The 60948-nt window shown below is 32.6% G+C and overlaps 3 protein-coding genes across 8 annotated transcripts in view; 2 read left to right on the forward strand and 1 right to left on the reverse strand.

Moving 5' to 3' along the window:
* The window catches only part of LOC134707580 (WD repeat-containing protein 47-like), a 17229-nt gene extending 9940 nt beyond the window's left edge, over positions 1–7289 (forward strand). For both annotated transcript variants that reach the window (XM_063567481.1, XM_063567482.1), the window contains 3 exons: positions 1531–1653; positions 2086–2304; positions 3108–7289. In XM_063567481.1, coding sequence (XP_063423551.1) covers positions 1531–1653; positions 2086–2304; positions 3108–3253 — 488 coding nt within the window. In that variant the 3' untranslated portion in view covers positions 3254–7289. The remainder of the gene's footprint in view (positions 1–1530; positions 1654–2085; positions 2305–3107) is intronic.
* Positions 7290–31206: 23917 nt separating this feature from the next.
* On the forward strand, positions 31207–42316 carry LOC134707581 (nucleoside hydrolase-like). 5 transcript variants are annotated; one of them, XM_063567486.1, is made up of 7 exons: positions 31207–31281; positions 32626–32727; positions 35633–35845; positions 37627–37804; positions 38909–39025; positions 40065–40201; positions 41903–42316. In XM_063567486.1, the coding sequence occupies exons 3-7, from the start codon at positions 35666–35668 to the stop codon at positions 42251–42253; spliced, it is 963 nt and encodes a 320-aa protein (XP_063423556.1). In that variant the 5' UTR covers positions 31207–31281; positions 32626–32727; positions 35633–35665; the 3' UTR covers positions 42254–42316. The 5 variants fall into 5 exon arrangements, with proteins under 5 accessions (XP_063423556.1, XP_063423554.1, XP_063423555.1 ...); XM_063567484.1 differs by lacking the exon at positions 31207–31281 and adding an exon at positions 31313–31438; XM_063567487.1 differs by lacking the exon at positions 31207–31281 and adding an exon at positions 31775–31842.
* Positions 42317–42455: 139 nt separating this feature from the next.
* On the reverse strand, positions 42456–59632 carry LOC134707583 (uncharacterized). Its single transcript, XM_063567489.1, has 7 exons — positions 59535–59632; positions 52318–54849; positions 49561–49704; positions 48433–48546; positions 46138–46291; positions 44384–44536; positions 42456–43012 (listed from the first exon to the last, which is right to left on the reverse strand). The coding sequence occupies exons 1-7, from the start codon at positions 59559–59561 to the stop codon at positions 42930–42932; spliced, it is 3207 nt and encodes a 1068-aa protein (XP_063423559.1). The 5' UTR covers positions 59562–59632; the 3' UTR covers positions 42456–42929.
* Positions 59633–60948: the final 1316 nt, after the last annotated feature.

Consider the following 60948-nt stretch of genomic DNA (forward strand, 5'->3'; position numbering starts at 1 on the left):
TCAAAAACTTTATGTAATTTAGGTATCCAATACATAGACTTGGAATAGGGTATATTTTTACTATAAATTTTTCAAATTAAATGAACTAACTGAGTCAATATTAAAGTTTTCCTATTCAAATTGTCTTTCGAAATGATAATTTGTTAAAAAAAATTAATATTGTAAGACCACAAATTGTAAGAAGAGTTCACATATATAAATAAAATAGCTCATCAAATATTTATTATCAAAATAAACATAAAATGTTGTATTGTGACATATCAGGGGAAATAACTCAAAATAATCTTCTTAAAAATTTTGCAGTGTTTAAATACCTACTAAAAATAAGACAGTAATTCATTGAGATGTGACTTGTTATTTATCATTAATTTTGATAAAGAAAATAATTAATAAAGTATACCGGGTACTTGTATGAAATTATCTACAGAGACAGGTTGGTTGCAATCTTTCAGTTTCTAAATAGAAGTATTAATTTAAGAAATAATTGATGCAAGCTATACTTTATTCAGGGGCGGATTTAGGCGGGGGCGTGGCAGGCGTGCGCCCCCCCCCTAAAATTTGCAAAGCATGGGTTGACTTCAACATATTTAAGAATCAGAAAAGACCATTCAGACAAACTTTTTACATTCAAAGTATCATGAGTATATAAAACAGTTAGTTTAACAGAATCAACGTGATTACTAATCAACTGACTGTCTACGCTTTATTAAAGTTCTATAAATAATTTCAAAGGAAAGTGTCAAACGCGGAGCTGCGTTTGATGACAAATATAATAGGTTTTAAGCAGTCAAAGCAAAAACAAATGTTACATTGTATTTACGGTTTTTATAATCAATTTGTTTGATAATCGAAGTTCCAAAACATCCCTTACACACTTTCACAATTTCATCATGACACGGTCAAGAAAACAGTCGGCAGGTGAGATTCTTTTATAATATCTGTAATGAAAGATAGAAAAACTGTTTCAAGCGAAAGGTTAGTGTATTAATTTGTATCTCTGTGTCTAAATTTTCGTTTGAAAAATATTTTGGTCAGGTGAGCAATTGTGATCTGTCTCGTCTCGCTTCACGTCCGTCTGTCCACCGGTCTATCTGTAGAATGTTGTCATGTGCAGACTATGGCGGTTTCAGCTTGAAACTTTAACTTTTTCACTAATTTTACCACATTATACGTCGAGATATCTACATTTCACCCTTTTAGAAAAATATTTAAATATTTTTACCAAAAAAAAACCTCCAAAAATTTTTCGCCTCCCTCCGCTCGGCCATTTATAAATATTGCGCCCCCCCTAACTAGAAATCCGGGATCCGCCCCTGTTATTGTAGTTTAAACATAGGTAGGCATTATATTTGTGATTATTTTTGCCCAAGAGATAGTGAGGGTTAAAATAACACGAATGTAATGCCTACCCATGTTAAAACTACAATCAATGCACACGTCTAACAAAGCTTGAGTGTTTTGTGTTTGTATTGAAGTCCGTCCTCATTAAACTAGAATATAAAACATTAAACTTTTATTTTCATATTGCAGGTCATGTTTATTCATTACATACAACAGGAGGCTGTATGTTTGTCAGTGGGTCACAAGACAAGACTGCCAGATTCTGGGACTTAAGAGCTTCAACAGCTATTACAGTTGTACCCAGTGCTACAGGTAATACACAGATACAACCTTTTTGAGTCAGTAGAATGTCATATCTTAATGATTTTAGTCACTCTAAATTCAGAAATTTTTATTTGTATTTATTATTGTCAGTGTTGAAAATATTATAAAAAGAAGATAATCTATTCAAATATCTTTTACTTTTTTCTTGACTTTAAGATTTTGTCTAGAATTTTGAATATGCATGTTCCATCTTCTCCATTTAATGTCATTCAATGCTTACAGCAATCACAGGGGCTACAGAGAACACTTTAGAAGATTGTATTTCAACTATTAAGAAGAACAGTTTTTTGTGAATTTATAATTAAAAATGTCCTTGCTTAAATAGAACAAACATTGACTAGATCAGATTTTCAAAAATTGCAGGGGAGGTAATATTACGACCTGAGATTACTCACTGTAAGACATTATTTTTGTTTTCAGGAAGTGCATTTGCATCTGTTTGCATAGATCCCTCTGGCCGTCTGCTAGCTTCTGGACATGAAGATGGCAGTATAATGCTGTATGATATTAGAGGCTCCAGAGGGATACAGAACTTTAAACCTCACAAAGGGGAATGTCGATCGGCAAGATTTTCGATGAATGCATACTATCTTTTGTCTACTTCGTATGATCAAAAGGTTGTTTTGACAGATTTGCATGGTAAGCCTGTGTTTTATAATGATTCATTTCAAAACTGTTCAAGTGTATTGGGAAAGATGGCTCTCAATCCATCTGAATTTGCTGTTCAAATTAAGAGTCAATAGATATAAGAAGATGTGGTACAAGTGCCAATGAGACAACTCTCCACCCAAGTCACAATTTATAAAAGTAAACCTTTATTGGACAAAGTACCATCTTCAACACAGAGCCTTGCCAATGCACTCCCAGTTCAGGTCTTTATTTCATTTAAAGAACTTAATTGTAAAACTGATTAAAGGTGAAAGAATTATCACCAAACAGCTCATTCTAATATTTTGTTTTAAATACTGAAAGCCAACTTCTTTCTTTGATCATGACAATATATTATAGATAAACTGAAAAATTAGAGGAGCACATGAAAAATGTAACAAAAAGTAAAATAACAAAAATACTGAAATCTGATGAAAATTCAAAACGGAAAGTTCCTAATCAAATGTAAAAATCAAATGATAAAACACATCAAACGATGGAAAACAACTGTCATATTCTTGACCTTGTACATGCATTCTCAAATGTAGAAAATGGTGGATTGAACCTGATTTTATAGCACTAAACATCTCACTTGTATAGCATCTCATCAAATTCCATTATATTTATAATGATGCGTGAATAAGTTATTAATTGAATTTTACATCTGATGTCTTATATTCATGAAGATATACAAATCATTCATTTCAATTGTTGTCATTGATAAAGCAAAACTTGCACATTGTTCTAGTTTTTTTTATTACAAAAAATAATATTTACTCATGTTTCTGTTTTAGGTGACTTATTAAAGCCTTTACCAAGTGTAGTTGTTGCAGAACATCAAGATAAAGCTCTGCAGTGCAGATGGCATCCCTCTCAACTAGCATTTGTTACAACAGGGGCTGATAAAACTGCAGTATGTTGGGGTCTTCCAGTAGTCTAAAGTACAAACAATAGCCTGTATATAACTGCTCAGGCCTTTGTCTTTCTTTAATTGTTATGCTTATAAGTAATACACGGGTGTATTTATATGAAAGAGTATTGATGAGTTCACAGAAGTTTCAATGTGTTCATGGTGACATTATAGTGTTGGTATAGATCTGATCCATTGCAAGATGTAATATATTTAATCGAATTTTTTTGTGTATTTATTTGTTAATTTATTAGTAAAGCATAGATTCATAGTGAGTATTGTGTCCTTTTGTTCAAACTTTATTATTTGCAAATCTCCAAAACTTGTTCTCAAATTTCTATGAATCTTTCAAAAAATCACCATTGCCTCTAAATGGTAATGTGTACTAAGTTTGTTTTGTTTTGTTAAGATTTTAAGATTTCCAATAGCTAAAATAGAAATAGATCTAAGTTTTACAAATGAAAAAGTGAGGTATGCATTTAAACTCTTCTCAAATTATTTCCAGTAAATCAGTTTTTCATTCAAATTTTCCAAATTTTGTTGTTTATTAAACATAAATTTGATTGGTAATATATTTGTCTAAAACAGACTTTTTTAACATTAGTTCAAACATCTGTAAATAATTAACCCATATTAGAAGATAATGATGTCAATAGTGGAAAGTTTTCTATTGACAATATAATACTTTACATGAGTCCCTCCTGAACTTTACTATAGCTATAAATTTTATGGTACATTTCATTTAGGCAAGTGGGTTAGTGTTAAGGTTTTGGTTGTAGTAAAATCTATAGTTTTTGTGCAGAACAATCACGATCCTTGTTATGTATTCACAGAATTCCATGAAATGTATCAAATATATGATCTATTACATTGTCTCCATTTGACATTTTAATCATTTCCATATTGCATTCAAAGAAGCAAGTATAAAAATGTAAAAATATTATGAAAAGATGATGTGGTATGATTGCCAATGAGCCAACTTCCTATCAGATATACTGATAAGATAAATACTGATATTTGATTTCGTGGTTTTGCCGAAGTCTGCATACAAGCCTATTGAAATTTTTTTATTTGTTGAACATTTAATTTTGTGGTTCATCTATTTAGATCTGTACCCACGAAAGCCAAGAAAATTGGTTTCCAACAAATAAAAATGAATCAACAGTATTCAAAGATCTTATTAACTGTGCCGAATTGATAATCTTTCAGACAAAGTTTATTGGAAAGATCAATACGTTTTTATGGATCATATCTACAATTACAGGCTCAGTAAACATCATCATTGTAAAAATAAGAATGTGCTTTCTTGTAATAAGTTTTTTCTGTTCGTTGTTCATTACTGATAAGTATCTGTTTATTAAAATTTTACCAAAGTTTTAAGGGAGGAGCCAGAATTATGAATATACATGTAAATCATGTACTGGTATATGTACCAATAAAAATGGCAATATATTTACAGTAGTCAAAATAATTATTCGGAGAATATTTATTTAATTGGTAGAAATATAAGAATAATGCAGTCAATGTCTTTATAAACATTAAAACATAAGATTATTCATAAAACCCAAAACAAATTTAATTTTCTGTACAGCTGAACTTGTCTTGATAGTTTTGAGTAAACTGCTACATTTATTGTCTTTTTTATTAACATAATTTCTTCCATAACAGTGAAACCTGTTCAAATAAACTTACTCTAATCTAGCAAGCTGTGAGTGAAATTATTTATTGAACATTGATGATTTTTAACTGATATATAAATTAAAATATGTATTATAACCTATTAAAACTAGATCTTATTTTTACACAAATGTTTATCCAGAAGATGTCATGGTAGACAGATTCCACTGTATACTGTTTCCAACCGAACTTTTGCTATATAGAACTGATATTAAAATTAACTATGCAAAAACACATGATGCATAAAATCTTACTTGTATGTTATGGTGTGTGTACTCTCAAATAACTAAATAATCCATGCTATTCCACTGGATTTGTCTCCGAATTGAAATACAAATACATGTATGAGTAAGATTTTTTGTTAATGTGCACACAGATCTGTCTCTTGCCATTGTTTTTTTATGTTTTATATTTATAGTTTATTATGATCTCAGTTTAAATGCTTTATCAAATGTGCTTTTTTTGTTTTTGTTTATTATTTATTTATATTTGACATGAAATTCTACAATATCTGTCCCTAGAAATGTTACGTCCAAAGAGTATTTCAAGTGCTTTCTGTATGTATGTTTGTTTAAATTTATTTTACATACTTCTTTCTTCATTTGTTTATGAACATATATTTAAACTGTGTGTATTTCTCTTTTATGTGTCAAGATGACTTTCACTAAGTCATTGCTTATATAAATAGGTCTGAAAGATGATTCTCTTTATGTTTTTAGTATAAAGAATTAAAGTTGACCATAAAATAAATCTGTATAGATTCCACCACTGCATCAAGTGTAATACCATATTTTTGCACTGGAGGTAGACGAATTTTCAAATAAAAAAAAAGGCTTTTCAAGACATATTCTGATTTGTCATTATAATGGGTTTTTTTTAGAAGTCAAATGATTAAAATGTTATGAAATTATGAAATATGGAATTTTCCTTTTTTGTCTGAATTTGTGAAGATGTATTTATTATTTGCTTATCTGATTGAATGCAAGGAATAGCATATATTTGCAGTGTAGAGTTTATGGTTGATTAAATTTAAAAGTAGTGTACTGTTACCTTGTAAATTAAGAGTTTTTGCCTTAAAGTGAACTTTTGAGAAACCTTTCAACACATATGAAAGCAAAATCTTCCACCTATATAATGTACCATCTTACACCTTTTTGTTTTCTATATCATTGCTATTTCATGTTTAAGTCTAGTTGTTCAGAAAGGATCAATAGTTAAAATATATTATTTATTTGCAAGATAAAACAAAATGGTATATTTAATATTAAAGATGTTTAAGATGTTATGGAATTTATTTATTGATAAGAGTGGTTATATGAATAAAATAAAATAAATGCTGCACATTGCTTTGCGGTTGAAAATATTGTGCAAGTGCTTCACTTCCTAACACATAATGAGTATGTTTGCATTGCAACTAACAAGCATCAACTCTTCAGTGGGAGCCTCTTGATTCTTATTAGTTGAATGTTCTTAGAGGGGGGCAGTTGACATCAGGATCGGATGTTTTTAAGCTCAGGATTTCAGGATTGATCCTTTAGGGATTCTGGAATTCTTTTTTTGAATTTCGGGATGTCAGGTTTTAAATTTTTTTAAATCTGGGACCTCAGGATTTCATGTTTTTAAGCCCAGGATTTCGGGATCAGAACCCCTCTGACCCCCCATTCTTAGAGTCTGCCTTCTTAGATAATTTCGTGTATAGGAGATAAGATCACACATTTTGCTAGAAAAAATCACCATTGTTTTATTAAATTTATCCTGTAAAAATTGATATATATTTATCAATACACTGAATTGTATGTACAAAGTAATCTGTTTAAACTTCCCAACCATTTGCCAACTCTGTATAACTAATTCTTTAAAAGTTGTTGACCTAATTGAATTTTGATTTTGATACTTTAACTGTAAAAAGAAAGGTAAAATCATTGAAATAAAAAAAAATGGATTTTATCAACTATTCCAGTAGAAAAAAAACCCTCATGGATCAATTCCATTTTCCAAATAAGTTTTTGAAAATTTGACACTTATGTATTGTTTAATTAGTTTGTAGATGTTTAGGAGCACACATTACTTACCCTATATTTAACTGGAAATAGAAAATAAATTGTTTGGTGGAAAAATTTAAGTATTGCACAATAAAGATGTAAAACATGTAAAATATATTAAAGTCACATTTTTTGCATGTGGATATTATGGAATTTACAAATACTTATACTTTGAAAGAGAATTCTAGGTATGTAGTCATATTTTTATGTATATGTAAGGCACATGTTAAGAATCTACACAAGTTATCACACATTATTATGCATGTTGAAAGAGTGGTCTGCTATAATACTTATGCTTTGTGTATTTGATAATGTCTGCTGCAAATAAAATTATACGTGAACTAGCAGTTGTATTTGTGATCAAGTCCAGCTAATATTAATCTGGATTAAATTACCAAGATGCGAAATACATGAAAATGAAAATAACAATTTGCTTTTAACTTAATTATATTATTTTTGTTAGTTTAAGTTTTATTGGTACAAGATAAAATGTTTGACAAAAAAAAAAAACAGTATTTGATATTATATTGCTCTGACAAGACAGTTGTAAAAATAGGTAAAATTACTTGAATGTTTCTGTTTTACTTGAACATTAAATTCCATTATAATGACAATGATGTGTGAACAAAACAAACAGACATAGTTGGTAAAAAAGTCAAAAAATAGGGATACAGCAGTCACTATTGTGTTATAATCTTAATCACTATAAAACAGACAAATATGATATAAGGAAACACTAAAAGTCAATTAAAAAAACTTATTGAAAATTTATGTCAAAGTTAATATAAGATTATATTGCTTTACCTCTTTGTTACTGGCTTGGTTTAACAGTATGAAAAGCAATAGATCTTTTTGTATTTTCTATTCTAAAAACTACGTATTTACATTTATGCTACACATTTTCTCTCAGTAATATGCTACAGTTATAAAGTTACTATGTATAAAGTCATGGATTTTCAATAGACCCATACACAATAATGACTGCAGTACACACCTATGATTTCATTCAGTATTTTAAAGATAAATATAACAATACGTCATCACTCTTTAGCGTTCCATGATATGATGCCAAAAATAGTGTGATGACAATTAATTATTTGGCTTAGATGGTACATATGGGACCTTAGTGTTTCAAAACTGGCAAAAAATTTGTCTTTGGTTTATTTTTTATAGACCAGTAAACAGCATTAGGAGGAACACTATAGCAATATTTTTGTTTTCAGCTAAACAATTTAGACAAAAATGCAGACGAATAAAATTATGAATGGAAGTGGGGAATGTGTCAAAGAGACAACAAACCGACCATAGAACAGACAACAGCAGAAGGTCACCAATAGGTCTTCAAAATAGCGAAAAATTCCCGCACCCGGAGTCGTCCTTCAACTGACCCCTAAACAAATATAATTATATATATATACTAGTTCAGTGAACTATTTTCTCAAAGACATTTATTTATCTAATTGTATGAACTAAACCAGTATTTTTGCACTCAACCAAGATATTTTGTTTCTCCTGCGACATAGGTATTATTATCAAGCAGCGACATAAACTGTACTCACAAAGATTTATATTTCAGAAGGTACTAACCCTTGATGCTTCTTGTTTGCAGATACATTATGTTACAAAATTTCCGTCTGTCATACGTTTAGTGTTCTAGACTTAATTTTCAAGGTTCAGCAATTGGTTGAAATGTTTGTCATGTGAATTCCTCACTTATAGCGATTTTTGCATCGCACAAATGTCCGTCATACAGAGTTTACCTGACGACCTCGACCTCATTCCATGGATCAATGATCAAGGTTGTGTAATTAGTTCCGTTGCTCGGATGATATAATCCAGTGTTCAATCTTTGCCTTTGGATAAAGGGTCTGTTTGAATCAGATTTCTTCATAACTATCTCATGCTGCATCAACAGGTTAATTATTTTCAATCTGATCAAACCAAAATCCAGCAAAGGTACACCATGTACACATTCCAATGAGACAGACGATAACAAACTGTATGATTAGGTCAAGCGTATGCACAAGAACTTTAAAATGGTACGGGCTTTGCTCATTGTTGAAGGCCGTACGGTGACCTATAATTGTTAATGTTTGTGTCATTTTGGTCTTTTGTGGATAGTTGTCTCATTGGCAATCATACCACATCTTCTTTTTTATATTTAAATCTTTATGTGTGACGAGATATGCTTTTCATTTTGTCCCCAGTCTCAATATTTGTTTAGCTGACAATCAGAGAATAGAGTTTACAGAAACAAATGAACCATTTTATCAGGTCGTAAAAATGCATAGAAATCTAATGTATTGAAAGTAAATACACTCATCATAGATACCAGGATTGAAATTTTATATTTACGCCAGACGCGCGTTTCGTGTACAAAAGACTCATCAGTGACGCTCGAATTAAAAAATGTTAAAAAAGCCAAATAAAGTACGAAGTTGAAGAGCATTGAGGACCGAAAATTCCTAAAAGTTTTGCCAAATGCAGCTAAGGTAATATATCCCTGATGTAGAAAATCCTTTATATATCAAAAATTCAAAACAATTTAACAGCTTTATTGATATACTTGAAAGAATGCTCTCAATTCAGAAAATATTTTCAAGAACTTAATTTGATGAAGTAAACATTTGCCTGTATATATAAACATACAAACTATTTTGGAATTGTTTCTGTATTGTTATGAGATGCAATGTATGACTAGAATCAGTAAAGACCCATCGAAACATATATGATACGAAAAATAAACAATCCTTTTAGATATTTGGATGATATATTGGCTCTCAATAATGACGACTTCAGTATGTATACTAAATAAATTTATCCTGTTGAACTAAATAAAGCTCATAATAAATTATAATCCTCGATCTTGATATCGATATCATTAATGGGAAAATCAATACCACAATTTATGATAAAAGAGATGATTTTTCATTTCCTATCGTTAAGTATCCATTTTTAGATGGTGACGTTCCCTTTTGGTGTTTATATATCTCAACTTGTAAGAAACGTAGTAGATTTTAGCGAGAGAAATCTATGTACTGTGGATTCATTATTATTCATTGGAACCAATTCTCGTGGATTTCGTGACTACAGGTGAACCACGAAATTAAATGTTCATCGAACATCAAATATACTATTGGCTTGTATGCAGACTTCAGCAAAACCACGAAATTTAATTTCCACGAAAAGATAAGCTTTCCTTTCTCCACGGAGATTGGTACCCACGGAAATAAATGAATCCACAGTTATACTGAAAAAATATTATTCATTGGTTTTCGATATAACACTAACTAGTCAAAACATTTACTTAATTTTATCATCGGTACTAGGACGTCATTCGTAAATATAGTTCAACATGCAGATTTCTTATACGTTCAAGTATTTCACATCCAATTTTTATGATAATATTCTAAACACAGCACATAAATGTCTGCATTCACCTCAAAAGCTAACAAAACCTTTAAACAGACTTATTAAGAAGTGATATAGTTACGATACTGTTGTCATGTCATTAAAGATTGAATATTTTGGCCTTGTTCAAAACTCGTAAATCAATGGACAAAGCTGTTAGGCTACCGGGCTGGTAGAATCCTCGGGGACAGATTATCCACCAGCAGAGATTCCGGTCCGATGGTGATATAAAAAGGCAACAGAAGTATACTGCTGTTTAAAACTCGTAAATCTACGGACAAAGCTGTTAGGCTAACGGACTAGTAGAATCCTCAGGGACAGATTGTCGACCAGCAGAGATTCCGGCCCGGTGGTGATAAATAAAGGCAACAGTAGGATACTGCTGTTCAGAACTCGTAAATTTATTGACAACGCTATTAGGCTACCGGACTGGTAGAATCCTCGGGGACAGAATGCCCACCAGCAGAGATTCCGGTCCGGTGGTGATAAATAAAGGCAACAGTAGTATACCGCTGTTCAAAACTAATAGGGTCTTTGCATCGGAAATAAACACATTTATTCTAAAACCAGTTGTTGGCATGACACGGGTTATGTTCTTCTCATATATTTTATGAGGGTATAATACTTAACCCATTACGGAAGGGATTGTACTTGATATTCATATGATGAAGACACAATTTTCAATCAGTTTTATTGAGGTCTGGAGCTGGCATAACTGCTAATAATCATTTGCTAATTTATGTATCCTTGTCACTTTGTTTAGTTTCTTTTGTTACCTGTTCTGACTTGGGACTCAGAATTCTTTTGAACTGAGTTTTATTGTGCGTATTGCTGTGTGTTTGTCTTTCTACATTGGCTAGATATAAAGGGAGTGTTGAGATCTCCAAAAAACATATTTAACCCCGCCGCATGGTTTCGCCTGTTCAAAATCAGGAGCCTCTTTCCTTTGTTAGTTTGATTTTGATTTTTAGTTTCTTGTGTATATTTCGGAGTTTAAAAGGACGTCTATTATCACCGAGCTAGCATACATTTTTGTTTAGGGGACAGCTGAAGCACGCCTTCGGGTGCGGGAGTTTCTCGCTGCTTTGAAGACCCATTGGTTGCCTTCGGTTGTGTTTCTGCTCTTTGATCGGGTTATTGTCTCTGACATATTCACCATTTTTCTCTATTTTTTAAGTTCTGTAAGTCAAACATCTAAAACATTGGTAAAATACTTCTAAAATGTGTACCATTAAAATGATGTGGACGTACTTGCTTCGGCATACATGTATGCATATAATTTTGAAAAGTTAGTTTCTAACTTTGATTAATCATACCTTTCATTTACATAAGAAAACTATGACCCCTTATGTGATGATTGTGTAACAATTAACATGTGCAAAGTAAGCTGGTCAAAATATAATGTATTATATCCTATCAATAACATTTTTATAACATGTAACTTACATAAAACCTTTTCAAATAAAGTAACGTGAAATACTTGTAATCGATCAATTTCCGCTAGAATTTTACATAACAAAAGAAAAAAGTTATTTGGTACATTTTTATTTTTAGCGTTCGTGGTGAAAGTTGTATTAGAAACACGTGTTTTTTGTCCGCAAATTATATTTGTATTGCAAAATCTGCTGACTTTTGAGAATAGAAGAGTACAATTGTATAATTGAACATGACTAGTGACCTTCAATATTAATTGATTATTTTTGAAAAGGCTTAAATACCTTGAATTTTTTTAAATGCTAAGGTTTTTTTACCCCACGAATAGGTTACTGTAGCTGTATTTTGCCAAACCTTTCGGAATGCCTATTTTTTTTTCAACTTCATACGCTATTTAGCCTTTTTAACATTTTTGATTCCAGCGTCACCGGAGTCTAGAGTCTTGTGTACCCTATATCCTGATATTTAGGACGAGTTTATTCATGTTATATTCTATTATAGTTTTGCACTAAATGCGAGATGTTCGAATCCCTAATAAAAAATCAAAAGGACAAGATGAAAGATTAAAATGACTCATGTCTTATCATCATCTGATTACTAAGAGATTTTAAATTTCGAACTAAAGATGAAAATATTGGCCTTACTTTTGCTCACTTTTTATGTTCTGCGTTGTAATCAGCTGAAATTTTCAAATATAAATAAATATATTAATTATTATTTTTAAATATATCCATAAAACCAGTATTGTTATAAAATCTCGTAATAAAACGGCGATTGAATATAAAAAAAGAAGATGTGGTATGATTGCCAATGAGACAACTGCACTTGACCTTGATTACTACTATTGTGTTAACAGGGGAGAATTTTTTTTTCAACATTAGGCTTTCCCTAAAACAAATTTCAATCATTGGTATTGACATTTCCTGCCATAAAAACTTTTTTGTATCGCCTTAAAAGCATATGATATAATAATAATTGTCAAAACGTGTTTCTGAAACAACGTTATTAAAAACAAATTTATTGGTTTATGTAAAATTCCACCACATTAATTTTCCTTTTGTAATCTATTATAATATATAATTTATTATATAACACTGTCCACGTGTAAAAAGTTTCAGTCATCTTATTTTTTTTTATATCATTTGTATGTAAGTTGACGGAAGAGTTTATTAAACATCCATTGAATACTTCAAGAGAACGTCGATCAACTTAAACATGAAGAATACTATTGTCTGCTTTCTATTAATGTGGACTTGCGTTGTTCTTGCTCAGCGTGTCAATTCTGCTCAGCGTGCAAATTATGCTCAGCATTATTCTGCTCAGCATGCAAATTCTGCTCAGCGTGCCAATTCTGCTCAGCGTGCCAATTCTGATCAGCATGCATATTCTGCTCAGCAGTCTGTTAACAGTTTTCAGCAAAGGATGATGATGGCCATTATGAAAGGGTGTTATTATTGCAGAATGTGTCCATTAGGCTTAAAATTTTGTGGATTTTGTAAGAACAATACACAAGGCGTTTGTAAGTTTTGTGCAAGAACAACCCACTGCAAAACAACATGTGTGACCATTTGTGGTTATTCTATCAAGAATATTTCCGGTAGATAAACAATGGATTTCGAATTCTAAAAACAGATATATCAGCTTATACAATTCATATATGTGTGATGGATGTGTGTTAAAATCGAACAATTTTCAATTATATTGTAAGACGATATTGGTTAATGAAGATCTGACTTATATTTTGTGTTACTACTTTCACAAGTATTATTTACATAGAAAACAAAATGATAAAATTAAAATCTTTTTACATATTTGTATGAGTTTTAAATTTATGATTCATTTACATTGAAAATAAAGTTGAACTGACATGTTACGCTTTCATTCAGGTTATAGGTGGTATTTGGGGCTTAATTGGCATTGCAACTTTGAGTGGAATGGATCGTTTGAATTAAATTTGAACTGAAGTCTTAGAAACGACTTTCTGGTGATTATAGCGTTATACATCATTTCCGTGTCGATGTTTTTTTAATTTTTCATGTGTTCTCATTTGTTTATGAAACTGTGTAATAACAACTGTTAAATATTTTGATGTTTTAAACTTTTCTTTCATAATCGCTTATTTATTTTTTTCCCACTTTTGTTAATTTTTCTTCCGTCACGTTTCTCAGAATTTCACTTAGTGATTGTCGAGTTTTTAGCGAGAGGCGTTATGATTATAGTTACTACACGGAAAAGCTGTCGGCTTATTCTAGTACAATAGACAGCAGCAGTGTTTTTATTTTAAAAAAAAAGAGTTTTTGTTACAATGTTTAATGGGAAAACTTTGCCATTCTTTTATATAAAACATATTCATCTTTTTTGTGTTAAATATAATAATAATGAGTTACAAAACAAATTATTAATATTATTTTAACCGAATTCTTTGATAATATGTTAGTAAATTATCTGTTTCACGGATAACGTCAAATGTGTTTCAATTGCCAAAACCACAATCCCGTCTCTTTTCTCCAACTGTGACTTTCTTGATTACACTTATCACAAAATATATACTCACGTATTTAGCATTACAACATGTATGACATGATCAGCAGGAATTGCTAGTCCTTCGGGAGCACCCGATACCACCCCTAGATTAGTGTCACTCTTGTTTTAGTTTTCAGTTTTGTTCTTTGTTCTTTGTGAATTTTTATTTTTCATCATTTGTTTGATATACACCGGTAAAATCTTGTCTATTGCTTGTTATGGAAACATCTTTCAATTTCAAATCTTTACATTCGGTCATGTTTCAGGGTTGGACAATTTACATGACCGATAGTTCACAATATTGATGAGGTATAAGGGTTATATACTAGTGAGAGACAATTTGTGGTGTCTAAGTTTTAGGAATGGAACAATTACAAATAAGATCATGCGTTAAGCTATATCATTTCATATTACTTGATAATTTAATTTTTATGAGTAAGTTCATAGTAACCCAAAAGTCTGTCACATATGGAGCAGGATCTGCCTACCCTGCCAGATCATCTGAGACCAACCTCGGTTTTTAGTCGGTTTCATGTTGCTCAGTCTTTAGTATTCTAAGTTTTTTGTGACTGATATTTTCTGTTGATCGTTTTTTGCTATTTGTCATGGCGTTATCAATTGGTTTTCTGTTCAATAAACGAATCGGTATAAAATGTTTCAAATCTGAATAACTAGTAGTGTATATGTAAGTATAGAACATTTTTTTTTACTAATACAAATGATCGACCAAAGATACAAAGCCTTTTATGTTTCACAAATTTTATCTCATTTTAGTGAAACATTACGCAATAGAAACTTTCCAAAATATAAACTGTCAAAGTGAAGCCTTAGAATATTTCTCTCTTGCTGTTTTACTCTCTGCCTTATTACTAACATACATTAAAGTACGTGTCATACTGACATGTAGCTCTTGTACCCTTTATATCAAGGGTAATGGGATATATGAGTTCAACTTTCGTCACCGAACATTGCATTATTTATGTTACATAATAACTTCACTATACATGTATTATTTATTATAAACAAATCATTTGAAAATTGTATGCTTTCGAATATCATAAATATAGTTGTGAAAATGAAAAACCAGTCCCTTGCTTTAATGAAAATAAAAAATATTGCTTCAATTGTACAGAAAAGGATTAATCTGTCCTCTTAGTTTACAAAAATAAATAACCAATCAAAAACAAATCCTCCTACCCCCCCCCCCCCCATAATATCAAATGGTCGTCCCCTGATAACGTCATTTGTTTAAGGATATTTCTTTCAATCCGAGTGATTTTAAAGAAAGTACGAATTATCCTCCAAAAAACAGGATTCTATGTTATCCTTGTATTAGGCAACAAAGCTGGTTTATTGTATTTAATATGTCCTTTAGTTTGTAATATGGAATACTTGTTTCAAGGGTAGAAATGTCAAAACATATCTTTAAAGACCGATATAGCTGAGTATCTAGTGTTTACATTTTTGACTGAAATCGTGTAGCTGACTTCAAATCGATTTAGAGTCCAATAATGTCAACCATAATTCGCTGGATTTATTTGACTTTTGTCGAGCCTGCAACATTTATGTCACAAAAACGAGACAAAAAAATCCTAGATTCCGTTGTTGTCGGTGGTTTCAAAATTTACATTAAGTCAGTGTTTTAATTAATAACAATTAATCACTTTGTCATAACTTTATTGAATTCTATGAAATTTTGAAAAAAACCCAAATTATTACCAAAAACATTAAATCACAAAAAAATGCTGAATTACGAGGAAAATTCAAAGACGGAAAGTCCCCAATCAAATGGAAAAATCTTAAGCTCAAACACATCAAACGAATTGACATCAATTGTCATATTCATAAAAACGATATCCAGAGCAAGATTTTTTTTTAAATATTTGACTTTTTTTATTTTCATTTGTATTTTATTATCTTATGGACCTGTTATTTTTCAAATAGTTAACATTAATATACAGTCTTAAGATTAAAATTTGACAGATGAAGATATTGAACAGCAGTATACTACGGTTGCCTTTATTTCTACCAGAAAGTCTTAAATGATATTGTACATTGCCTAAATAGAGATATATATAGTAGAGCCTAGGTACATAACGAGTTGTCTACCGCGCGTCAGGCATTGCGCATAGCGATTCGGTGATATGTCAGTAGCAGGAGTTTAAATCCCGGTCAGTGAAGAACAAAATATTTGCTTCTGCAAACTTCATCATTTGTTTCAAATTTCAATTAGCTAATTAGTTTTTATCTCTAAAGAATTAGACTTAGTGATTGAAAAACAAATAGATATTTTTAAACTTTAAAAATTTTACTCAAGTCCAAAAAAAGAATAGCTGATTTCAAGATTTATTTAAGCAAGATTGATGCAGCGTGATTAATTTAATTATGAAAACCGAAAGAGTTGAGTAGCTAAATGACCTAAAAGGAGATGAAATATAAACGGACAATTAAAGAATTGAAGGCTTTATATCCAAAATACTCTTACACATCTAGTTACTTTGTACAAAAATCAAATCACATTTACTTTTTTATATTAATCACGCAGTGTTGATATATGATGTTTGACAAAAAGATATCAAATTGAAATAATAGATATGTGTTTATCTTTTCATAGTTTAATTGTAATTATTAATATTTCTAGCTTAATTTGCATTTAATGACATGAATGTTTTTTTAACTTTATACGAATGACTATAGTCGCCGTCACGTAAAATTGGCACCATGATTTTTGTCAAAATTTTCTTAAATATCGACCGCGTTTACTCGAGATCATGTTTTTCAATTAGCGGAATAAAAATCCAATCCAAATATATACTACTGTCCTACCTTTTATTGTGTTTGCACTGTATACTCCTGACCTTCACAAAATCCAGGATTATTTTGTATGGTGGAATCCGACATTGTTATTACCGGAAGTGTTGCCGTGGAGTCCACGTGCTCTCAATTTCCCTGTGTCTCTCGGAGCTGTGCGTCATCTTTATGTAAAAAGCGCGGGAAATCGTATCATCAATGACAATGATATAACCAGAGAGTAACGAATGTTATGTAGTAAGGGATCCTCATAGAAACCAAGATGGCGGTTTTACAATGAAAACAATCTTGAAAAATGTGAAGGTCAGGATTATACAGTGCAAACACAATAAAAGGTAGGACAGTAGTATATATTTGGATTGGATTTTTATTCCGCTAATTGAAAAACATGATCTCGAGTAAACGCGATTGATATTTAAGAAAATTTTGACAAAAATCATGATGCCAATTTTACGTGATGGCGACTATATAATGAAATCAGTTTGCCATTTTTGAAAATTATACCATACCGTTCTAATGAAAATAACACTTTATAACTGTTGTGCGTCCAGAGCGCTTTTTTCCATTTTTACCCTTACTAGTAACACTCAAACACACTTGTTGAAAGCTAGAAATTTATAAACACGTACATATGTAGAAAGAAAGAGCTTCTTCACCAAAAGGGTAACGCCAAGTTGGTCTACGGTCATATTTTCCTAAGGGACTTGAAACATTAGTTTCTCATTAATTTCTAAATTCTTTATCGAGAAATTTTAGGAAAGTTGCTAAAAATCTTATCGGTGTAGAAGCACTAACTACTGAGCTGATGATAAACCCGGGGACTTAAATAGTTATCAAAGGTAACAGGCTTATAGTTTAATACGCCAGACACGCTTTTCGTCTACATAAGACGTATCAGTGACGCTCAGATTAAAAATAGTTAGAAAAAAGTAAAATCACAAAAAATACTGAACTTAGAGGAAAATCAATTCGGAAAGTCCATAATCACATGGCAAAATCAAATAACAAAACGCATCAAAAACGAATTGACAAGAACTGTCATATTCCTGACTTGGTATAGACATTTTCAAATGTAGAAATGGTGGATTAAACCTAGTTTTATAGCGCTTATCCGCTCAAGCCACACAAACACAAAATTTACCATCAGCCGTCTTGACGCAGTGCTATTAAACGAAATTAACACTAAATTTGATGTCTTAATAAGAACATACACAGTAACGTTAGGATTAAACTCGTATTTACATCACGTTTGAATAAATAAATAAATATAAATACATCTTCATGCCTTATATATCATGTACTGTAGTACGCCGCTACATTAAAAATGACGAGGAAAGGTAACACACTGCCAACAAAAGCTCTATTATTGTAGAGCCCAGGTGGTCGTGTGGTCTAGCGGGACGGCTGCAGTGCAGGCGATTTGGTGTCACGATATCACAGTAGCATGGGTTCGAATCCCGGCGAGAGATGAACAAAAAATTTGCGAAAGCAAATTAACAGATCTAACATTGTTGGGTTGATGTTTAGACGAGTTGTATATACATTATGTACACAGCCATGTATCACCATCATTGATGGCGATCCGATGGATACATCTGTTGTAGAGTTGTCACTGACTCAGACGTACTTATAAATATAATTATTTTCTGTGACTGTATCTTACATTAATTTGTAGGATCCTTTACTATAGATAATTCAGCTGATCTGTAACAAAAACATCTTCATGCCTTATATATCATGTACTGTAGTACGCCGCTAGATTAAAACTGACGAGGAAAGGTAACACACGGCCAGCAAAAGCTCTATTATTGAGAACCAAGGTGGTCGTGTGGTCTAGCGGGACGGCTGCAGTGCAGGCGATTTGGTGTCACAGTAGCAAGGGTTCGAATCCCGGCGAGGGAAGAATAAAAAATTTGCGAAAGCAAATTTACAGATCTAACATTGTTGGGTTGATGTTTAGACGAGTTGTATATACATTATGTACACAGCCATGTATCACCATCATTGATGGCGATCCGATGGATACATCTGTAGAAGAGTTGTCACTGACTCAGACGTACTTATAAATATAAATATTTTCTGTGACTGTATCTTACATTAATTTGTAGGATCCTTTACTATAGATAATAGATAATTTAGCTGATCTGTAACAATAACATCTTCATGCCTTATATATTATGTACTGTAGTACGCCGCTAGATTAAAACTGACGAGGAAATGTAACACACGGCCAGCGAAAGCTCTATTATTGTAGAGCCCAGGTGGTCATGTGGTCTAGCGGGACGGCTGCAGTGCAGGCGATTTGGTGTCACGATATCACAGTAGCATGGGTTCGAATCCCGGCGAGGGAAGAACCAAAAATGTGCGAAAGCAAATTTACAGATCTAACATTGTTGGGTTGATTTTTAGACGAGTTGTATATACATTATGTACACAGCCATGTATCACCATCATTGATGGCGATCCGATGGATACATCTGTTGTAGAGTTGTCACTGACTCAGACGTACTTATAAATATAATTATTTTCTGTGACTGTATCTTACATTAATTTGTAGGATCCTTTACTATAGATAATTTAGCTGATCTGTAATAATAACATCTTCATGCCTTATATATCATGTACTGTAGTACGCCGCTAGATTAAAATGACGAGGAAAGGTAACACACGGCCAGCGAAAACTCTATTATTGTAGGGCCCAGGTGGTCGTGTGGACTAGCGGGACGGCTGCAGTGCAGGCGATTTGGTGTCACGATATCACAGTAGCATGGGTTCGAATCCCGGCGAGGGAAGAACCAAAAATTTCCGAAAGCAAATTTACAGATCTAACATTGTTGGGTTGATGTTTAGACGAGTTGTATATATATAAAATTGAGAATGGAAATGGGGAATGTGTCAAAGAGACAACAACCCGACCCAATAAAAAAACAACAGCAGAAGGTCACCAACAGGTCTTCAATGTAGCGAGAAATTCCCGCACCCGGAGGCGTCCTTCAGCTGGCCCCTAAACAAATATATACTAGTTCAGTGATAATGAACGCCATACTAATTTCCAAATTGTACACAAGAAACTAAAATTAAAATAATACATGACTAACAAAGGCCAGAGGCTCCTGACTTGGGACAGGCGCAAAAATGCGGCGGGGTTAAACATGTTTGTGAGATCTCAACCCTCCCCCTATACCTCTAACCAATGTAGAAAAGTAAACGCATAACAATACGCACATTAAAATTCAGTTCAAGAGAAGTCCGAGTCTGATGTCAGAAGATGTAACCAAAGAAAATAAACAAAATGACAATAATACATAAATAACAACAGACTACTAGCAGTTAACTGACATGCCAGCTCCAGACTTCAATTAAACTGACTGAAAGAGTATGATTTCATCATATGAACATCAGGCACAATCCTTCCCGTTAGAGGTTTAGTATCATACCATCATAACATATATGAGAAGAACATAACCCGTGTCATGCCAACAACTGTTTTTAGAACAAATGTGTTTAGTTCCGACGCAAAGACCTTATCCGTGACTCAATATTAACGCCAAAATATGCAATCTTTAATGACTTGACAACAATATCGTAATTATATCCCTTCTTAATAAGTCTATTCAAAGGTTTTGTAAGTTTATGAGGTGAATACTGACACCTTTGTGCTTTATAAAGAATATTTCAAAAAAAATTGGATGTGAAATACCTGAACGTATAAGAAGTCTGCATGTTGAGCTATATTTACGAATGATGTCTTTATACCGATGATAAAATTTAGTAAATGTTTTGACTAGTTTGTGATATCGAAAACCCTGGTGTAATAATTTTTCAGTAATACATAAATTTCTCTCGTTAAAATCTAAAACATTGTTACATACACGAGCGAATCGTACAAGTTGAGATATATAAACACCGTAAGATGGTGACAAGGGAACGTCACCATCTAAAAACGGATAATTAACGATAGGAAATGAAAAATCATCCCTTTTATCATAAATTTTAGTATTCAGCTTTCCGTTAGTGATATAGATATCAAGATCGAGGAAAGGGCAGTGGTCATTGTTAGTATTAGCTTTATTTAAAGTAAGTTCACCAGGATAAATTTCATTAATATACATACTGAAGTCGTCATTATTGAGAGCCAAAATATCATCCAAATATCTAAAAGTATTATTAAATTTGTTTATCAGATGTTGTTTTGATGGGTCTTTGCTAATTTTTGTCATAAATTGTAACTCATAACAATACAAAAAGAGGTCCGCGATAAGTGGTGCACAGTTATAATAATTATAATAATAGTTATATAATATAGTATAAAACGCTTTAGATATAAGATTCAGAACTCATTGGAATATGAAAATCTATAAACCCAATCAAATTATTATACTGGTTGATTTTGCTTAATTTTTCTGGATTTTGGAAAATCAGCTCGGGGGTTGTAATGTAATACGACATAAACACGTGTGTGTTACATAAATTTCTATATTTGTTCTTCAGCTTATGTAAAACTATAAAAAAAAATATGTTATATTTGTGAGAGTCATTTTGATATATTCGATAACATATCTTTTATGTTTCATTTCAGTTTAGATACCTTTCTTGTTCGTATGTCAAGGTTTTAATTCTATATATCTGTCTACCTCGTTATATATATTTGTCTCGTTTATAATTGATCTGGATGTTGACATATTGGTGTCCTATTTTTTGTGCTTTTTAATACTTTGAATTAAAAAAAAAAGCCAGCAGCTTTTTTTGTGGTTTTCGTTTTTGTTTTGCATCATATTTGTTTTTTAATTTATTGTTTTGTCAATAAAATTAGGCCGATACTTTTTTAGTTTGAAGTATTTTTAAATTTTTATCATATATGATACTTTTATAGCGTCCTTTGTGGGATGGGGTATGCTAATTACCACAGGTCTTACGATGACCTATGGTAAGCTTCTAGGCCGTAGAACGACATTGTCTCATTTGGTATCATCAAAAAATCTCTTATTCTTATATTGTTGCTCGTTATTTCTACTTATCATACTTTTGTTTAATCAAAATAGTTAAAACAGGATATAAAATCTCAATTTGTTACAACAATGTTCCCTTTCTTTAAAAATACATGAGGTTGATTTTATGCCGGACTCCAAAATAATTCTGAATCAGTGAATTCTATAATGTTTAAATACTGAACTTCGGTCATTTCTGATTTTTACCCATATAACGACATTCCAAAGCTCACAAAGTAAAACAACTTCACTAACTATTGTAAACTATACTTTAAACTTTAAGCAAGAATTAATCACAAAAGGCTCAAACAAATGCATTTTGTTAATTATACAAGAAAAAAATCTCACATCGAATCACCCCTTTTTTCAAGATTTCACAGATAAGACTTGCATAACAAATTTGATCGTGATTTAAAGGTTTTGAGTGGGAAACTATACCATTTTGTTGAAAATAATTTTTGAAGCATGCAATGAAAGGAAGTTACCAAAATATTATAGTGTAACAGACCCCATAAACAATCAACACACAAACTCAGAGAAAAAATAGTTGTTTTTGTCAGAAGTAAACCAGCTAACTAGAGGCAATGGGTATGATGTTGCGAACATATGGATAAGTCAATATGTTGCATTTGCACTACTTCTAGTATCAAATTAGCATTAACAAGTTTGACATGTTTCTTTACTTGACAGTTGTATTGAAAATGACTGCGGAATTATATATTACTGTGTGCCGCATCTGATTTCACTTCGTTTTATGTAAATATATAGCTATTGTTTTCGTTCCAGCATTTTTTACAGGGGCAAACTTTGTCATTGCTACTGACTATAGACAATAAATTCTTATTTAGCAGCATGATTCATGTTGATGTTGCGAGCCCACATTTGACACAAGTTTTAATGACAGCTGACATATGCTAGTATTTGGAAATAATATTATTATATTTAAATCGTCTTTTTATCACTAAGATCTGACATAGAAATTAAAAATGAAGGTCGGTTGACAAAATTTTTCTCCAAAAAAGACGATTTCAGTTACCCAATTGTTTTTTTCTTTTTTTTCTATTCAGCATTTCAGCAGCACCTGCACATGGAATATATATAGATATTCTTATTGAAACGATCTTCCAAAGCCTGTTTTTCTACCATGACTCCCTTTTACTAAGGATTCCAAGTTGCTAAGTTGAAGTTTAAAAATTTGAACGACGCCATAGTACTGGGGTGGATTGTTTCAGAATATCTGTTGACCAGGCGACGAACGCATTTAAAATTCCGTGACGACAGTCTAATCCTCGTTTCTTTGAATGTGATAACACCGTTTTAGACTTATTACCGAATGTTTACCTACTGGAGTAACATGACGGGTGTCAAATTTTAATCAAAATCTACTTACTGTTACGAAGCATCTGATATACATCGCGGTTTTGTTTGAGGATTTGTACTTTTCAGGCTTAGTTTGTAATATAGACTGTGTTTTGTATTGTGTTTGTTGTTCAGTTTTTGCAGTGGCGTTACAAGTTTGTCACCGACAATTTATTTACCATAACGTGACTTTTTCCAAAAAAAAAATCGCAATTGCAATGAAAACATTTTTTCCACGTGATGCTTTTTTGACAATCTTGTTCAACGTGAGTGACAAAATATAAAGGGTGATATTTGTATGACATAATCTCTTTAATAACACATTTTTACGTGTTTTGCTATATATCTTTATTCTCATCACCAAATACATAGGTACAATACTTTTTGTGAATAAATTATTCATATATAAATGACACAATGAGTTCTGAGAAAATTTTGTGACATAAGAGCTTGTGTACATCGTTTGATGGTAGTGTTGCATCGATGTCATAATTGAAGAATGAATTCGGAGATTTTTTTTTCTCTGGATATTGTAAGGGGAATGCACAACGCTTTTGAATTTTTATTGACCAAAAAAAAAATCAATCAATGCAGAAGAACGTGATTCGCTTTTTGTAGTTACTCAGTAAAATATGAATTCAAATTTGCTGGTGGATAAGCAACACATTTTCTTGCTGCAGAAAATGTATATCTGGGTTTAATTTTGTGGAAATTGTAGAAAAAATAACAACAAAAGCATGTTACTTGTGGAACAAAATGACAACGAGAATAAAATAATTATGCTCAACATTTTCGATTACTCAATAATAAAATAAATCACTGTAATATTCGAGGAACATTTATATTGCGCATAATACATGTTTCTGGCACAAACTTCATCAGATACGCTTCAGATCACGTGACAAATAACTAAAAAAAGTAGAAAGTTAACGACTTGAATCATCTTAATTGTTACTTTATTTGACAATGATGTTTCTATGTAAAAAGAAAATCTTAAAAAATTTATTTATAGGATATACTACATTATATGATGTTACTATATAATACGATGCACGTGTGAATTTGTGCAAATCCATCATGTTTGGATGATATTGTTCTTATATAAATAAAAGGATCAGCTTATAAAACAACCTCTCACAAATATTCGAGCACATCATTTAGCAGAAACATGAAGGTTCTTATTATATGCCTCCTATTGATAAGCACATGTGGTGTGCTTTCTCAATCTTTGTCGAGCTTTCTACCAAACTCGATGTTTAAACGATGCAATAAATGCAGGATGTGTGGCCATGGGTATAGATTTTGCGGATTATGTCAAAACAGCACATTTGGAAGCTGTGCATATTGTACGAAAATGAAGCACTGCAATACAACATGTGTCACCCTTTGCGGTTACAAATGGAATTATGGTGGATAAACTTCTTGAAGAATAGTAATTGATTCAATCAGAAGAACAGTTTATATCATTAACTTGAAAACAGCAATGTGAAATATCTATACCATCATGATAGGACTATTTTCAACAAGTGTAAGACATTATAATTTAGAGTTTTGATAACATTACATTTAGCAACCACATGTTTTTGTAACGTATACGAATTTATATTTTGAAAATATGTTTGTGATTTATGATTTAGAAATTTTAAAAGGAAAATAAAATATTAAAAAAATTAAATGGCTTTATTGTGGATATATTTTTAAATGTTGTGATATAAGTTCGACTTTGAGTGTTTCTCAAGTCGGAGTTAAAGTTTAAGCCCCCAGAGGGTATCACGAACCAATTAGTCAGCACTGATCTGTGGGTAGGAAATATCATTTATATGGTCATAATTATAAACTAATAACACAATTTTTGATTTCCGAAATCTCCATCCCAGGAATAGATTACCCTTTTCTACCTCAGGCATAGATTACCTTAGCTGTATTTGGCAAAACTTTTAGGAATTTTGGTTCTCATTAATGCTCTTCAAATTCATACTTTATTTGGCCTTTTAACCTTTTTTGGATTCGAGCGTCACTGATGAGTCTTTTGTAGACGAAACGCGCGTCTGGCGTATATACTAAATTTAGTCCTGGTATCTATGATGAGTTTATTTAGCTGTATTTGGTAAAACTTTTAGGAATTTTGGATCCTCAGGTTCATTAACTTCGTATTTTATTAAAGTTTTCAAACTTTTTTATTTGAGCGTCACTGATTTATCTTTTGTAGACGAAACGCGCGTCTGGTGTACAAAATTTCAATCCTTGTATCCATGATGAATTTATAATCAAACAAGTGGGAAAGTAACAAGCTACGGAATATGAGTTTTGTAAGGTTTAATGGACTTTCATTCTAAATCTACATTTGCGTTTGGTTTTCTTATAAATACATTTTATACATTCACTTGTGTATTTAATATTTTTTTAATTTATAACTACGTAGCAGGTTGATAAATTAAGGCAACAGCAGTTAACCAATGTTCGAATCTGATATTTTTATAAAATCAGATCTAAGCTGTCTTTTTATTTAATTTTTTTTTGCCATTATCGACATTCAATATATTAAGCTCTATAATAAATCAAGTTCTAAGCATGAAACAATTTTCTGTGATCTTTTATATAAACCATTTTTCGTGTTTATGACCGCGGGACTTTCAACATAAAACTACTTTGTGTAAATATAACGAAGACTGTTCGGGTTAAATTATTTCAGGAAATCATTTTACATCAATTTAGACTTTACAAGATTTGATGATTAAAAAACGAGGCGGAAGGTAATAAAGGGGCATTAAACTCACAGGCCAAATGTTAACTGGTAACACTATGGATACAACAGAAAAACGACGAAAAGACAAATCAAAAGTACACAAAACACTTCGTAGAAAACAAAGAACCGAAAAATGCTGAAAAACTCGGGATAATGTCACTGCAAAGAGCTGTAGTTTTTTGCCATTTAAGATAACAATATGTAGCAATGGTCTACATTGGTAAAAGTATTAGTGTTACTAATAATTTCAAACAATTTCCCATTATTCTTTGAATAGCTGGTGTCAAAATTTGTATATATATGTGCGGTCTTTAATTTAAAATTTGTTGATCTTTGCTCCATTAAAGCTTTTTTACCGAAGTCTTTATAATTCCATATAGTCCATTTGCCAATTACCGATTTGCTACTGTTATTACACACTTTTTAAGAATTACTTCCCTTTGCCAATCGTAGACTGGTTCCATACCGGACAAAATTGGCTTTTGGCAATGCATGGTGAATTGAAAGTGATGTATCGGCGGCTTAACTTATTTTCATGAAAAATAACTTCTTATGTCAAAGGAATTTAGCTAAACAACAAATTAAGTTGGTACCCAATACCTTCACTAAAATTAATTTGGCTCGTGGGATTTACGTAAAATTTTGACAAAGTATTTACTTTGACCCTTTGACAAAAATATGAAAATTTCAAAATATTTTAACCAACCATTTGATCAGGAAAATTACAATGGTTTTATAGCAGTTTGACAAACACCAATTGTGATCATTGAGAAGCTTAATTTTCCCTTAACAACACAACGTAATTAAAACGTTTAGCTGACTTTACAGATTTATCTCCCTGTAGTATTAGGTATCACCTTAATGTAATTAAAAACCGCTGGAGGGCCAAATTCATAGTTTAATTGATAAGCGTTGACAACCCAAAACAAATCTTGGTACGGTCGTCTATGCTTTGGAATATGGAATGATTTAAACAATATGTTATTTAAAAATTATTAGCCAACATAGCGAATTCCTTTCATTACGAAAAGAGCAAATATGGTCCGAGAACACAATTAATTCGTAGTGCATTTCTTTTAGAACATAAATGAAAATTAAAAAAATCCCACCTGCGCTTTCTCAATGAAATTTTTACAGTGTGTTGTACTACTTTTGGGACAAATTATATCAAAATTATAGAAAACTTCATCGCCTCTAACTCAAAATATGGACAATTTTGTGTTTAGGGTGTCTTGAAATCTTTTGACAGCTTCCGAAGTGCTAATTTTTAACCTTTTTCAGCTGGACCAAATCACTACTTTCTTGTAAAATTCTGGACCCAAATTTTTTTACAGTGTAATTTCACACTTCTACTTACAATTTAAGGCATTAAACATGGAGAAATAAATTTGGAAGGGGTATAAAAATTATTGGCAAGTAACCCACTGTTAACACTAGGGACAACGAAAATCAATCAAGGGACGAACAACGAAAATCAATCAAGGGACGACAATTGTGGTCTCGGACCTACTATACAAGTTTATGATACGAGTGAAATTAGCTTACCAAACAATGCTCAGCCTTTATTAACTGTTGGAACTCTTAATATCAGATTTAATATATCCACCAGAGACCATGTGCCGTAGTTGTTAGCCGTCTGTTTCTTGCTGATTACTATTCTGAAATAACGTCACAAATCGTTTTTGATGGTCTTGAAGGATCGATTCTCTGTACTAACATTGGTTTTTTTTATCTAGAATACGTGTGTTCTTTTATTTTTTTTGGGGTTAAAACCCTTAATGTTTAGTTCATTTTTGGTAATATCCTTTTGGCGTGGCTCGGTACTTATACATCCTGCCATGGTGCTATGATAAATTTTTTAGTATGCTTGTCTTCCACTTATGCGCTTATGTGCTTTGTCCGTATGCCATTCGTTTTCTCTGTTGAACTATTTGTTTGTTTAAAAGTGATTTAGTTTAAGTTGGGTTTTTTAACACATTGTTTTTAGTATTATGGAATTGTTAGCGAATGTCACATACAAGTGGGAGGTTTAGCTAGCTATAAAAATTCAGGTTTACTCCACCATTTTCTACAAAAGGGAATGCCTGTACCAAGTCAGAAATATAACAGTTGTTTTCCAGTTTGATTTTTTTTTTAGTTTTTGATTTTGACATTTGGAAACGGTCAAACCGTTTTGAATTTTGGGTAAGTTTCTTTTTTTTCTTTTTATCGTTTGGCTGATGGTGATTACCGTTCTATTTTCAAAGAAGGATAACATTTTAAAACAAGCTTATGCTTTTAAACATGCTCACCAATTTAGCTTAAAAACAAGATTTAGTATGATTGCAAATAATACAACTGTCTACATATACCCCGCTGGATATTGATATTTTAGGCACAACCCTTCTTAATATTATCGAAAAAGATAATAATTCTTTACTTTGATAAAGAGATAGGCCTTTCTCTCAAAATTTTAAGCATTCAATTTAATATGACAAATTGGGCTTAAAAATACTCACTTTCTCATTAAGAAAAAATTCACACACCTAATTAAAAAGGCCGTACTTTAACCTATAATGGTTTAATTTTTAAATTGTTATTTGGATGGAGAGTTGTCTCATTGGCACTCACACCACATCTTCCTATATCTATTCAAAAAATCATAATGTGAATATATATGTTCAAACTCTTTTAAGTCATTTTTTAGTAGCAATAAACAAAAAACTATGTTAATTGGACATGCTTTGATACTATATATGTCCTTGAATTTTTACTAGATAACATTTATGTTCGCTTTGGGGATTCCTTACTAAATGAATTTTTGAAACATGGAGCTGTCAGCTGTCAAATTATTGCCTGTTTATGTCAAGATTTTTAATATTATTTTTGAAAGTGGTATTGTACCAGATTCTTGGTCTCAAGGTTTTATATGTCCAATATACAAAAACAAAGGTGACCCCGCAAGTGCGGACAATTATAGAGGTATCACTATACTTAGTTGTTATGGAAAACTATTTACATGTATTCTTAATAACAGATTATTCAATTACCTTGAATGTTTGGGTTTATTATGTGAAGAGCAAGCTGGTTTTCGGAAAGGCTATGATACTGTTGACCATATTTTTAACTTAAAATGCCTTATTGATATGTATTTATTTAGAAGGAAAAAACTGCACTGTGCTTTTGTAGATTATCGAAAAGCTTTTGATTCTGTAAACAGGGTATTATTATGGCAAAAACTGTTACGTAATGGTATTGACGGTAAAATGCTTATTATTGTACAAAAAAAACTTGTATAAAAATGCTAAGTCTTGTGTTAGATCTGGTAGCAACTTTTCAGAATTTTTCGCCTCCAATGTAGGAGTTCGACAAGGTGAGAATCTCTCACCTTTACTGTTCTCAATTTTTCTAAATGATTTGACAGATTTTTTGTCACATGCTTATAATGGTCTCTCTGATATATGTAATATGTCTCATTTATTATTTGATAATGATGATATTGAAGTTTTCTTTAAATTGTATTTGTTATTATATGCTGATGATACTGTTATATTTGCTGAGTCTGCTACTGAATTAAAATCTGCATTAAATGCCATGTATTTGTATTGTGAAACATGGAAGCTTAGTGTTAATGTAGCCAAAACCAATATTGTGATATTTTCAAAAAACAGACAGGGTGAAAACACTCAATTTTTCTATAACAATGAACCTATAGCTGTGTTAGATGATTTTCTATATTTGGGTACAGTTTTTTCTAGATTTTTTTCACAATAATAAGGCTAGACTTGTACAACAAGCTAGAACATCTATGTTCTATGTTTTATGTAAAGCAAAAAAGCTTAGTTTGCCAATAGATATTTTGTTACAATTATTTGATGCAATGGTGGCACCTATTTTGTTATATATTGCAGAAGTATGGGGCTATGAACATAATGACATTTGCATTTAAAATTTTGCAAGTATATATTAAAGGTTAAAAAATGTACGCCAAATTATATTGTATATGGCGAACTTGTTAGAACACCCATGTCTATATGTATTAAAGCTAGAATGGTTGGTTTTTGGCAGCGAATTTTGAATGGCAAGAAAGAGAAAATATCTCGAACATTGTATGATATGTTGCATAAACTGAATGAAGGTGATGTGTACCATTCTAAATGGTTATTATATATAAAAGATATTTTAATTGAATGTGGCTATGGAAATTATTGGTATGACCAATCTGTATTAAGAAATATAAACCTGTCTAAAAATGTGAAGCAAGTTCTTCATGAAAAATTTGTAGAAGGTTGGAAATTACAAGTATATGACTCACCGAAGTGTATAAATTACCGTATTTATAAATCTGATTTTAAATTTGAGAATTATGTGATTCTCACTGTACTTCCACCTGATTTAATGTATAATCTCATTTAATTTAGATGCGGTAGCCACAAATTGCAAATTGAAGCTGGTAGATTTTTTAGTATCAATAGAGCTGAAAGAATTTGTGATCTTTGTAATAAGCAAGAACTGGGTGATGAATTTCATTATATATTTAATTGTTAGTTTTTACTAAAGAAAGACTCAAGTTTATGCCTGATCATATATATAAAAACAAAAATACTGTAAGCTTGTCAAATTTAATGAGTAGTCAAGATAAATATGTACTTGTTGGGTTGGCAAAATTTTGCAAAATTGTTATATCTGTATTTAAATGATAATATATGGATATTACTCTTTCATCTGCATACCTACTTCATATGTATATATGTTAGTTCATGCATTACTGTTGTTTGTTAAATTTATTGTTTGTTAAATTTATTGTACTATTATGCCTCATGTGAGGCCTTTAGTGAAAATAAAAGTTTCAAGTTTCAAAGTTTCAAAGTTTCATACATACTGATATATAACATAACATTATTAAAAATGATTTTTTTTTTTAAATATGTAAGAAAATGACTATCATATGACAATAATTTTCTTCATGATTATAAGTACGAATGTTTTAAAGGGTACGCTGATGATCACTGATATAAACGAAGGAAAACTGTACAGAAATTATCATTATCATTTCGATACAAAGAACTAATCAAAACTGGTTTCAAGGTCAGTACAATGTTTATTTTTTATGCATGACTTCGCACGCATAACAGTTGAGTGATGTAAAAGAATTTCCGAAAATTTGAATTAGTGGTCTTTTAAAATCATTTAACATGAAAGTTCGATGAAAATTATTGGTAGGAATTGTATAAGTTTCTTAATTGTGAGTATACCAATGTTTTTATTAACTACGGTTTAACATGTTTAACTCAACCTTGTCAACACAGGCACTTGTCTCAGAAAAAAAAAATCCTATATACCTTATTATGTGTTATAATAAGGTATAAAGGAATTTTTTTTTTCTGAGACAAGTGCCTGTGCTTGTCAACAGTACCCATCAGCGTATATGAACCTATGTCAATATTAAGACATGAAAGAGTCAGAAGTGAAAATAGAAACTTGTTCATCTATGATTAGGTATTTGACCTGGTTGTGTAAGTCTATTTATGGCAGAATCTATAATTAGACACTTAAGGTCAGGTCAGTCCGAGGGTCAGTCGCTGTGTTATCATCACAACATCCGCGGTATTTTGTTTTATTTACGATACGATATAGTGAACAGTTGAGGTCTGTATATATTTTTTGTCTGAGATCAATCAGTTCATGTGAACAATTTGGCTTAAATTACTCGGTACACAGCCTGCATGTGCATCATTTTTTTTAAAACGCATAGCATGACCAAGATAGATAAAATTTCAATTCATTTTACCTTCTAAACTGGATCTTGAGGTGCACTTATTTTCCTTTCTACGGAAGGTGCCAAAATAAACTGCATGTAAGTGAAAATCGACTTATTTAAAATCAGTTTTTAATTTTCTTAAATAAAGTGCATTTTTTCTTGTGATATATATGGCTTTTAAAATTTTACATGTACACATATGTTTGTCTGTTTTCAGAGCAAACTATGAGGTGTAAGCACAGCCATTTTAGCCATGAGGTCAACATGAACCCTAAAGAATAAAGTTTAGAATATCTTCAAAAGCCCGATTAAGCGATATATATAATTTGGTTTATTTTTTCATCCAAAAAGTTATATGGTTTTTGGGGGCATGGTCTCTTTTTCTTGTGAATCACGTGCAACCTTAAAATTTATTCAGCAAAACAGGGCCGTAACGGGTTCGAATTCAAGGGAGGCATGGATTTAGGGGCTGCCGACTGAGGCCCCCAGAGGGGATTGCCTTTCCTGCCTAACGGTAGGTACGCGATACGGCCCTGCAAACGTAGAAATTTTAAAATTAAATATTAAGAAATTAAATTGTTAATTTTATATTGTTTTGCACTGTAAGGGTGCAATTAATACAACAAACATGACAAAGAAGGTGAAAGGTTAATATACTCTTATTTTTTCAGCGTTCGATTAACTTTCATCACGAACACTCATCAATAAAAGTTCTAGCAACCGAAGTTGAGAGGATACACAAAAGATTTTATACTGAGAAGCGAAACCTAAAGGTATATCTGAAACATGAGAGAGAAAAGGTGCGAGAGATAGGGGGAGGGACGTCTTGAATAACCTCATTTGACACTAGTCAGTTCTTGTATTTAAATGAAACCCAAGTGTTGACTGCAGTTGTGACATATTATCACCTGGACTTCTCCAGAACCACTTTAAAATCCTGGCTTGGCTGTGATGGATGTATAAATACCCAGCCACGTCTGGTCGGTATGGGGTGTTAAATTTCGATGCCATGCACTATATATTTAAAAAAAACATTCATAACAACTCTCTGAGGGCCCTTAGATAGCCGGTTGCAAGGAAAAATTGCCGTCCTATCCAGTACACTAGTACCCACATTTCGTTTCTACAACTTTATTGTTAATTTGTTTGAAAGTTTTTTATTGCATGTGCAATCTATAAAAAAAGTTTATAAGTAAGAAATGTTTATGTTTATTTTATATAACACATATAACACATTTTCAAGTATAAATTTAGGTGATATTGTCTAGTATATTATTATATTTCTGACCAATGTAAAGAATGGTCACTTTACTTCCAAAAAAAACAAACTTTTTTGTAATTTGATAGCAAGTAGTTTGGAATGTCAAGATTGGTCTCCACAGAGTTCTTGATTAGAAACTACCCAGTCTGTTGAAATTAAAAAAGAGTAATTGTTAATTACATGATGTTTCTGCGTTTTCGATGTTCTTAATTTGTTGGAACTTTGCATCGGAAATACACACGTTAATTCTAAAACCAGTTGTTGGAATCATACGGGTTATGTCATTCTCATATATTTTATAATGGTATAATACTAAACCGGCCCTAACGAGAGGGATTGTACTTGATATTCACATGATGAAGACATAATCTTTCAATCAGTTTAATTGAGGTTTGGAGCTGGCATGTCAGTAACTGCTAGTAGTCCTTTGTTGATTTATGTATCATTGCCATTTTATTTTGTTTCTTTTGTTACCTATTCTAACATCGGACTCGGACTTCTTTTGAATTGAGTTTTACTGTGCGTATTGTTGTGGGTTTGTTTTTCTATATTGGCTAGTGGTATAGGAGAGGGTTGCGATCTGAAACATGTTCAACCCCACCGCATTTTAGTGTCTGTCCCAAGTTAGGAGACTCAGGTCTTTCTTCGTCTTGTATGATTTTTAATTTTAGTTTCTTGTGTATATTTTGGAGTTAAGTATGACGTCAATTATCACTGAACTGGTATTCGTTTTTGTTTAGAATCCAGCTGAAGCAGGCCTCCGGTTGAGTTGGTCGGGTTGTTTTCTCTGACGCATTCCCCATTTCCATTCTCAATTTTATTGAAAAAGACTGTAAGAATTCTTGATAGAAAATAGGGATCCGTTGGCAAAATGTTTAAAAGATCTTTGACAAACGAGATAATCTTAGTTGTCCTGTTATTAAAATCCCATTCCGAAGCAGAAGCTTATCAACTGCCAAAGCCAGCTGCGTTCACAAATTGATTTAGGACAAACTATATTCGAAATTTGTGGGTGTTCAATGCTCTTTCAATCTGTTAAATACTTACCCTTCCGGAGCACCTGATTTCACTCGGTTTTTACTGGAGTTCGTGTTGTTTCGTATTATTATTTCGTCGCTGGGCTTCTAAAATGTTGTAACTTTCAAATTTTTAAGAATAAAATATCTCACAAACAGGCTTTGAAAAATTTGGCAAAATGCTTGCTTCCAAAACGTCGTATGTGAACTTGAACATTTTTGTAAATAGCAGTGAAATAAAAACTTTGACATTTCTGTATTATCCAAGAACTTAAATTATTTTCACAGAAATAAAGAAATGTACAAATATTTTTTTCCCTAAGCCATTCTACAACGATTTTCAAGTTTTCATACAACATTTTTGAAGCAAACTTTATAAACAACTGACATTTGCAATTTTGTAAAATGTCATATTTCACACATTTTAATTGGTCTAACTGTATGCTATTTTGTAATACCAAGGATTTCCTACCGCCCAGACCAACGGTGTCAAAAAGTATTTTTATCCAAAAAAGTCATATGCGACATTTAAGAAGCCGAGCGACGATTTATAAATGTTGATTGAAATGTAAATGTCTTTGTTTACTCCATGGTTTTGATTGTTATTGTCTTCTAATTGATTTGAGCAATCGCTGAGAACTTCATTTTTTTACATAAATAAGGCCGTTAGTTTTCTCGATTGAATTGTTTTACATTGTCTTATCGGGGCCCTTTATAGCTGACTATATGCGGTATGGGCTTTGCTCATTGTTGAAGGCCGTACGGTGACCTATAATTGTTAATGTTTGTGTCATTTTGGTCTTTTGTGGATAGTTGTCTCATTGGCAATCTTCTTTTTTATATCATCCTTTAAATTTGGAAATTTGTTTCTAAAATTGTGTTGACATGGTTATTTTCAACGCCTAACTATTGTTATGATATACTATTCAAGTCAGGGTACTCATTTAACCAAAATGCAACTAATTTTTACATTTCTATGTTTACTTTCCCAGTAAATTTGGGAGTTTTTAGCACTCCAGAGCATGGTTACCACCGCCACATTCTTAATGTAAAAATAATATGTAGTATGATTGCCAATGAGACAACTCTCCACCAGAGACCAAACGAAAAAGAATTTAACAACTGTATGACTATCAACAACGAGACTGTTAGCCGTTGTGAGCCTATAGCATAGTGGTTGTCGATGGGTATTCGTAAATTATTTTTTTTAACGAGTTTTTCTTATTGTTGCAAGCCATGCTATGGCATATAATTCATTACAAGCACTTATGTTCACTGTGGTGAATAGTTGTATACCAAATCTCCCCATTCATATCCATAAAAATGACTTGGTCAACCGAATTATTATTGACAATTAAATGTTTCTTCAAATTATATTTGTTTGTTTTCTTTAATTTACAGCTAGAACACGTTATTCCTGACTGTAAAGAGAACATGAAGAAAAAGATAATTATTGATACAGATGCTGGCCTCGATGATGCCCAAGCTATACTTATGGCTTTGGCGTCTATTCAAGTGGAAGTCGTTGCTATAACTACAGTGATGGGGAACACTGGATCACCTCAAGTTGCTTTAAATGTTTTGCGTATTTTGAAGCTAGCCGATCGTTTAGATGTAAGTGCAATCCAATGATTTTTTTAGTGTACTTTTTATTTTCCACTAACGTCTTATATTGTCAATTTTTGTTTTGCACATCTTTGATCAATATGGATACTTCTTAATGTTTGGTTACTAGTACATAATGAATATGCATGGACTATTTCCCAATGAAAGTAACGTAAGCAACAAACAACAAAATATATTGTATTTGGGTAATGCATAAGTCTATATAAAAAGAGAAGATAAAATATGCGGTATGATGAGTGCCAATGAGACAGCTCTCTATCAGAGACCAACTGACACAAAACGTAATAAAATGCAAAGTTGCCCCATTTAGATCCGAAAAGGAGGAAGATATATATATAGTATTGCTTTTATATAAAAAGTTTGTCGGGAATTACAACTAAAACGGGTCTTGCTTATAAAATTCACAATTGTAAAATTATTATTAACGTCAATTCTTATCCTTTGAGGTTTATGGAAATATAAGAACTATAACAAGTTTTTGATTTATAAATAATTGTGAATTTTTACTTTCTCGACAAAAGTAGCAGAACAAAATTGAGAAGTTATTTTTATTAGTGTCCCTAAGAGTAACTGGGGAATAGAACTATTATACATTTCGACTTCTTCCAAATGGCACTCAAACTCTAACTGAGGTGGGGCGTCCATTTGGTTCTGTGGGATGTACAAGTACCCAGCCACGTCCGATCAGATAGTGAAGTGCAATCCGCGATGCGTCGTGATGTAAATACAGACAGAGCCACACGCCGAGAACCCTTGCAACAACTCTTTGACGAGTTCGGTAGTGGCCTGTTGCAACGAAAATGTTCTATCCCTATCCAATATACCCCAATTTTCCAGTGGCAATCTTAACTGCTCATACCTTCATCGCGGAAGACTCTATTACAGGACCTTCATGTACGTACGTTTGTGTATTGTTAATTGTTCTTGTCCTGACTGACAAGCATGAAATATTTGCCACTGTGTGTTAAGAAATAACGACCGATCAATAATAATCTAACACTTTCTGCTTTTAACCGCTTGAAAAGCAATAATTACCCGAGCAATTATCTCAAAACAATACTTTACTTTTATTTATTTTTTAATGTTTTACTCTAAGTATATAATATTGAATATGAAAACAGCGCTGTCACCTAAAAAATCGTCGAAAATTGATATTCGATGTACAAAATTCGCGTACAATCTTAGGAAATTGCAAAAATTGACACCTACTGCAGTAAACGTAACGTGCAACCATGTAGAGTAACAAACTGATTTTTTAACGGTTAAACTGTAGTAAAGTAGAATGCACCAAAGAGATTTTTCAGGTACATTTTACTCGAATGTTCCTGGCAAATAACAAGCTGCATCATAAATCGATCCGCTTAACAAATGGTTGCATGGCTTACATAATTATAACTTAGTTGAGATAAAATAAAGCAGATTGGTATAGAGTTAGTCTATTGTTTAACAGCGGAGAAACATCCCGATAACTAATTTTCAATTTTCGGTTGGACAATATTTAAAAAAAATGACACTATTGAATTTAAAAGGCATATTCTACATGGTCCCAAAAATTAGTGTAGTTCAAACTTTCGATTGACTTAACGTGACTATACGGACGGAACAATAATGCATAATTGTGATTGTCTCTACGAATCTATTGACGAATCTACCGACGGGGCAATCAAAAACCGTGATTAATGCCACAAAAAATGAATAGAAAAAGGCAAACTCCCCTTAAAAACTTTGTCTTAATGATAAAATAATTATGACGACTTTACTTTTTTCAGATACCAATATATGTCGGATGCAACCAAGCTCTAAATGGTTACAAGGTTGAAGGATGTTCCGGATATCATGGTACCGATGGATTTGGAGAATCTCCAGACCCAGATGCTCCAGATTCTTCTTTGGTCCAAAAAGAGGACGGAGTCAGTGCTTTGATTCGCTTATCTAAACATTTTTCGGGTATGCAGCTGATGATTTTAAGTTTTTATGCCCCATTTTATATGGGCATAATGTTTTCCTGTCAGTGCGTCTGATCGTTCGTTCGTTTGTCCGTCTGTTCCGCTTCAGGTTAAAAGTTTTTGGTCAAGGTAATTTTTGATGAAGTTGAAGTCCAATCAACTTGAAACTTCGTACACATGTTCCCTTATGATATGATATTTCTAATTTTTATGCCAATTAGAGTTTTGACCATAATTGCACGGTCCACTAAACATAGAAAATGATAGTGCGATTTGGGCATCCGAAGACAAAGGACACATTCTTGTTTTAATCTACATCTGCTCATATGGCCAAATATTTTTTATGGCCACCTACGATAGTAGAGGGGCATTATGTTTTCTGGTCTGTGCGTCCGTTCAGGAATATGACAGTTCTTGTCCATTCGTTTTTGATGCGTTTTGTTATTTGATTTTGCCATGTGATCATGGACTTTCCGAATTGATTTTCCTCTAAGTTCAGTATTTTTGTGATTTTACTTTTTTCGTTTGTTTGTCCGTTCGTTTGTCCGTCTGTCCTGCTTCATGGTAAAGTTTTTGGTCAAGGTAGTTTTTGATGAAGCTGTAGTCCAATGAACTTGAAACTTAGTACACATAGATATAGGAAGATGTGGTGTGAGTGCCAATGAGACAACTCTCCATCCAAATAACAATTTAAAAATTAAACCATTATAGGTTAAAGTACGGCCTTCAACACGGAGCCTTGGCTCACACCGAACAACAAGCTGATCTTTCTAATTTTAAAGCCAAATTAAACTTTTGACCCCAATTTCACGTTCCAATAAACATAGAAAATGAAAGTGAGAGTTTCAGGTTAAAGTTTTTGGTCAAGGTAGTTTTTGATGAAGTCGAAGTCCAATCAACTTGAAACTTAGTACACATGTTCCCTAATTCCAAATTATATTTTTTACCCGATTTCATGCTTCATTGAACATGGAAAATGATAGTGCGAGTGGGGCATCCGTGTACTTTGGACACATTGTTGTTTGAATATTGTTTTGAGCTCGTATTCAAATGAAATTAACGAAAAATCAGTTTCATACAAGATAAGTATTTTTTTCTGTTTCAGGTGATATATCAGTTGTATGCATTGGGCCGTTGACAAACATGGCGATGGCACTCAGAAAGGATAAAATGTTTGGTCAGCAACTGAAAAAATGTTATATCATGGGAGGAAATTATTATGGTGAGGGTGTTATAGAATATGAAATAAAATTGATAATGGAAATGGGGAATGTGTCAATGAGACGACAACCCAAGGCCACCAATGGGTCTTCAACACAGCGATAAAATCCCGCACCCAGAGGCGTGCTTCATCTCGTTCCCCCCCAAAAAATGACTAGTTCATTGAAAATGAACGTCACATAAACTCTTAAACACATTAATGAATGAAAATTTCAAGTCTAACTAAGGTTAGAGGCTCTTAACCTAGGACAGGTTCAAAAATGTGTTTGGGTTGAACATTATGTTTTTATTGTATACTTTATGCAATATCAAAATAAAGAGTAGAATAAGTAAAGAGGGGCGAAAGATACAAGAGGAACAGCCAAACGCATAAATCAAAAATAAATTGACAACACCATGGCTAAAAATATGGAGGGCAACCAGACAAATAATAGTACACAAAAAACTACATAAAAAACTAAAGACTTAGCAACACGAACACCACCAAAAACTGGGGGTCATCTCGTGTGCTCCTTGAAATTATGATCACCCTACTCATGACTTTTGCCCAACGTGCAAAGGACGATTTCAATTTTACAACCTGAAAGCCTCTTTTCAATAGCCACATGATCCTTTATCGTTAGCAGCAAGCCTCTATGAAGAAAATTATGATAGAAAAAAAGAAGTTTTAAAGACTGCAAAAAAGGGTATGGCTGTGTGTAAGGAACTTGTTACATTTAAAAAAAAATCATTTTGAGAGTATTCAGAAAATAATAGTTTACAATATCATTTCGTACAAATAGTAACGAGTCAATATCATTTTCAAACTTACGCTACGATCTACATATGTAATTAATTAATCAAGGACTTTCACTTAGTCAATACGTTATACTTCGTCCTCGGTCAATATAACCTGAACAGGTCCATATATAAAGAATTGACCTTTTCAAAAGTCTAAAATTGATAAATACTGGTCGATTGAAATTTTGAGTGGTCATTACTAAAAAAAAAATCTTCAAGATCTAGTATGCCGTTTAATGACGTTTACTTTTATATTATAGGAAGAGGAAACGTAACTGTGTCAGCAGAATTTAATTTTCACGTCGATCCAGAGGCCGCAAGAGAAGTTCTACATGATCTATGTTGTCCTAAAACATTGCTTGGATGGGAGACTTGTGATGAAAATTCGTTTTCTTGGGTAATATAAATTTTCAGTTCTATACAAAGTAATCTGTAATACAAATGCCCACATTCTAATAGATAAATTGAATTCGTGAATTTGCGAAATTCGAATTCACATTGCAAAATGGTTGTTGTTCAATGCTTTTTCTTATAAATAGAGAAAGAACATACAAAGCTCATATGTCGAAACGAAACTGATAACGCCATTACAAAAAAAGTAAAGCAAGACGAATGAGAAACAAGTCCACAAGACATTACATAGAACACTAAAGACCAAGAAACCCTAACACAACCCAACATTTGGGGTGAGCTCAGGTGCTCCTAGAAGGTAAGTAAGTCCTATTCTATTAGTGGCGTTTGTGATGTTGCTCACTGTAAGTGCAAATTCGATGATAAGTCTATATATGAATGTCACAATCATGAAATAGAGGACGTTAATGAGACACAGATATTCCATAACGGCCACCCTACTCATGACTTTTGAAAATAAACTCATCAAAGATACCAGGATACATATAACGTGCGAATGACGATTTCAATTTTACCGCTTGAAAACCTTGTGTCAATAGCTTTATTGTTAGTAGCAACCCTGTTTGAAGAAAATTAGAATAGAAAACACATATCACATCAACCGGATATGATATCTATATACAACCGCGGCTTGAATGTTGCTACAAAGAAACGGAAAGTTCATAATTACTAATCGTGCCTTTTCTCGTAAAGTTCGGCTCTCAATAGACCCTCATTGTCAGTTTCATAATGTAAGCACCTGTAAGAGGTCACTCTCATATTAATCAGAAAAAAATAGTCAACAAGAAGAGGAGCACAGTTGGTTCCTATAGGAATACCAGTTGTTTGTTAAACCAAGTCTTCCATATAAATTTATTTAGTCAAGCACTTTTTAATTCTATACCCTCAAGAGACCATGATCTCAAAATATATCGTGAACGAGAAAGTCTACAAACGTTACACAAAAAAAGAAAATGATCACAACAAACAGAGGGATGGGAGGTTTGATCTCACAAAACATTAACCCACCACATTTTTGCGCCTGTTCCAAGTCTGGAGCCTCTGCCCTTTGTCAGTCGTGTTTATATTTTTAAATTTTACGCTATTTATGTGTTTCTAAGTTAAGTGTAACATCCATTTACACATAACTTGAACATATTTTTGTTAAGGAACCAGTTGAAGCCCACATCGGGGTGCGGGATTTTTTTTCATTGTGTTAAATACACATTGGTGGCCTTTTAGCTTTTTCCTGCTCTTTGGTCGAGTTGTTGTCTCTGTTACAGATTCACCGTTTCCAATCTCAATTTTATAAATACAGGTTTGAATATAGTAGACAATATATAAAACAGAAGATATGGTATGATTGCCAATGAGACAACTATCCACAAAAGACCAAAATGACACAAACATTAACAACTATAGGTCACCGTACGGCCTTCAACAATGAGCAAAGCCCATACCGCATAGTCGAGCATACTTCTGCAATATTAGTAGCACATTATATTGCCAATGAATCATTTTAGTACGTATATTACTTTATTCTATATAATACTGGTTGCAAGACTCGGTGGCTGAGTGGTTTAGGAAGTCGATCGTCTGTATCACAAGCCTGTCAACATGCGAGTTAGAATACCTACCGCGACGGCAATATGATTTAGAAAGTAGCTTAATATTTTGGAAAAATAATGATAAATTTCTCTTATTTTAGGACTGGTACAAGAAATTTCTCAAGATGAAATCTAATAAAATCAAATACCTGGCAGAACTTGAGAAATATACGATGAACAAATATTATATTCCAAATATAAATAAAGGATTGGTTCAGAATTATGAAATGGCAGATCAGTTTTTAATGGCGATTGCTCTTGACGAAAATATAATAATGGAATCTAAAACAGTGTACGCAGATGTTGAATTGAAAGGGGAAGTGACACGTGCACAGATGGTAGTTGACTGGAATAAAATGTTAGGAAAAGAACCAAACGTGAAAATTGTAACAAAATTTGATAGGGATCGCGCTGAACAAATGCTTATGGAGTCCCTTAATGAAAACGATTAAAAAGATTATCCTACAGGATTTTAGTTTTTTTATTCATATGTACACTATGACAGATTTGTTAACGAACTGTTAACTGACGCATTCAATGGCCTGAAAGTCTAAAGAATCAAGATTTAAGTTCTTAACATAAGAAACGTAAAAAATGTACGCATAGTAGAGGATTTTGTCAAATATGAAGGTACAATAACGTATTTTAAAATAATAGTAAAAATAATAGACTAAAATAGTGCTGCTTAATGCTGATTTTCTGCGTTATTTGTATAAAACGGACCGCGCATGTTTTTAACCTATTGGGATACAAGTGGGAGATTACGCTAGCAGGGACATGACAGTTGATTGAAAAGTCCTCCGTTCATTTTTCAGTGATATGAACTCAGTCAGCCTTCCTTTTTAAATTTACCTTGGGGTTTGTTTATTATTGGTAGATAAATACTTTTTTCATTTTTTATTCCTACACAAACCTAATTAAACAAGTAAACATATTGTGCATAATACATATATACGAACACTAAACAAATTATAAAGAAATAATTTAACAGAAGGGTATGTTTAGCGCATCACAAAAGTGTCAAAGTAGTTCCTTAAAGATCGTGTAATACCACAAACCAAGATATATCTTAATGTTTGCTATTATTTCAATCCATTCAATTTGTTGTATGAATATTGCTGGTATCTTTTAATCTACTATCCTCCTGCCTGGCATGTACTTCACACAAATTTGGCCAATGGAAAACGAATAGCAATTTGTTGACACTGGCACTAAAATGATAAAGAACATTTATATACATGTATTTGTTTTATAATTTGATGAAAACACTGAAAGATAGATTTAAATTGGTCGTTCAGCTTTGGATAAAAAAAGAATAAAATATAAGTAATGACATTGGAACTTAAATAAATATTGTTCTTTGTATTGTACTATGTTTCGAAAATCTATGATGTACACCATATAGTGTTGGTCTTTCTGTGGTACATGTATACTCAATAATCAAAACAAATATTATAATGATTTTGGGCTTGTTCGATATGTACGAGGGTGTGAGTTCTATATTCTTTGTGCTTCCTTTAAGCCATGTTTCTCTTTTTTTTTTATTGTTTTGCTCACTTTTCTTAATTCTTCATATGTTTGCCCATTATTCTCTGTTCTTAATATATAAAAAAAGAATATTCTCAAGTCTTTATATTTTAACAATTAATTATTCTCTGTTTTTGTTTTGGCTCCTTATTCTGCAGTATTGGTCCGTTATTCACTATTCAAACCCTCATATATAGCAGTAAAACAATACGCACAAATACAACTTTCAAATTGAGGACCCATCGGTGGCCTTCGACTGTGGTCTCTTTGGTCGGGTTGTTGTCTCTTTGCCACATTCCCCATTTCCAATCTCAATTTTATTTATTATACACTAGGAAATTATTGGCATTTAATTTTATAGTATTTCTTTGTGGTGTGTTGTGCTTATACACGTATATGTGCGATGTAGTCTTTTGTAGATTTAGCGTGATCGATTCTGGAAAAGAGTACCACTTGAACGGTTGCTAGGACTAAGGAGCCATATAATAATAGCATTAAAATGAGAGTTTTTGGCTCCATATTGTTGACCATCTCTCACAAAAGATTAATAATCAAACCGCTGTGTCTATAAATTTGTTTTTGATGTGAGTGTACTCATTAATTCGTGTGACTAAACGATACAACACAACTTTCTTTTCGATTATTTGTTTTAGCTCAAGTAATATCATATCAAATTGTAATGCAATAAAAAATGAAAAGTCAAAATATTTACAATTTTAAATTTTTGATTGAGAAACAAAAAGAATGTGTTTATAGTACTCGGATGCCGAACTCGCACTATCATTTTCTATGTTTTGTTGTCCTTGAAATTGGGGTCAAAACTCTTGAATTTGGCATTACAATTATAAAGATATCACAGGGAACATGTGTACTAAGTTTCAAGTTTATCGGACTTCAACTTCATCAAACCCTACCTCGTCCAAAACAACTTTAACCTGAATCAGGACAGATGGATGAGCGGAGGGACAAACGGACGAGCGCACAGACCGAAAAACAAAATGCCCTTCAATGGGGCATACACTTTTCTTATTTGTTCGTTGAAAAGTACAACTTACTGTCAGGACAGCACACGTCATAATGTGTATTACAGCTATAACTCATTGGACACGTTGCGTTAATACAGCGAGCAATACTGTAGTAATCTTGGTGATATGGTGGTCCAAATGGACATGCTGAACCTGGTATCAGTTTATTCCCTACATGAATATCTGAAAAGAAATATTGCTTGATATTTTAGATAATTTACCCATCCAGACTTCATTTTATGTATTAGTACATACAGTAAATGTATTTCAAGATACATGTAGTTAGATTGGCATGCATTGCTTATAAACTGGATAGCAGTAAAACAAGAAAGCAAGATTACAATTATTTAATTGACTTTGTTGTTCAGTTGAAATTCTTTCTTGCATATTCATGATGTTAAATAGTGAATATGTTTTGCTTTGCAACACGTCCTCCACCAACCACTCAATCATCAATCTAGCCGATCGAACAACGGTATTGATTTTGCCTATGTTGAAGACTCGTGAAGTGCATTATAGCTTTTTTATATCCTCGTCGTTTGGTTGTGTTTGTATTTTAATTTTTTTCTTCTTTGCCAGACAGCGTTGTCAGCTGGTTTTTGACATACGAGTTTAAATGCGCCTCTGGTATCTATCTTGCTCTCTGGTGGATAGTTGACTCATTGGCAATCAACTCTTTTGTTTATATTAAACCTCAATCATTGATTTTAAGTTTTTATAACTGCAAGTCAATGGTCATGATGGTTTAGTATTTGTATTACAACACTTTGATATTGAAAGCTGTAAATTTCAAATTAGATTTGGTATTATGCTATTGTTTAACAATTGTTATAATCCTGGTATCTTTGATAACTATTAACAGACTGACTGAAAACCATGCGATTATTCAGTCTGCATATGTTCATATAACACAGGTAATTTATAAATGGGTTATTATTCAACCGAAAATTAGTTGTTCAATTCCTTTTAAAGCTACATTTTACTTTAGCTTGTTGAGACCCTGTAGTAAAATGCAGAACAACTTAAATAAATGATATATGTATTCAATTTAAGCACTGGAAGCTCAATCAAAATCAGTCAGAGGGTGTGTGATGTACAACAGGAGGCGCTGATCCTATCGAGGCTACCGATCTTGCGCGTTAAAGAGGTCATATAATTCCTTCAGGTTTATCTTTATTTTACATTGATTTGTATCTGTTTATCGGATTTTTCAGATTTCAACATTGGTCAACTTCTCAAACATCCTATTCAAGCATAGTCTGTTTAATATTTAGAATGGTTTTTTTTCAATACAACATGTCTCCTTTTTCATGACATCACCTACTGAATGTGAGAAAATTATGTTTAGTCATAATTAAAGAGGTGTCAGGAAATAAGGTATTTAAATGACATAAGCATTATGTTTGACTATCACACACTTTTGTGTTGTAACTGCTATTGGATCAACGTTTCAGTCGTTGGACTACGAGTCACCAGGGGTATCACAGGCCCCAAGGTCAATGTGTTTAATAATTCAATAATTCGAAACTTGAAATTGATCTTTTATTTTAAAGTTTTCAGTTGAAATTATGTGCTTAGAATCTGTAAAGTGCCATAATGCTCCAAAATAACAACGGTTCTCATCCTTCATATTGTTGGGCTTTATGTACCTAAATATTTCTTATAATTTCGAACTCAAGTTAAGGGAGAAACACATTTAAAAACATGACGTATTCTTCATTAGAACTTTGACACCGTGTACTTTTCAATACAATTTGCATGAACTAAGTGTGAGCATTACTTACCAGGATTTTTTATTCTTGACACTCTAAATATAAAGGGATCACGGCCACATGAACCTGCCACGTAATGACCCGCTTCCCGTAACACGTCGCTGAATAAAATCTGTTCCTCCTCTTTGTAGAAAAATACCTTAGATACTCCTTCTATATGTGGATACTGTAAAATAATAATAATAGGTTTTATAAGGTACATCGATTATTTTTCAGAAAACTTCCCTGTTTTTACGTTGTTGTATATTTTCATTTTTGCTTTGTCTATAGCGTGTTAATATGCAAATTATTTTTATTATTATATTTGTTGATGTTTAAGCTTAGAACACAATGTTGGCTGCTGTACCCTTATTTTTGACATTTGTACCTATTATTCGGTTTGTTTTGGTTAACAATGTTGTCAATATAGAGAAATTGTATGCGGTTGGCATATAAGTGAGAGGTTTAACTGGTTATAAAATATGAATCCACCATTTTCTGCATCAGAAACTGCCTGTACCAAGTCAGCAATATGACAGTTGTTTTCCATTTAAACAAAACAAATGGTAAAAAACATGACGCTACTTGTGTTTGCGCAGTCGCAATCACGAATTAGTTGATCGATACAATATGTATATGTCTCAACTCTTAAGCTACACGTTTTCGCAGACTTAAATTAAGTTTACAGATATCAGAAAGTTTAATCTATATTTTTATTAATTGTGTCATATTTCAGAGTGTAATATAATGACTGAGTATAGGTTCAAATGGTTGTTGATGCATGCATAGCTGGGGAGGATTATCCTGTCTCACTGTTGATGGCCTTCGCGCAATTCCATCAGCTTTCCTTTTTAACACTGACCGAAGTCTTCCTTGTATGTGTATGAGCTTCTGTACTCTATTGTTACCTTAATTTACACCACCAGATGAAACATACTGTTAAATACCTGATTTTTATCAAAACTAATTACGGCGATTTAGTGGTTTTTTTTTTTTAAATTCCTTGAAAAATTGTTTGGTAAAGAAACCCCCTAATGTAATTACTTTTTGTGATTTGAATTTAAACATATTCATAATTCCAATTGTCTGACCTTTCATATATGAATAAGAATGAACAGTTATATGCATACACTCAAATGCCGGTAGTATAGGGTCCGATCCTCGTCCAGATCAAATTTTTCAAGAATTGAATATTGGTATTTTACGACGTATTAGCTTAAACATAGGTCATTGTCGAAAAAGAACATAAAGTAGTTGGCTCAGACTGAACATGGTGTTCCCAGATAGGGAAGGATGTCATCCTGCTTACTGCTACCGTTTGAAATAGACAACATGCTCAATGTTTCAGTCTATTACGACGCAGGGTTCTTAATAATGTTACATTAATTCTAATATAATATTTGCAACTGGTAGTTAAAGGGGCACTACGAGATATATAACAAATCAAAAGTACGATTTATTTTGTTCAATTATTAATACAAGTGAAATTATAGTGAAATAATAATTTGCTTTCATCAGCTAAAATGGTTCAAGTTTGTCAAATTAATCTAATAAAAATTGAGAATGAGTTATTCACTTGCAAGTTTATATGTCGACCTTATAAACATGTTAAACCCGTATTCATGTGAACTCAAATTCAACCCCGTAGAAAGAGATAGAAAACCGCATGCATTGTCCATGATGTTCGTGTACGGTTATTTAAAGGAAAAGAATGTCAACACTAAAAGTGAAAGAAAGGTAAATAATTTGATTAACTGATTCGATCAACAACAAGTCATTCTTATAAAGGTAAAAAAAAACGACGGTAAACATTAATTTTGAATCTATATTACAAAATTTAACAGACTTTTAAAAACCCAATTGCACATGTTTCATAATCTATTTATATCTATGTGTATGTTTACATCACTTATACGGTCATAGAAAGTCAACTCGATAGTTAATTAGTCTTGGCTAAAATTCTAATGAAACGAGGCTACATCTTTTAGAGACCATGTCCTGTAAATTGTTTATTTTATACTTTTGATACTAGTAGTTTGGAAAAATGTTTTGCATAGTTATAAATAAAATATGAGAATTTAAGTCAAATCGGTGAACATGAATTTGGCAACTAGTGCCCCTTGAAACACAATATCACCATAATTGTTATCATTATCATGCGCATCATTCAAACATACAATAAGCACTGCTTTATGGGTAAATTGTATCAACAGTACTCTTACATTTGATATATTTTATATGCATTTTTCTCAACGACTGAGAAACCGAGAATATAAAATAATTCTGTTCTATTTATTTTAATTTATTGTGTTTTTTTCATAAACTTACGACAACTTGCTGTGTTTTATTGACTACAACTTTATAAGAATCCACCAAATCTTGATCAAGCATACCAGCATAACAGATATCCCGAATACGTTTTGATCGCATCCCAAATGTCCTCTGAAATATAAAATGCTTTAGATGTCTAGTGTCTTTACCATTTTTTTGGTTAAAAACTTGGATGCAATCGGTTATGTATAGATATAGGATTATGGATATGACAATTGCAGTTTTATCTTTGAAGTAATCAGATAATGTTTTCTTCGCTGGTTTTTGGTGAAAAATTTCAAGATCAGATGAAGCCTAACGGACATATACCGCCAACGCTCTCACAAGATCTGCATCTCTACTTCTCACATTTTGTGACGTAATTCCCTGGCAAGACAAAAATCTTATTTCCTTGAAAAGATACAATAATTTGGGAGCTAATGTAACCTATTACAATATAACTATTATTTTTAGTTATTCGTTGTTATTCTGTGGTTAACATGTCGAAATGTACTATTATATTATTTATTTACGCATGTCTCTCTCTTGGATGTTCTTGCATTTATATGTACTGTATTCCCGCCATGTAAGGTTGTCATTTTAGCGGTATATTTAATATTGCCATAAATCGCGGAGGTTTGGCTAGCCACAAACCCAGGTTCAACCCACCATTTTTGTTCTTAAAACGTCTTGCACCAATTCGGGAATATGGCAGTTGTTATGTAATAGTTCGTTTCTATGTATGTTTTATTGACGTTTTTGTTGTACTGCAGTGTTCTGATGTTTCGTGGTTTTTTTCTTATAGTTGATGTATTTCCCTCGGTTTCAGTTTGTAACACGGATTTGTTTTCTCTCAATCGATTTATGACTTTTGAACATCGGTATACTATTGTAGCCTTTTTTTTTTTATTCATTACAACAATTCACTTCAAAAATCGAAAATGGTATAATCAAGACATAATATTGGGAATACATTTAAATAAATGAATTCCATCTTTACTAAACATCTATTTAAAACTGTCTGAATATATCACAAATAAACTATAGTTATTTAAGATTTGACATGTTGGTAGTTATTTTTACAGAGATAGCTACATTCTTGTTAGACTTGATAAATATAAAATAATATAAGTAAGTAAATATTACCCTGTTTCTATCAAACAAGATGTAAGAAGTCATTATATGGAGAAAATCTGTAGTATATGATACTATACGTTGAACACGAGAAGCCACGAGGGTATACATTTCTTCTGTGATAGAACCATCGGGATGTGTTACTCCATACTTCAACTGAAATTTAAAAGTGTATTACCAATAACAATAATAAGGATGTGACGTTTCTGTAATTGCGTTAGTTTAAACATGTTTAGTTATAGTGGATTGGGAAACAAGTTATTGTAACTTCTATTAATCCCTTTCCTCTTTGCGGGTGCGAGTGCTGCCTTGTAGTGGCAATATACCGCTCTTTTTCAAAATTTACAAGGGTGTCCTTTGCGTGAAAGAGATATGGATATCTATTTACACGGGTCAGCTATAAATGGCATTTATCCGATTTGATTTGGTGTTTTTGGCTAAAGGAAAAGAAGCTTAACACATATGCTAAATTCAAATACATCAATGGCATTTTATGAATATCTTGAATATTCATATATGACAAATAGCTGCAACGTTCGCCAACTTATTTTCCAAATTTCATTGACAGGACACCACAAGATTCAAATGTTATATTGGGGTATATAAATATTGACGTCTTCATTCTTGCAATAGTGTTTGTTTTTGGACCTGGGACGTTCAATCTGAATCTTTGTGTAAGGAGACTACTGTGGATTGATTATCATTCGTTGAATACCAATTTTCGTGAGTTTCGTGGTTACAGGTGAATTACGAATTTAAATGTTTAACGAAATACAATTTTCTATAAAGTTGTATCCTGGCTTTGGCATAACCTCGAAATCATATATCCACGAAAATTGGTACCAACGAAAGTAAATGAATCCACAGTTTAGGCATTTGTTATATAATTGGAATGTTGTGCTAGGTTTTAAACCAGGTTAACACACCAGTTTCCTTGTGAAATGCCTGCATCATGTCAGGAACATGACAGTAGTGTTCATATCGTTCCTTAGGTTGGGTTAATATAGTGGAACATTTGGCTTTGGAGGTTTTATGGACTTCTTCCTTTTGTTTAATTTATCTTGGAATTTGGTATTTTTTTGTGAATATTTTTTTAATCAACATCTTAATTTCTTTTTAAAAAATAAACTCCACTAATTCATTTTTAAAAACTCCACTATAAAGATATGAATGCAGAGTTGGGGTAATTGTAATTGTAATCGTTAATCAGCTGTAATTGATTACAATTTTTCAAGTAATCATTGTAATCATTAATCAGCCAAAAATCTGATTACATTTGATTTAATTTAATCAATTACTTTTCTAAATACCCTGTAATCCTGATTACTTCATGATTAAATTCTGATTACAATGAAAAAAATCTTAAACTGTGTTTATGGTCAATAAAGGAAACTTTTTGTCATTCTTATTCAATTTATATTGAACATGTTAAGATAGTTTGGTTAACTTTTTTTTTTCATATAAAACATGACAATTGATTTGTATACTTCAGTAAAAAATAAACTGTTACAGTATTGAAAAGTCATCAATAGCCTAAGAAGAAACATATAATACAATTATATGTTTCTGTCCTTAGTAAAAGATATTGTACATAATACTCACAATTTAAAGATGTACATATATGTATATGTAAGAACATGATAATAACTGTTATATTCAAGTAATACTTTTCTTCAACCCTTAATTAAATCTTTTGTTAATGTTGTGATTTTTGTCATCTTTGAATTGACAGGTAGGAAACCAATTAAGGTTTGTTTTTATTGCAATTACCAACTGAATATAGCTGTAGGACAATATATAATAGTAAAAGATAAATCAGACATGTGATAATGTATTCAATTAGCACAAAATTAATTAAAAGTTGGGACAAATATCTTGTTCAAAATAAGCAAATTTTTGTATGTATTTTAAAATGCAATGATTTTTAGCACTTGTATTTTGTTTACAATTTGATTAAACTGGTACAATTTCATCCATATTTTAACTCCCATAAACTGCACCTTGAAACAAATATAAATTAAAGTCTAGAATATGTCAGAAGACAAACAGTAAATGCTTTTTATAAAGCTATATTCAATTGAAGTCAATATAATTCAGAGATTAATGATGATAAAGTACAATGGGTTGTAACCAGTGACACAATGTTCATGTATGTATGAAGTAAACTTTTGAGGTTTATTAAATAGATTTGAATAAGTTTGAAGTTATCATTTTATAATATAGCAAACACAATACTTTCTAAAAAATGCTATAGTTATATATTAAACATTAATTCATTCACATCATGCAAAATGTATTTTTTTTTATTCATTGTAATCAGATGTAATCATGATTACTTTGCCAATGAAATCATTAATTTAATCAGACACTTTCAGAAATGATGTAATCATTAATTTAATTTAATCGTACAAATGACAAAGTAATTGTAATTTAATCAATTACATTGAAAGTAATCGGACCCATCTCTGTATGAATGACAACAAAAATAAGCACACACTTTCAAATTGAGTTGAAAACACGCAATTTTTTTTTTTTTTAGAATTATCATCACTTCTGATATCAACATAGCCTCTAATAGTGAAGGTATAAAAACTCCTGATAAATGTCTCAGGAAAATTGTCTCTTTAAACTCTGTTTTCCGTATTTATCATGTTTGTTAAGTAATTGCATGATTATAATGTTACAATCTAATTATTACTGGAGTAAATCTACATACTTTTACACAATCGTTGAATCCTAATATATACGCTAAAATCTAATACTACTCACCTCTGATGGGGTTACGATCACATCTGGTTTGACGTGCTTCAATGGACTTGGAGGAAGTCCAAATAATGATTGTGTGTCCTGTGGTGTTTGCGTAGGTAACGGCGCACCTATTTCATGTGATTGATGAGGAGGTAATGGTTGTGCTATGTAATGTGGTGAATGAGGTTGTAACGGTGGTCCTGTTTCATATGGATTATGAGAAAATTGCGAGGCTGTGTCATGAGGTGGATGCACAGGTGATGGTGGTCCCAAGTTATGATGATGTTGCGTAGGTTGTGACCTGACATGCTGATGTGGGTGAGCAGGTATAGGTGGTCCCATGTCGTGTTGCTGATGCGTCGGTTGTGATCCTACGACATGTGGAAGATGAGTTTGAAATGGTGGTCTCATTGTATGTTGTTGATGGGTTGGATGTGACCCTACGCCATGGGGTGGATAAGTAGGCAGTGGCGGTCCTATGACATGTTGTTGACGGGTCGGTTGCAATCCATCGTCATTTGGTGGATGAGCAGATATTGGTGGTCCCATACCATGTTGATGATGCGTCGGTTGTGATCTTAAATCATGCGGCGGATAAGTAGGCGATTGTGAACCCATGCCATGTTGCTGATGCGTATGTTGTGGTCCTACGTCATGTGGTGGATAGGTAGGCAATTTTGGCCTCATGTCATGCTGATGATGTGTCGGTTGTGGTACTACGTCATGTGGCGGTTGAGTAGGTAATGGTGGTCTCGTTTCATGTTGCTGATGAGCCGGTTGTGGTCTTACGTCATGTGGCAGATGAATAGGCGATTGTGGTCTCATGTCATGTTGATGATGAGTCGGTTGTGATCCTACGTCATGTAGCGGATGGGTAGGTAATGGTGGTCTAATGTCATGTTGCTGATGAGCCGGTTGTGGTCTTATGGCATGTGGTGGATGAGCAGGCAGTGGTGCTCTCGTGTCATGTTGATGATGAGTCGGTTGTGATCCTAAGTCATTTGGTGGATAAGCAGATAATGGTGGTCCAATGTCATCTTGTTGGTGAGGAGGTTGCGTTGATTCAATTTTGTTTGTACGGTAATGAAATACAGGTGATTTTGTGTCTTGTCTGCCAGGAGGCAACTGTGATCCTGTATCTTGCGGTGACTGCGCAGGCGGCGGTTGTCTTATATCCTGTGCTGGATGGACAGGTGAAGAAGTCGCAGTATTGGTGTGTTTTTGAGAAGGTTCATGGTTATATGGTAAATGAGGCTGGTGGTTGTGCTGTTCTCTATAAGGTTCCGTTTGTGCTTTTTGTTTTAAAGAAGGGTCATATCTCGGATCGTGACCAGGATGATGGGCATCATTTGGATGATAGGTTGCAGTAGTTGTTTGGTGTTCATTCGGATCCACTGGCCATACTGGTGGATGATTCATAGCATCATTAGTAAGATGTTTATGTACTCTTATGCTTGGATCACTTGTCTGCGTTTCTGGTGGTCCTAGCTGTGATTGAATGTAATAATCTCTTTCTGCAGGAATATCGGGATGAGTTGTTGTTGTTTTTGCTAATTGGTGTTCCGGGGACTGTAAAGCATTTTGTTCTAAATAAGGAGTTTGTGTCGTAGTACTTCTGTATTCATGGGGATTATTATGTTGATGATTTCCATGAAGCGGTTCATTCTGATGTACACCATTATTGTCATGATATGTTGGTGTATCTGGTAATCTCTGATGATGATTTTGGTCAACACTGATGTGTGATCTTTGTGGTTGCATATGATGACTTTGGGGAGGGTTTTGTCTTTGTTGTGGTGGGGGTTGTCTTTGTTGCGGCGGTGGTTGTCTATGTTGCTGTGATTGGACTCTTTGGACCGCTGTAGGTCGTTGATGATTATTAGGTTGCCAGCTAAATTGGGGATGTTGATTATTTTGATTATTTCTATTTCGTTGTCCTTGTTGCGGCCATGAAGGACGCCGATGAACAGGTGTTTGTTGTGTAGTTGGTTGCCATGCAGGTTGATTAGTATGTTGGTACCAATTTTGATGGTTTGATGTATCCCATGTGGGATTTTGGCGTGGTCTAGGCTGTTGCCACTGTGATTGCTGTTGATGTCGTTGTCCCCATTGGGGAAGTTGTTGATTATTCATACGGTTGGGTTGTGTATGTGTCATGTGTTGTTGCTGTATCTGTGCTGGTCTATTTAATATCACTGTTGGCTGGTGCATATGACCTGGTGTTTGTCCCCATCCATTCTGAAATTGGTTTGTAGGAGAGAACCATCCTGGGTTTTGCCATTGATTAGAGGTTAGTGGGGCTTGGACAACTACAACTTTTGCTGGTGGTGGGTTATCTGGTGGTTCTGTTGTTGGAACTATAGCTGTTGTGGTAACAGGAGCAACATGATGAAATGATCCTGTATGTGGGTTCCATTGTTGGTGTTGATTATTCCAATATGGCGAGGGGTTATTCCACTGTTGTTGTTGTAGTCCTGTTTGTGGAGGATGAGTAGGCCACGATTGTTGATATGGTCTATGCCACTGTGATGTTGCTCTTGAAATTACAATTATCTGGAATAAATTGTGGATGTTATCTTCAGGGAAAAAATTAAATACAGGGTATCATATAAGAATAAAGTCAACAAAAGAATAAAAGTAGTAAGGAAACAATACATGTATGTACAATCGCCAAAGTAAGCAACGTTCTGTGAGAGAATAGACGCTTCCTTTTTAACCATTAGACAAAATAACAAAACGATTTTTAAAAGCTCAAACATAGCAACTTTAATCTCAATATGAAACCGTTTGGTTTTTTTTTATTTTGATTATTTTTGTTCATCTCCTTCCTCTCGAGTAACAATATTTCATAACAATCGATTATCATTAGTTTTATTAATATTTTTTTTAATTGTAAACACTTATAAATATAATCACCTTGAATAAATCTTTACCCGTTGGAAACTCAGATTAGGGCAAAATTACTTGATTGGGAAGGTGCAAAAAGAAAAATTTCCCATTTTTACCCGGAAAACTGCGCGTATGGAAAATAACTGCTTGAGAATGTACCCATAGAACATAAGAACTTTTACTGAAATTACTAGTCGTCATCGGGGAGAAATGGTCGCGGTTACAAGATTTGTGAAAAGTTTTGGTATAAACATAGAAATATTCTGCATCAAAAAGACTAAAATCACATTACATTCCACAACAGAGGTATTATCTCATATAACGTTCAGTATAATAATACATGAATGGCCTCAATCTAATGGTATTTCCCCTATGTTGTACATAAATAACATTTTCTAGTTTTGGATATTTACTTTTGATGAAGGCTATCATTGTATATCATTATCATATAATTTTAGTTGTTGACGGAAACATTTGTAATTAGATGAGTATATACAATATAATTATGATAAAATATTATCCATAAACAGATCAGATCGTTACTTAGAGGGGGCTATTCCTCATGCATGGGGTATTGGTGGGGTTTATGGAAAAGAGAATAAAAGGAATAAAATGCAGAATAAAATGCAAAACAATTATAAAAACTCGAGAATAATGGGATGATAAAATATAGAGAAAAGTGAATAACGGGGTGGGGTGAGGGTAATAGAAAAAATGACCAAGAAAAGTTAAAAATACAGTAACGAGACCATCGTGTATCATGAAAGTGAAATATGTTGGCATCTTCGCAGTTACTGGGTGGTCAGTAAAAACATTAGGCCAGATCTTAGGCATTTTTTTGTCAGAATATATGAAAAACATTTTGATTTCTACGAAAATTACACATACAGTAAGTATGTAAGATCGTGATCTAAAAAAACATGTATTTAACGCCAAGTCAATTAACAGAAAAAAATAGAATATAACAATTAGCTGTATAATTGTGATTGAAAGTTCATTTGACAAAAGCTGGGCATGTGTAAAATTCACAAGGTGTTAGTGTTATCAGGAAAGAAGACAGGCAGTTCAGTCTCGGCATAAACTTTGTACATTGATACGAACAGTATAAATCTATACACTTTCAGCTAAAGTAAAAAAGAATTTTGAATAGAAAATCATTGCTAATGTAAAGTTTTTAGCATTAATCTAAAAAAAGATACGCTGCAGATAAAAAAATATATGTGATTCCGATTAAGTCGTCCATAAATTATAAGGGTGTTTTCCAAACAATAGTCGTCAACAGGTAAAATGAAATTGTTCGAAAAAAGCTGAAAATAAATGGAATAAGATCTAATAGCAGGCCTTAATATCAACAATGTTAGAAGATTCCAAATTCGAAAACCAAAAACTATAAATCCAAGAAAATATTTAAGAGTTTTGAATAGTGCCTTTTTGTAATCTTATTTGGGGCTCTGACCCTATCATATTTTGTATGAAGGTTCAAGCAAGTGCTGTCGTGAATTTTGCATTTCATTGGGAAATAGATATATTATTTTTGAATGTCTAGCAATTGGTGTCTGTTACATACATGTAATGTTATCCCTGAAAAAAGGACAAATACAGAACAGGAGTTAAATATTGAACAATACCCAACCAAAAAACATGATGAACCCAAGAGATCTGGGAAGGGTAACTAAATAGTGTCACGCGTGCAGTTCGTGACAAACAAGAAATCGTTTTTATATCTACATGTAAAAGGTAAAATGTGTGTCAAATGTTTAAACATATGCATGTTTACCATAGAAGTCATGTTTTGACAAAGATTTGCATGTATTTCTCATTAGACAAAACTTCCTGTAATTAAAGAAACGATGAACATACTTTTATTACTATAAGATAAAACATAGACGCGACCGTAACAATGATGTATAAGTCTTTTTTACCTAGAGATCAGGGCTATATATAAAAATAAGAAGATGTGGTATGATTTCCAATGGAAAAACTCTCTATAAGAGACTATATGACATAGAAGTTACTTAGTACAAAGTCATGGAAGTTCAGGTTTTAGCGTATCAGGTGAGGTACGAATAAGTTATCAACAGATTGTTTACGCCGAAGCATTCTGCTGTTAAAACTTTTCAACTAAAACTCGAAATTTCTAACTTGATATAAAAAAAAAGATGACTGTGGTATTATTGCCAATGAGAAAACTCTCCACAAGAGACAAAAAATCACAGAAATTAACAAGTATAGGTCGCCGTGCGGCCTTCAACAATGAACAATGCCCATGTCACATGGTCAGCTATAAAGGACCCGAAGTGTCAAATGCAAAACAATTCAAACGAGAAAATTAACGGCTTAATTTATATACAAAAAAGGAACGAAAAACAAATATGAAACACATCAACAAACGATAACCCCCGAATTACAGGCTCCTGACTTGGACAGGCACATACATACAGAATGTTGCGGGATTGAAAATGTAGGCGGGATCCCAACCCTCCTCCTAACATGGACAGAGATGTAACAGTACAACATAAGAGCGAATTAGTATAAAAATCATTCGAAAAAGGCTCAACTCATCAGATTGATATAAATAGATGTCATTTTCATTTCAAGGTTGACATTTCTTAGTCCAAATTGACCTTTTTAGGTTTCCGAGGAGACCCATATATGATGAGCGTATGTGAGAGTCTCATTCTAGTTGGGTATTACAGAATAAAGAAAGATAAATGAATAGATAGAAATTAGCAAAACGCGTAAATAACAGGGCATTATGAAATGCAAAGTATATACAAGAGAAACTGTGGAAAATAAAAGCATTATGTGATTCAATACTGATTACAGAAATGAAACGATGTTTAGAATAGGGACATCATATAATTTCATGAAAGTTTTACTGAATAAGCGTTATTTTTAAAGATAATGAAAATGCTCTAAGAATTTACTTATTTGAAAATGACAAAATTGCAATATAGAGATACCAGAATTGCTAAACAAACATAAAGAATACATATATCATAATCCTGTTCATATATAAAAATAACCTGGTTTGTATTTAGCGAGGCATATGAATTGTGTTTCATGAATAACATATCTTTGTATATTTGAATCTATTACTTTTATTCAGTAAACAAAATTCTAATTAAGAAATTCTAATATAAATAAAAGCTAAATATCCTAAAATAGTGTATGACTAGTCAAACACGTACAGTGTTAACCTTTGTAAGGTTGTAAGAACTTTATTGATATTAAAAATAGAAAACAAATACACTAATGTCATCTTTATGCCCGTTTTTAATAAATCATGCCAATATTTAACCACCAACTTGGCGGTATTAGAACATGTAGAATTAACGAAGTGAGCAACACGTACGTTGCTTTTAAAAGAAAGTGCACTAAAACTTTTAGAGCTAAAAGTTTTTAAAACTAAATATTGAGAGAAAACACCAAAGTGATCGTGAAAAATATCTGTCAAAACCTCCAAAGTCAAGTTTACTAGATGATTGAACCCTTTGGATACAATACATATACACTCATTAATAACCCATCTTAAATCTATCAACACGCAAACATTCATAAAGTAATGTATAATTTTAGGCTCAAAGGATATGGTTACAAACCTGCCAACTTTACAAAATGTCCATGGGGGTTTTGTGTGAAAGATGGTTCTTCTAGTCTCAAATTAACTTTCAAGAATGGATTTCAAATATATTTGGATGTAGTTTTTTTTGGGCTTCTTCATTCTTTGAAATGCCAAATGCAATTGTAAAATTAACTGTTTCAAATAGTAGACAAAATTGCTCTTACAAAATCTCAAATGTGGAGCTTTCATTGGGGAAATTAAACGCAAATAGAGACAGTTGGCAGGTATGGGTTGGTTTAGGGTAAACTGGACTCCTGTTGTGTTCACTTATCGCTACACTGACGTTCCTTTGGTGCAAGGCTATAGATGGAATGGCGGACCAGTTTAGGTTTAGGGTTGAAGGAAATCGTTGGCAAATAATCGTAGATTGTTGCAGTTACTAAAGATAAAAAGAACCGATGTATTGTTATAACAATAACATTAGAAACTGAGAATATGTGTTATTTGTGTTTACATGTAAGATTTTTAAATACAAGTACAAGTGTGTTTTATTTTTTCGACGAACAATAACCTTTTATAAACGCCAATTAAATTACTCGTGTCTAAATAAAACCGCAATTGATGACGTGAAAGAGAAAAAACGCCACGACTAGTATAAAATGCATACTCACATGTATAGCTATGTTATCAAAAATAGGTCCACATAAAGACTATTTTACTATATGCGTAAAAGAAAAAACTTCATCTTAAAAAAATCAACGTCTTTACAGTTTGAAGTACTTACCAAAATATAAATAAAACTAGTTCTCATCTTGTATCATAATGTGAAAAGAAATATAATTAAGGTAATTAATTATGAAAACGTTATGTACATATTTAGACGTGAATGATAATGAAGTTTTGTCATTAAAATTTAGTTTTTGTTGATGGTTTCACTCATGCATATAATTATATAATTAATTAAAATTAAATGAATAAACAATTTGTGGTTGTTCTGAATACAGGCACGACAGCTATTTTATGCAGTTATAAACGTCAAAGGTGAATCAAAATGGCCAGTTGGCAGTTCATTTGCCATTTGAAATTTAAAAAAAAATAGAAATAGATGCCCCCTAAGAAGACAAAGCGTACATGGTGATTTTATCTTTTTTTCCTTTTCCCACCTTCTTACATTCTGCTGTTATTTTTTTATTTGGTCGGGTTGTTGTCTCTTTGACACATTCCCCATTTCCATTCTCAATTTTATCATTGTAACTGACAAAATGCAACACTTATATATATACAAAATAGTAAAAGGTACTTTATTATAGAATATATATTTTTTTGACATTTGTTTATTTGACCCAGTCTGTTTTGTTTATTCCACGGTGAGTACACATGTAGTCAGACAAGAACAAAGCAGCATCCAATCAACCAATCAACCTGTTCATTTAAAGTTATTCCCATGTAATCTGGTAATACATAGACATGTAAACCATAAAAACAATATGGAGATAATAGATTAAGTGTGCCTTTCTAACGACAGACAAATAGAAACGAACTGGGTCGATGCGACTGTTTTTCTTATTTGAAAGATACATACTTGAAGTTCGTCAAACAATATAAACTAAGGAAAGTCTCAAAGATGAAAAAAGGAATGAGGAATGTGTAAAAAATAAACGAAAATATTTTTTTTCAATTAATAATAAAACAAAAAGTTTGTCAAGTTATTTCTTAGACGTGCTGCTATAAGACGCCATAAAGAATTGTCTTGAGATCTCACAAAACATGTTTAACCCCGCCGCATGTTTGTGCCTGTCCCAAATCAGGAGCATTTAGCTATTGAACGGTTAGTGGTGTACGTGTTTTAATTTAATAAAACTAGAAAGGAAACGGTGAATGTGTCAAAGCGATAACCACCCGACAATAGAGCAGACAACAGCCGAAGGCCACCAATGGGTCTTCAATGTAGCGAGAATTCCCGCACCCGTAGGTGTTCTTCAGCTGGCCCCTAAAATATGCATACTAGTACGGTGATAAGGACGTCATACTAAACTCCGAATTATACACAAGAAACTAAAATTAAAAATCATACAAGACTAACAAAGGCCAGAGGCTCCTGAATTGGGACAGGCACAAAAATGCGGCGGGGTAAAACATGTTTATGAGATCTCAACCCTCCCCATATACCTCTAGCCAAAGTAGAAAAGTAAACGCAT

Source organism: Mytilus trossulus, chromosome 2 (assembly GCF_036588685.1).
Source record: "Mytilus trossulus isolate FHL-02 chromosome 2, PNRI_Mtr1.1.1.hap1, whole genome shotgun sequence".
In the NCBI taxonomy this organism is placed as follows: domain Eukaryota; kingdom Metazoa; phylum Mollusca; class Bivalvia; order Mytilida; family Mytilidae; genus Mytilus; species Mytilus trossulus.

Excerpts from the sequence above, each read along its gene's own strand:
- LOC134707581 (XM_063567484.1), top strand. The coding sequence starts at position 31,400 with ATGAAAATTATTGGTAGGAATTGTATAAGTTTCTTAATT. Across the intron at positions 31,439-32,625 it reads ATTGTATAAGTTTCTTAATT|CGTTCGATTAACTTTCATCA; the intron begins GTGAGTATACCA and ends TTATTTTTTCAG. Across the intron at positions 39,026-40,064 it reads CATGGGAGGAAATTATTATG|GAAGAGGAAACGTAACTGTG; the intron begins GTGAGGGTGTTA and ends TTTATATTATAG.
- LOC134707583 (XM_063567489.1), bottom strand. The coding sequence starts at position 59,561 with ATGAGAACTAGTTTTATTTATATTTTG. Across the intron at positions 48,547-49,560 it reads TCTTGTTTGATAGAAACAGG|AGGACATTTGGGATGCGATC; the intron begins GTAATATTTACT and ends TTTATATTTCAG. Across the intron at positions 46,292-48,432 it reads ATAAAACACAGCAAGTTGTC|TATCCACATATAGAAGGAGT; the intron begins GTAAGTTTATGA and ends ATTATTTTACAG.